We start from the raw sequence: 72,089 nt of genomic DNA, 5'->3' as shown, positions 1-72,089 counted from the left end.
TGCCCATATGGGGTATAAAAGGGACTTTGTCCAGTTCCAGAATGTACTGAATTATTGTATGCATATTCGGCGATCCAAAGAATGTCCTTCCAATTACTCTCAGTTTGATGTAACATACAACGCAGGTATTGTTCAAGAGTCTGGTTGGTCCTCTCCATTTTACCATCTGTCTGGGGGTGGTGACTGGTCGATAATCTCACGTCGATTTGCGCCAATTGACAACATTTCTTCCAAAAATGTGAAATGAATTGACTGCCCCGGTCAGACACCAACACGGACGGAAATCCATGTATGCGAACAATGTTTTCGAGGAATTTCTTGGCCAGGATTGAGGCTGAAGGAAGTCCTTTTAAAGGAATAAAGTGGGCCATCTTGGAAAAAAGATCCACAATAACTAGAATGGTGTTAAACCCATTACAAGGAGGTAGATGAGTAATAAAGTCTAACGATAAGGTGTGCCATGGTGTAGGCGGAATGTCTAAAGGTTGTTAGAGTCCAGCTGTTTTTTTCTTTTGACTTTTGTTTTGGGCGCAAATACCACAAGACATCACAAATGATTTAATATCCTTTCGCCAGGTGGGCCACCAGAATTGTCTTTTAATTTTAGCTTCAGTTTTTGCAATACCTGGGTGCCCCTCCATTAGGGTATCATGATAACGGGAAATGACTAGCTCTTGTAGTTCCTTGTATGGCATAAATAGTCGCCCTTGGTAATAAGGCAGATCATTGGCGACAGAGTAGTCAGGGCCTTTCTTTACCCAGTCCTGCAGGGCTGTAGGATCAAAGAGTTGCTGGATCTTTACCTGAATGTCCTCTAGTGTCTGTAGAGTAGTCATGCCAAGAATCCTTTGTTCGGAAATTATAGGTACTGATTCTGGGTTCACTTCTGCCTCTCCCATCCCTATTCAGGATAAGGCATCTGCTTTACCATTCTTACAACCTGGTCGATAGATTATCACGAAATCGAACTCGGCAAAGAACAATGCCCATCGGAGCTGACGTGACGATTGGGCCTTGGCTGTTTTTAAATACTGTAAGTTCCGGTGATCGGTGATCACAGTAATGGTATGCCTGGCACCAATAAGATAGTGCCGCCAAGCCTTAAAGGCGGATTTAATGGCTAATAACTCCTTGTTGGTAACTGCATAGTTTAACTCGGGTGCCGAGAACCTTCTGGACCAAAATGCTACTGGGTGAAGCTGGCCAGTTTCAGGGTCCTTTTGAGACAGGACAGCTCCCATGGCTAGACTGGATGCATCAGTTTCCACTATGTATGGAAGTTCAGGGCGCGGGTGCTTTAACACAGGTGCAGACGAGAATTTCGTTTTTCAGCTCTTGGAAGGCTTTTTCAGCTTCTTCAGTCCACATAAAGCGTTTATTTTTTCGCAAGAGTGCTGAGATGGGATGTACGACATGTGAAAAATCTGGGATGAATCTGCGGTAGAAATTGGCAAAGCCGAGCATGCTTTGTACTCCTTTAACTAAACTTGGTGATGGCCACTTAAGGATTGCGTCCACCTTTCGTGAGTCCATTCGGACACCCTTTGGGGTCAGGATAAACCCAAGGAATTCAACTTCTGTGGCATGAAAAACGCATTTTTCTAGTTTTGCTTATCGTTTGTGCTGGTGCAATTTCTCAAGGACTGCTCGGACGTGCTTCACATGGTCAGATTCTGAAGAGGAGTATACTAGAATATCATCGATATACACGAAAACACAAACGTCAATGAGTTCACGAAGGACATCGTTCATGAAGTATTGGAAGGCTGCTGGTGCATTGCACAACCCGAAAGGCATCACCTGGTATTCGAATAACCCATACTTAGTGCGGAAAGCAGTCTTCCATTTGTCGCCCTCTTTTACACGTACCAGATGGTATGCCCCCCGGAGATCTAATTTAGTGTATATACAAGCGTCCTTCACTTGGTCTAGTAGTTTAGGGATCAGAGGCAATGGGTATCGGTTCTTAACAGTTATCTGGTTCAATGCGTGGTAGTCTATGCACGTTCTGAGGTCACCTTCCTTTTTGGGCGCGAAGAACAAAGCTGATGATGCAGGGGACTTGGATGGGCGAATAAAGCCATTGGCAAGGTACTGGTCTAAGTATTGTCGTAGGTGAAGGTTCTCAGGTTCCGTAAGGGCATAGATCCTGCTACAAGGGGGTTGTGTACCGGGTATGAGATTGATTTGACAATGGTACGATCTGTGAGGAGGTAAGGTGTTTGCCTGGTCCTTTTGGAAGACATCCTGGAATTCTTGGTATTCTGGAGGTAGTTGCATGACTGCTGTGGTTACTGTGGCCAGGCCTGCATTCTGATTTTTCTTTGGGTAACAGGTTTGTGCACAATCCAGGAAGGTTATTCTCTTCTCTCGCCAATCAATACAAGGATTATGTGTTTCCAACCAAGGTATCCCCAGTATTATTTGGAACTGTGGGGCTTTGATTAGATCAAACACAATAGTCTCTCGATGCCCATCCTGACCCAATAGTGTCATCTCTGCGGTGGAATGAGTTATAGGCCCAGAGGCTATTTCAGTTCCATCGACTGTGGTGATGACATCTGAGGTGGTTTTTCGGCAGAGAGGTAGATTCATCCTGGAAGCCAATTCATAGTCCACATAGTTTCCTATGGCCCCGCTATCAATGTATGCCCTTGCTGCGTGCATACCTGATGGCTGCCCTGGATCTACGAGGACCATTGGTATGATGAAATGCAAGGTCTGAGTATCCTACTTCAAGCTCGGCAAGCGGAGTCTGACTCCATATGGCTTTTATCAGCAGCTCCTACCACCTTCTTGGGTTTTACAGGGCAATCCCGTAGAAAATGCCCAGAAGTTCCACAATATAGACACAATTGCATTTGCCGTCTCCTTTCTCTTTCCTTCTGGGTTAAGGGTCCTTTAACCCCTCCAATTTGCATGGGTTCTGAAGAATATGCTCCTTTGGGGTTAGCATGGGTTTTGACCAACACCCGATTTTCAAACTTGGCTCGATCAGCCTTTCTGTTCTGAAGTCTGTGATCTAACTGGACCACTAAGTCTATATATTCAGCGCAGTCTTGAGGTGGGTTCACGACTTGAGCCAAGACATCCTTGAGTTCTCCCTGAAGCCCTCGATGAAATAACGTGATTTGCTTTACCTCATGCCATCCAGTTTCCACTATCAACCTATTAAAGGTTGCGATGTATGGTAGAAGGTCCTGGTTACCCTGTCATAGGGACAAAAGTTCGTTATCCAGGGCCTGTCCTTGGGAGTGCCGGGCAAATAGTCTTTCCATGCTAGTTTGAAAGCCCTGAAAATCCCGAAGAATTGGGTCATCCTGAGTAACTAGTGGAATTGACCAATCAGCTGCACTGCCGCTGTGATATGACAATACAAAGGCTACCTTGGCTTGATCATTTGGGAAGGCTCCAGGTCTGCATAAAAAGTGCAAGTGGCATTGGTTCATAAACACGGCGAACCTTTTGGGATCTCCGGCAAAGCGTTCGGGTGGAGCTAATGGAATATTTCCTGGTAGGTTTATTTGCACAGGGTTACTCCATAACACAGGAGCTGGATTTCCCCCAGAACCAGGTAGGGTTGCTTGTCCAGCCTGGCTTTGCAATAGTTGCATAGCAAGGTCATCAGTTTGCTCCTTTGACAAAATCAGTTCTCTCCTAAGAGCATTGGTTTCTTGACAGCGGAATGCACTTCAGCCCTCAGTTCCCCTAGTAATTGGGCCAATTGGTCAGTCTCTGAGGTATCCGTAACGCCCGGGTGGGAATTTGTGGGTAGGCTTCGCTTTCTGTTATGCTCACCTGGCTCCCACAGAGGCGTCGATCTGAACTGGACAGCTGCGGTCTCCACCAATGTGACACGTAGGGCTGAGATGACGGACTGGACTGGCCCACCTAGCTTCGTTTGCTTGGCCCTCAGGAATATTCTTCTGCAAATAGAGAAAGGGAATTAACCACCCATGTAGTTGAGCGTAAATTCCCCCACTCCCGCTGTTCTCCCCACAGATCACCTTTTATGTTCCCTCTTATAGTCTCACCTGATGGTTTGAAAATATGAGCTCTCCATCCTGCATTGAGCGCAGGGGCGCGTTGATAACCAGTTGCTTCACTGGCTCGAAGGAATTGGTGAGTTCCAGAACAATATTGACTCCGAAAAGTATGTAGATCGTAAGAGTTCACATGTCTGACTTTCACTCTTGTCCGATTCCTTGCAGTTTGCAGCTTGACCCCAACAAAGAGTTCCTCGTGGTAGCTGACGAAGTTCAGGTAAGGATTTGGCTTATCCTACACAGTTCAATAAAATAAGGCCAGAATGTAACCTGTTGCTTGCTCTCTTATTCAGGTGTGGAGAGAAAATATGAAGTTTGGGGAATAATGCCTCCGGCGGTAAAATTAGGTAAGTCTATTGCGGTGAGAAGAGTTCCCCTCGTTTGTCCCTTTGTCTCACCTTGTTGTCCTTTTGTTCCCCTTAGGGGTCGGGGTACGGCGAGGATGTAATGGAGACTGCGCCGACCCGTGAAGAGGAATAGTACCCCCGGCGGTGATCAGGTAAGTCTATGGGGGTAGTTACTATTGCCTCTGTTTATTCCCTTGGCTCACCTTTGCTGTTCTTGTGTTCCCCTTAGGTGCCAGAGTGCAGCAGGAACGTGCAGAAGGATGCGGTGGACCGTGAGGATGCTGCGAAGGGGGGTGAGTTCAGCGCGGCGCTGCAGCAGGCGAGGTGGCGCGCGTAAAATGCTTCTTTCTTCCAGCTCGAAGGCACGGTGGATCCGGAATTCAGGTAAGGATCGAAGGTTTTGCTCTTCTTCTAACCTTTTCTCCTTCTGTTCCTCCCTTTTTCTAGGAGCTGCAGACTCGAGGCGGGAGTGGCAGAAGACTGGATACAGGCTTGCAGACACGATGAGCATTACGCTGCTGGATGCAGAATAACGCCAAGCGTGTGCTTCTCTTCGGGCGTGGTTTAAATAGCCTCCAAACTAGTCCCAGGTAAGTATTCCTCCCCAGCCCCACCCGAGTAAAAAAATAGTCCCTAGGTAAAATAGTCCCTTCCAAGCCTCATTTGGCCTGGAACTCTGCAGCATGGTCTGCATCAGGTAAGCTTGCAGCATGGTCTGCATCAGGTAAGTTCCACTCTATGAGCCTGGCGCCATAGGTGCCAGGACTGCACCCAAACAGCCCCTAGCAGGGGTCTTTGGGCTTGCTCAAAATAACGTGATGCCTGCTTCCGGGGTTGCTGGACCTGGTCTGGTTCCCCGGGGGTAGGCATCATGACAGATTCTGCAAGCAAGGATAAATGCATGCTAAACATAGGATGTAAAGTAAAAGTGCAAGGTAAATGCAGACTTCATTGTGACAGCATACCAGTGGTGAAATTGTGCATTCAATTTAATGCAGCAGTACCATGCACCCGGCTGTGGTCTACTTGAAGCTGCAAACACCATGGTGCAGCAAGCATGGGACAGGCATGTGAAAACACCAACACTGCAAAACATAATGTGCTCGTTCACAACATAGCATCCCAAAAATGTGCATCAATGGTTGCATGGTTGTGGCTCGTTACTTGGGCTGCACACCATAATTGGGGAACCATAAGCAAGAGAGGCCAAATGTGCCTTAGAACCATTACCCCATAAACATTGCAAGGGTTGTGAAGTGTCACTCAGTACACATGGTCAAAGTGCTATGAGACACACACCAGCACAACCATCAACACCTGTCACAGGCCACACACAGCCGGCCCTGCCACCCACTCCCAACCACCCAAGAAAGGCCCACACAGTTGGAACTCCCACAATTTTGAATATGAAACCAGTGGCCCCAATAATCCATAGAAACAACACCATGCCCAGACCTATCACCAGAACCACACCCTGTGAAACATGCACCCATTAAAAAGTACTGGTGCCCCACAAGGCAAGTCAATCCAAAGTGATCACACACAGTGCAGGACTCTCATCCAAACACCACACAACTGTCTGCAAATGCCCTTCACTTCCCTGCACAGGGTACCCACATGCCTTGCATACGATGCAACCCATCGTGAGACGCATCCCCTTAATGCAATGGCATTCATAGTAAAAACAGAAGAACATGCATATCCATGACAATACATGAATGGATCCTGAAAATATGCATTGAGCACCCACTGCAGAGGCACCACAGGGTGCACGAGGGTGATAGGACATAGCTTGTGATCTGCCCAGGAGTGCAGCGTAGCACAACAGAGAGAGGGAGAGAGAGTGACAGTGAGAGGGAAGGCCAAGTTAAACACACATAAAGTAGTAGACTGCATATATTGTAGATGGCCAATGACATGCACTATACCAGAGTAGGTGCAGGCATAGATGAGTTAACCGAGGGAGGTAACACAGTGACATTAGCACCACTTAAAAAAACAATCCTTGCATGGTAGAATGCAAAGCACATATGAGTAAAGTTACAAATGCATAAAACACAGGGAACAATGGCGCATGCTGAACATGCAAGACAGTGCTCATGCTTACCCACTGACTGTGCCAGCCTGGTGTGAATCCCGCATCACCTCCACCAGGAGCTGAGTCTCAGAATAAGTGACAGGAGGGCCAGTGCCTGGTGGAGGGCATGGGGAGCATGAATGTCAAAGGGTGCAGGGTGTTTCCCCCCGGACAGCAGTCACCGCCATATCACAGATTACTGAAACAACATGGGAGAAGACATTACAAAAGGCATAGTGAGGTAACCTCCACACAGCACACATGTGTGAGGATACACTGGACCCATAGTTACCTTCACATGCCATCCTGTGCAATACCATGCAAACATGCGGGTTCACCTCACTAGACATGCCTGCATGTCCACCACTGCAAATGTCATGGCCTTGAGAGGGCAAATGACCAACTCAAGGTAAAAAAAAATAAAATGAAAAAAAATAACATGCCAACATCTGGGCCTGGGGTCTACAAAAGTATTACATTTGTTTTGTTAAAAATCAAAAATGTCCATCATGGATGGGGTGGGGGGAGTTCACCCAGGAGGGGGGAAGGGCAGGGTGCATGTTTAAAAAAAAGGAAAAAAAAATCCCCTCCATTGGTTCATGGACAGTACGGCTACAGTGGACCAGGAGGCATGTCTGTGCTGACAACCCCATCCTGCATTGGATCTGAAGGTGGAAGTGGTACTGGAGGCTCATCATGCAGTGCCCTGGCTTGGTCATCAGTGGCAGCTGCCATGCGTGACACTGTTGAATGCACCAGTAGACTGCGGGCTTGGAGTCCCTATACACATCCTCACAGGTTGCACAGAGTTCCTCTGAGATTGTCTGCCCCAATGCTTACATCTCCTGGTGGAACAGTCTTCTGCTGGTTTCCTCTTCTTTACGGAGTGCAGCTCTGTGAGCCACCAGCTCATGCCTTAGGGATTCCCTGTGTGCCTGATCCTCTACAAGCAGGGATGCCTGCAGACACTGCAGATCGGCCCCTGATGTTGCCTTCCATGTGCAGCCTGGGGGAGCGATATATGGACTGCATGACCTGCAGCTGCTGCTCCACCTGTGTTGCTGGGGGGATCATGAAAGTCGCCACCCTAAGCATACGCTCAGCCAAACTCTCATAGGCAGCACCCTGTTGGTTTGCTTAATGCAACATCTGATGCTCCCCTCTGTCTGCCCAGCCTGCACACTTCCCCCACGTGTGAGGGCCCACGCCTGCCTGGTGCAAGGGAGTATGGCCCTTGTTGTGATGCCCCTGTCCCTGGCTGCAGGACTGCAACACTCCCTTGGACATCTGTCCCAGGACCAGAAACCAATACATGGGAATGTGGCCTTGCAGCCGTAACCACCACTTACTAGCCTTGTGAAGGCACCTGACACTCTCCAGACTCACAGGCCCCAACTGCTCCACCCATTGGTGCACTCACCTCAGCTAGCATTGAGGACTGCACATCCAGTTCAGCATCAGAAACAGTTGGGTCCAAAGAGTCAGAAGTGTCTGCAGCACGGCTCAGGATGGTCTGTAGCATCAGTGGGTTTTCATGTCCTGCCATGCCATGTCCTCCAATGGTGGTCTGAAGCACCACAGACTCTTCTTCATCCTCTTCCTCCTCCTCTGCAGCTGGTGCCTCCTCACCTGCACATGGACGAAAACAACATGTGGAGTCATGTGCAACATGTCTACAGTAAACATGTGTATCACATTGCTGTCATGCAACTAAATGCAGGGCATGTCCCCATAAGAAATACAGCATCCACACACTATCGACAACAAGCTATCTGAGCATGGCATATGCAGACTGGGAACACAATTCCCTGCTCAGGGCCATGCTGCAAGTGGGCACATTGTCAACCAACATAGTTGCTAAGAAGCACATTATGGCCCAGGGCACTGCAAACTGTTGACTAATACAAGTCAAATGGGCATGGACATGTGGCTCTGTAACATGCAATTAGATCACACGGCAACAGGCAGGCACACATATCCATATCCAAGTCTGCATCCATCACATGCCACTCCAGTGTTGTGTTGGTACAGGGACTGTACACAATGGGACATGCCGTAAGTCTGGGAAAAGGAACAGTGACCCACAAGATGGAGAGGGGCATAGACCAATGGAGTGTGGGCTAAGTATGGGACGGTAACCGAGATCAGGCCTCACAATGATTTGCCTCAGGAGTCATTGCCATTCGTGCAGCAGGGATGTGAACAATCTAGACATATGCACACTCAGGGCACACCACAAGGCATGTTGGTTGTCATCTTGGATGCTCTATGTAGCATGGACGCAAATATGTACATGTGTGAAAAGAGAGTCTATGCCCTGCAGGGCATGAAGTGTAACTCCTATTTCAGACACTTGCACATGTCTAGCAGAGTGATTGACATCAAGGAGGCAGCAAACAACTGTGCACGTTGTGGTATCATGTTGCAGATGTTGGGGGTTATGCTAGTAGGGGATGAGTACTGTAACACGGACATGTTAAACTGATGTACAACACATGTTTTGTATCCACTCTTGTGTACACTGGACAGGAGTCAGTACACCACATGACGTGGTTCACCCGTGGTAGTCATTCCAATGCAGCCAGGTGTGCACCATAATTGTACATCTTGGTGATGCTTTACTTCACGTACTCAGGATGCAAAATGTTGGGGACTCACTGCATGTGTCCTCATAGTTTTCTAGGCCTCCTATGCCTTGCACCTGCTCCAGTAGAATGAATTGTCTCATAGCCTCTTCATGCTCAGTTAGCTCTTCCTCCTCTGGTGACCCCTATCAGTTCCCAGATCAGAGGCGAGGTTGGCACCCAGCTTGCGACAGGTGAGATCATTCCAGCGCTTTACTACCATTGCAGCAGTGCACGTTTCAAACCCTAAGGAATTGATGTCATCCATAAGATGCTGCCAATCTACCTTGCGCCGAGCTGGTGTGTGTCTGCTCCCCTGATGCTGGCACATGTCACAGTGGTGAATCGTTACATAGTCCATGAGGATCTTGGAAGTTCTTCTTCCTCAACGTGCCAGTGTCCTGTGCCGGGTCATGGGGTTGAGCCTGTTCCTGCTGTGCAAGCTTTGCCTTCTTGCCACAAGGTGGCTGGGACCGCTCTGGTCTCCAGATGCCACACCACAAGTGGCCTGGTGCATGGCATTACCCCCTGGGGTTGGGGTAGCTGCCTCCACAGCACGTCCCTTAGCCTTTCCGGATGGGAAAGCTTCTTCCACAGCACGTCCCTTAGCCTTTCGGGCTGGGACAGCTGCTTCCACAGCACGTCCCAGAACCCCTGGAGGCTGGGACAGCTGCTTCCACAGCACGTTCCTGGTCCCGGCCCCGTCTGCCCCCTTTCCCTCTTTGGGCCTTTTCACTCATGTTCCAGGTGTAATGGAAATATGGAAGGCACACCAAGAATTTGTCCTGGCAATTTGATTAAGGGGGCAGTCTATGTGATGGAAAACACAGTTCTGTGGTCCAGCACGACTCAATTATACCCAGGTGTGGAAAATATGGTATGCGTAATGCACAGGCACCCCAAAATAAAAGTAAATGCGTATGCAATACCAGGATAGCTTCAGAAAAAAAGAAAAAAAAGCAGTTTGCAATACACAGTGGCACACAGCAAGACAAAAAATGTGTACACGAACCCCGGAAAGATACAGAAAGGTAAGAATTGTGGTACACGATAGAGGGGCACCCATAGTGGGAAAAAATGCGTATGCGACTAAGCGTTAGTCTTGCAAAAATCAAAAGTAGATGCGCGTATGCACAGAGGCAAATCCCCCACCAAAATAAGAAGTTCATACAGTCCTTGAAGTGAATGGATTGCATGGCACCCCAAATAGGCAGTACTTTACTCATCCATCTCCTCCTCTTCACACGCACATTCAGAGGTGCTTGTACACGTACCAATGTACCCTCGAATATGGTGTGCTGAACACCTACACGCAGTGCGTGTCATGTAATTTACACACTGAGGGCCTTTCCTCGGATTTCATGTGTACAGGATGTTCACATTTTTTACACGCAAAGTCCTTTCACTCTGTTTCCGGCTGCCTACATTGCGAGACATGAAGGCCCCACGCACCTGCCTCTGTGCCATTTTACCTGTCCCCTACTACCCTGTGCTACCTCCAACTTTGCCATCTGCTACTATTTGTACAGTGTGTGTGTCTGATGCCGACCTGCACTGTGTTTGGAATGACTTCTGTCCAGCCATTGCCTATGCTCCTGTCTTTGGCCCTGTGACCACCTCAGCTGCTTCATTGGACTCCCATAGTATTCCACCACCACCACCGCTCCACAGCCCAGCTCCAGGACAACCTTGCCCACCCATACCTGCCTCAGGGGTTGGCATCTCAGCACCATCATCCTCTGACGAAAGTGACATCCCTATAGCACCGAGGTAAAGGGCTGTCAACTTCACCACTAGGGAAGGACTTCACCACTAGGGAAGGTCCTGGAGCATTATTTATTTATTTTGCATTTTTAAAGCGCTCACACAGCCCGCGGGCATCGAGGCACTGTTACAGGAATTGTTTGTTATAGTTGCATAATTGTTTGTCTTAGTTGTGCATTTATAACGCGCTTAAATACCCAGAGGTTTCTAAGCGCGGACCCGGGATCGAACCTGTGTTGCTTCGTGTCGTATTGCCGTTGAGCTATCCTTCCTTGCCTCTTCCACCCTGTGATGCAACACGGCAGCAGATCTGGAATGGGATCACAGACGCCATCAACGTGGAACGGGTGGCACTCTGCACCTTCAAATCCATCTCAGAAACATACATGCTGCAACCCTAAGGGGGTCACTGCCAACATGCTGGGAGGCCCTGAAATCCAGGACCCACAGCAAGGCCCTGTGCTACGTCCAGGCCGAGCCACCGCGGAGGTGCACTATGCACGCAGGTGCCGGTTGTCGGCTAACAACATGTAGATCCAGGAGAAGTTCTACCCGGCACTGCACTCCCAGGTCTGCGAGTTACATCAACATTTGAAGTTGACTGGTGAGTAGCCATGTGGTGCAATGCTCTACGGTGCATATGCTCTGTCCATGTACCAGCATGTTGGCAGTGACTCCCTTAGGCTTGCAGCATGTATGTTTCTGAGATGGATTCCTCATTCATGCCCCAGACATTGCTCTCTATGTGTGCATTCAGACCGATTTGTATTTTAAATGTGCTATCACTTTCATTCTCTGTTGTAGTGCTGACTTGCAGACCGTGCGCATGCAATGTTACTTGTGTCCGAGATGTGCCATGCTGACAAGTGTGCTAGTTCAGGTAGTGTTGCTGCATTCATGTGCATGCATGATGCTGATTTGTATGTGCCAAAAATCGGAATGTGTGACTGGGCATCACTCACGCCTGGATGCAACACGTGCATTTGGATGTCTAGCTTAGTCACATAGAGGCATTGCAGTTTACAGGACTCTGATATGATTGGTCATCGCACGGCTTGGGTCCTCTCACTTGATGTGTGTACATGACCTGTGTATCTGCGTGTTGCTATGGCATGCTCACATGTGCATGTGCAAATGTGTCTGTATACATCAGCCAGTGGTCATGTCAAGCAGAACGAAACTCAAATGAATACATTCATATTTAACAGACTTCACTGGAACAGTAAAGAAAAAGAGACAGTCAGATCCAAACAGACAGAACATATTCATAAAAAATTCTCAAATTTTATTATTATTCACAAATAAGTTTTTTTGGTTGACTTTTGAGATTTAAAAACTATCTTGTAGTTCCTATGTTAGTGTAGTTGACGAATGGCACCCCACTTTTTCAAATTGCAAAACAAACTTCTCATTTGAGACTATATAATTGATTGAATGTATTTCATGTATATCTGTGAAAGTTTTCTTGCGGACGTATTTGCGAGTACCGGTCCCCTCTCGTGTGATTGCCTTCACCCGATCAGGGCTTTCGGTCGCTCAACTGCGTGCGCGTGGTGTGGACCTCTCAGGTCGTCTACACAAGGACGTAATTAGCACTTTAACTTAGATGCACTTTATTCTTATTGCAAAGACCCAATATGCATTCTGGGCTAATATAGATTTAATATATTTTTAGTTGTTTGTGAATAATAATAACATTTGAGAATTTTTTATGAATATGTTCTGTTTCTTTGGAACTGACTGTCTCTTTTTCTTTACTGTTCCATTGAAGTCTGTTAAATATGAATGTATTCATTTGAGTTTCGTTCCGCTTGACATGACCACTGTTTGATATTTGCTAGTTACTTCCCCTCTGTCAGCGATGAAGGGGAAACCTATCCTTTGCTTTGCTGCAAATGTGTCTGTATAGCATACACAATTGATTAGTTGTGACAGTGGCAAGTTACTTGATGTGATTGTGTGGAGTGATGGCCAGGTAGGTGTCTGCATGGATGCGGATTGCATGTCCATGTGCGTGGAGGTTGATGGTTGTTCCCTTGACAAGTCATGTTCATGTGAATGTTGGTGATGCCATGCCGGGTTCCGTGCAGTACAGTGATGTTTCTGTTCTGTGTCTCGTTTTCCACAGTTGTAGCTGATGGAGAAGGTGGAGGTAGTGCTGTGGAGCATGGCTGCAGGGATGCCTCCACCAGGCAGAGGCGCAGGCCCCAGCCATGCCCTGTGACAGCTCATCTTCGGAAGCGATGTGGCTGTGGCAGCGCTGGTGACATCGGGCATGGCTGCTGGGAATTAGTCCAAGAAGGTGAAGGTGGGAGGGGAATCCTCAGCAGCAGTGGGCTAGGTGATGCCACGCATTGGCCATCCATTGCAGAAGACACCCCAAAGTCATCCAGGTCGATGAAGGGGTAGGTGGAGGAGGTGGCCATTGCAGCCTAGCCCATGGGGTCAGGTGGAGGTGTTGATGTCGGTGTGCCTACTGTAGTCCTGTCCCAGGGGCATACAGCTGTGCAGGCCTATTGGCGTAACAGGGGCCCCTGCACGCCCCGCGGTGCAGGGGGGCCCTGCGACCACATGCTCTGGAAGGGGGCCCCACTTGGAGTAAAAAAAAAAAATTTTTTTTTTGCAAATTCTTTTTTTTTTTTATCACATTTTCTTTTTGAATTCACTCTGCATTTCTAAAGAAATGACTTCTGTAACAGAAATAATTTCTTTATGAAGACAGAGTGAATACAAAAAGTCTGGTGGCTATGCCCACCCCATGACATGAAGACCCTAGGCTGGAGGCCTCCATGTCATGGGGTGGAGGAAGCCCTATGACTTCAAAAATAAATAGTTTATTTTTGAAGTCACTCTGCCTTCATAAAGAAATTATTTCCGTTATGGTTCAGTCCTTAACAGAAATAATGTCTTTATGAAGTCAGAGTGACTTCAAAAAGAAACAATGGGCCTCATTACGAGCATGGCGGTAGCCGTGCCTGTATGGCAGGCACGGCTACCGCCATGCTCGCTACCGGCACCTCCTCCCGCGATTGGGCAATAACTGGCCCATTACGAGATGAATGGGACGGTAATTGCCCATTCGCGGGTAGCGGTATTGCCCGGGCCCCATAGGGCAGAATGGGGGTGGGGAGCATGGTTGCGCCGGCACCGGTGATAACGGTGCCGGCGCAATTACGGGTTACGCTTGAGGTGCCGCACAGCCCGCTAGGTCTTCAGAACTCATAATGCGGCGGGACTGTATGAACAGTGCCGGTGCCTTACCGGCACCGTTCGTACCGTCACCGCCAGGGTCCTAATGAGGCCCAATGTATTATTGAAGTATTATGGCTCCCCTGTGCGTGTGTGAGTGTATGGTGAAAGAGTGCACACAAATGTATGGGTGGCTGGGTATGCGTGTACGGTGAAAGGATGCACACTTAAATGTATAGGTGACTGTCTTTGTGAGGGTATGGTGAAAGGGCACACACAAATGTATGGGTGGCTGGGTGTGCGTGTACCGTGAAAGAATGCACACTTAAATGTAAGGGTGGCTACCTTGGTGTGCCTGTATGGTGAAAGGGTGCATACTAAAATGTATGGGTGGCTGCCTCGGTGTGCGTATATGGTGAAAGAGTGCACACTTAAATATATGCATGGCTGGGTGTGCGTGTGTATATATAGTGAATGGTGTGTGTGCTTGTGTTCAGGGGTGCAACAAAACCTACATTTCAGGGGGGTAACCCTTCAAATGTTGGGAGAGGTGCTAACTTCACGTGTGGTGGGGAGGAGCAAACCTATTTGTGTGGGGGCATCTAACTTCTTTACGCATTTTAATGAGACTATTCTAGTGCAGCTTCAATGTTACAAGCAGTTAACTCTCTCCTTTAGGTCTGAAAGCACCCACTTATGGGCTGCTGTGAGAATGACTGGTCTCCTGTTTCCGCTCTACCCTTCCAATCACTCCCCTGGCATGCAAGTACTAAACCCACATCACAATTTCAATTGGCATTTGAATGCAGGTACTAACAGTGAAATGCTGTACATTAGTAATTGCTGGGCCGGGCCCTTGTTAATGGCAAAACACAGGTGCCATTTAACATCTGTGTCCTTTTCTGTCCGGCAACTGCTCTGTAGGTCAGCCAGGTCAAGTCAACATAGCCCACAATTTCTGTGGGGGTGGAGTGCTGAAGCCCAGTCAGCTCAATGATTTTGCACCACAACTTGTGTTTAATGCCTTGATTAATTATTGGTAATCTTCTTTACACCTATACTTCCTCATCCCAGTACTTGCGTATGAGGCAGTACTTGTGTATGAGGCACTATGGCTCAAGGGTGTCAATGTGGTCCTTGATGGTTCTGGAGGAGCAGGCGAGCACCTGTTTCGATGACACTTCCATAGATGGGACTTGTCTAGAAACCTCATCAGGTGTTAGAGAGAAAGATGAGAAAGGAGGAGGAGAGGGAGAGATGGCCAAAAGGGGCCGAGAGAGGAAGAGGATATAGTGGACAGGATGTCCTGAGTTTTAGCGGAGAAGCAAGAGGCCAAAGCCGTACAGAGGGCCTGTTGAGGGAACAGGAGAGGTAGAAACCGCAACAGGACTGGCCAGTTCCTTGCAGATTGTAAAGAGTTTGGCTGTGTTGTTAGAGGCCGCAGAGACACAGGCTTGAATGTGTGCTCTCTTCTTGATGAGTCGTATTGCTTCGACTGGCAATTTGGTGCAACCAATCTAGGTATGTCTTAATGTGGCCTGGCATGCTTTAACTGTAATGTTATTATGTGTCTACACTGGTCTACATTGTGCAGCCAGTTGGAAATATTTTCATTGTGGCATGGCATTTTTAATAGCAAAGCATTAATGTTCATGTGCACTGTTGGTGACTTGCATGTTTTGGATTGCTGTCACCCTACACAACAATAGCAAACACTGTGGCTTTTTAGTCAATGTTTCTCAGAAAGTATGCTGTATATTGCATTAAAACACATATTTATATCTTTCTCCTAGTGCAGTGTGTGGCATACCCCTTCAGCAACACGTTTGTGTGTATTGCGCAAGCATGGTAATCTAGGGCGGCCCAGAGTGTGGCGCGACTTGTGATTTGTTGCCGAGTTGGGGGTGGGGGGCCCTCAGCATGGCTTGCAGGGGGGCCCCCAGAGCTTGTGTTACGCCACGGTTCAGGCCACTGTGGAGGTGCCTGTGCAAAATCTAGTCCTTGGGCCACCGGATGCAGCAGTGTGCACCTGCCAGGATGCCTCCACCCAGACCCACCAACCGTTGTCGGCTGATGTGTCCACCCAGACCGACAACCCCTTACCATCTGGTATGCCTATCCGGGATTATGTGCTACCCTTGCTGGCCGTGTTGACGACATGGACAGGTGTCATTCGTGATGATGGTCAGGCTACTCGTAGTCTGCTTGCCCATCATCACAGTGAGCTATACCGCCTCGTCGGATCGCTTGCAGAATGCCTGTTCCATGGTGTCCTCCATAGGACTATAGGATGTACACTTCTGCGACCACCTCCTCGGCTTCCTCCTGTGCACGGCAGTTGTCCTCCAGGGGGCCTTCCGGCCCAGATACCAGCATGAAACCCTGTACACCAGTCCTACCCACAATGCCCCGTCTGGTGGAGACCACATCCCTACCCGAGTTGGGGTGTCCAAGGCACATCAGCTGAGGTGGTCACTGAGCCTATCGAGGCACCGACATGGTCACCGTCAATGGAGGAACAGCAGGCACCCATGAGCAGGGCCGGTACTGTACACCCCCGGGTATCGTCATCACCTTGGAGGGCGTACCCACATAGCAGGCACTGGGCACTGTGGCAGCAGGTGGCAATGAGGAGGAGGCTATTTGCTGCAGGGCAGACCACAGAAAGGAGGCAGGTGTGAAGTGTGTGGCAGGAGCCACATGTGGACCTGAAGCACAGGATGTTTGCCGTGTTCCACGGATATGAAGAGCTGATCGGGGCAGAGAGGCAGCAGGCACGGGAAGCAAGGATAATGATGGCCAGGGAAAAGATTGCGCTGCGTCGGGCAAGGAGGAGGGCTCCCATCCTGGAGGCCACTTACAGGGATGCCCAATTGATAGCGACACAGATGCTGGAGAACCTGCAAGCCCTCCAGGCAACAAAGGAGGCCCGCCTTAGGGGGGAGGATGTGGCGCTGGACTAAGCCCTGGTGGAAAGGCTCAGTGAAATTAGAGAGGAGGACTAGCCCGCTGCCTTTGTACATAGTTATTTGGGTGTAGGTTTCCTTTTTTTATTTATTTTTACCAGACTTTGCAGACTTTCTTCTCAGTGTTTATTGGATACAGTTCTTTAGGCATAGGATATTATGTTTATTTCATATTTCCCCTGGACTGATTTGAGCTTGAGTCCCCATTTATTTATGTACATATTTATATCCAATACATCTTTCTGTTTGTTACATTCCACACTTCATGCAGTTCATTTGTGTGTCAGCCTCTTTGCTAGTTCTATTTTCAGCCTGTGCATCTCTCCATTGCAAGTCATGTGTCTGTGGCGTTCATGCTTGTATGTTGTTGTTGCTGGGATGGTTGCAGATGGAAGGATGCACATGTGTCTGACATGTGGGGTTGGGTCCATCAGATGACTGGGTCTGCACTGTATGTTTTCATTTGGATTTACTTGTGCAGCATTACTGTGTGTTTGGCATCAGTGTGGTTGGGGTAGTGGGAGGTGGGCCCACTCTGGAGAAGTTCCATAGTCACGCTAATAGCACGTTTGTTTGTCATTGCTGTGTAAATCCATGTTGTGCAGACACGCCCACCAACATGTGCAGTCACACACTGCCTTCTCTCTTTTGTCGCTCATCCTCTACCACTGGAATGCAGTAGTGGGCCATGTTTGCTCTTCCGGAATGGCAGCACAATTATCCATTCTCTGTGACTCATGCTCCCTCTGACTGCACTACCATCATCCATGCATGGCCCTGTCATGCGATTGTTCCCTGACAGGTATTTTGCCGACCATTCCACCCAGGTCACTGATTTATTTATTTATTTATGTTTATAAATCACGTGCCACTGGCCTGCTGGCATAGTAGCGCTAACAGGACATACAACATATAATCATAACATATAAAAACAGGGACTATGCCTAGGAAAGGGTGGACAGCCCACAGGACAAGCCTGGCTGGGGCGCTAAAATTAGACTAGGGTTCATCCCACAGCGTGGTTTTTAGATCCTTCTTAAAAATAGAGAAGGATTGGCACAACCTCAAATCGAGGGGCAGCGCCTTCCAGCTCTTAGGGGCCACTTGGCCAAATTACCCCTGGTTTACCCCTACCAATTTGGACCATGTCCTGCTGAGTAGCTCTGTATTGTTCGATCTTAGTGTCCTCCTTGCTGGGAACCAAGAAAGGTGATTGGAGAGATTGGCTGGACTTAATCCATACGGACATTTGTGTGTAACACACAAGAGGCAGAAGGTCACTCTACTTGCTATAGGTAGCCAGTGGAGATCTCTCCTGGCATCAGGAACATGTTCACGCTTCTTCAGTCCTTTTACTGTTCTGACAGTATTATTTTGGATCACCTAAAGATGCATAATTTCTCCTTTTCCTATGCCCTGCAGCAAACTGGCCTCATAATCCAACTGGCACCGGAAATGGCCCTCGCAATTGTAGCACAGTTATCTTGTCACAGAAATGGTCTCAGCTGCACGAGTAGTTTAAGATAGTAGGAGGTCAAAGATACCAGAAATCTCACATGGGCCTTCATGTTCAGCTCCTGATATATCACCATCCCTAATGTCTTCACTTTCAGAAGTGGAGATATGGTACTTCCTGCGATAACCATCTCCTTGTAAACTGGGGATAGTTTCCGCAGGCGAGAGGCTGTCCCTATCATCATTACTTCCGTCTTTGCATCATTTAGCGCAAGATTGTTCTCCAGCATCCAGGATTGAATCAAGGAGTAAATCATATTGATGGACTCAGTGTCCCTGCGGTAATCCCCTGACAGGGGGATGAGACACTGAGTATCATTTGTATAGTTTTCTATACAGAACCCCATTAGCGTCCAGAAGTTGAAACAGTGGAAGTGTGAATAGATTGAACAGGACAGGGGAGAGATAGGATCCCTGCGGCACTCCACAGCGTACCTAAAAATCATCTGCCTTCCCATTGTCAGAGAAGACCTTTGTCATCCGTTCAGTCAAAAAGGATTCTATCCATTTGGCTGCTGCTGGTGAGAAGCAGGCAGAATGCACAAGTCTGTTGACCAGCAGGGCATGATCCAGCAGTTCAGAAGTTGCTGAGAGATTGATCAACATAAGGAGGGTGGTTGATCCCTTGTCTACAGTATCTGGCATGTGGTAGACAATGCTGTAATACGCCTGGGCATTGTTTGTGGATCTTGCAATATCTTTCAGTAGGTTTGCTTCTGTCGTCAGCATACATTCAGTTACTGTGCTTTGATGCCTCGGCAATGCGTCATGGACAACATGCACATGGATTTGCATTCACTTGTCACATGTGAATGGCGGGGCCGATTAAGGCCTGCAAGGCTGTATGAGCAGATTCTCCACTTATGGATGACCCTCTGGTGCTTCCAGGTGGTCAAATATGCAGTGTTCATGTTGCTGTTCTGCTTCATGTTGCTGTCAGACCACGGAAGATCAGGTGAGCTGCAGACATGCATTGCACTGGTATTGTAGGAGACTGTCAGGGGGCTGCCTGGGGGGATTGTAACAGGTGAGGGGGGCTGGTGGGTGGTGTCCAGTCTGGAGGGGGCTATCTGGGGTGGTGTCAAAGGTGAGGGGGGCTGGTGGGTGGTGTCCAGTCTGAAAGGGGCTGCCTAGGGTGTAGTCACAGGTGTGGGGGTTTGGGGGTGGTGTTGAGTCTGGAGGGGGCTTCCTGGGGGGTGTCACAGGTGAGGGGGGCTGGTGGGTGGTGTCCAGTCTGGAGGGGGCTGTCTGCGTGGGTGTCACAGGTGAGGGGGCTGGTAGGTGGTATCCAGTCTGGAAGGGGCTACCTGGGGGAGTGTCACAGGTGAGGGGGCTGGTGGGTGGTGTCCAGTCTGGAGGGGGATACCTGGGGGGTTGTCCAGTCTTTAATGGGCTGCCGCGGGTGTTCAGTCTGGAGGGGCATCCCTGGGGGTGTGTCACAGGTGAAGGGGGTGGTGGGTGGTATCCAGTCTGGTGGGGGATGATGGGGGGTGTCACAGGTGATGGGGGCTGGTGGTTGTTGTCTAGTATGGAGGGGGATGCCTGGGGGTTGTCCAGTCTGAAGTGGGCTGCCCGGGAAGGGGGTGTCTAGTCTGCAGGGGGCTGCATGGGGAGGTGTCACAGTTGAGGGGGGCTGGTGGGTGGTGTCCAGTCTGGTGGGGGCTTCCTGGGGGCTGTCATAGGTGAGGGGGGCTGTGGGTGGTGTCCAGTCTGGAGGGGGATCTCTGGGGGTTTGTCCAGTCTAGAGGGGGATGCCTGGGTGGTGCCACAGGTTAGAGGGGCTGGTGTGTTTTGTCCAGTCTGGAGGGAGCTATCTGGGGGGTGTCACATGTGAGGGGGGCTGGTGGGTGTTGTCCAGTCTGGAGGGGCTGCCTGGGGGGTATCTCAGGAGAGGGGGGCTGGTGGGTTGTGTCCAGTCTGGAGGGGGATGCCTGAGGGGTGTCACAGGTAAGGGGGGCTGGTGGGTGGTGTCCAGTCTGGAGGGGGGCTGGTGGTTGTTTTCCAGTATGGAGGGGGCTGCCTGTGGGGTGTCTGGGCTAGAGTGGTTTCTGGGCTAGAGTGTCGGGGGTGGTGTCTGGGCCAGAGTGGTTGATGTGCAGCAGGGGGTATGCGGCCAAAATGGGTGCAGAGGGTGTGGGGAACTCATGTTTTGGTAAGGGATGTAGCCTCCACTTACAAGGGTGCCCACCTTATTGCTGAGGTGCGGGCTGGCCTTGCGAGGGAGGGCATTCATTTTCACTGGGGTGGGGCCAGGGCTTGCGAGGTGAGGCATGCGATTTTGCTGGGGTGCAGCCTGGACTTGCGACAGAGGGCACACATTTTTGCTGGGGTGTGGCCTTGGCTTGCGAGGTGAGGCTTGCGATTTTGCTGGGGTGCAGCCTGGCCTTGTGAGGTGAGATGTGCGATTTCGCTAGGGTGCAGCCTGGGCTTGCGAGGTGAGATGTGCAATTTTGTAGGGGTGCAGCCTGGGCTTGCGAGGTGAGACATGCGATTTTGTAGGGGTGCAGCCTGGGCTTGCGAGGTGAGGCGCGCCTTCTAACAGGGGTACTGGATGGTGGACCAGGAGTGGCATAGAGGCTTGCACCGTGTTTGTCCTTTTACTTGCTTTTGGGTGTGCTTGAGGGCGTGCTGTGGGCGTTCCTCGCGCATCTTGTTTTTACTTGTGTGACGGCTAGTAATGCGTCTTTAAATCCATGAATACACGTGGCGCGCAATATTTTTATGCACCAAAGCTCACGCAGGACCCTTCTGGCGCGCAGACCGTGCGCCATTTCTGCATCCCATTCCATAAATCGGGCCCTCTGTCTTCAGAAGCAGCCTAGGAAACAACAGTGCAATTGCTATGCTATATTATTTTCTACAAGAAACTTCCTCTTTGGTAGGACATTCTTTTTTACTACAACATGTTATTTAAAACACAAAAGAAAAAGCTAAAACATTGGAAAATGCTTTCACTTCCTTATGCAGAAACCATTTACTTTTACACGACACCTCATGCATGGTCATGTTAAACCTGTTCCAGTTGAACCAAGTTGTAGTTAAACCTCCTTATGAAGACAACCATGTTATTTAAATACTACAAAATAAAAAACACATTTAATGTACTTGCACAGTGTGTTTATTTACCTTACTCCCTCTTACAGTAAAATGTTTTACTTCACCACCAAAACTCCAAAACATGTATTGCCACTACCACAATGTGCTAATAGCCCTACAGACCTCGGGAGTGGTCATTATCACTTGGAATAATGACCCTTCCCCATCTTATGGCCCTTGGGCAATAAGGAATGCTCCCTCAATCTATAAGGCTATACTGACAGTGCCATATTATTTATATATTTATGCTTGCATTTGTAGCAGCGCACTGAACCCTCATGTATCTAGGCGCTATTTTAAGATGCCGACATTGCTATCTCAAAATGCCTTGTTCATTTGGCTTTGTGACTTTTTAGAGATGCCACTGGCTATTGCAGTCATGGAGGGCACCAGTTTGTTTGAGTTTCATTACCCACCTGTTGGTGTGGGCAGGCCCATGCCTGCACAGTCAAAATATGTGACTTTTTTACTGAGTCTTATCAAACTGTATTTTTTGGTTAGTTTTTAGTTGGGGCCATTAGGTGTCACTTGCAACACCTACAATCAGGACTCAAGTTGAGGGTACACGCGGGGGGACGGACTCCACCCACTTTATTCAGAGTGTGGACTCAGTCACCACAGCTAGAATGAGAAACATTAAATGTCCTCTTTGAATTTATGAATGAAAGCCGTCCTCGGCAGTCAGCAGATTTGTAGGCCTGACACTTCACCTCTACACTATATAACCTGATGGAAAAATAAAGAACTAAAACTGAAATGTCCCATTTCGGTACTGCAAGTTTCAGGGAGAACATTTGTATTGGTTCTTCGAGTTAGTTTAAAATATGCACACCTTTAAACGTCTTCAAAAACACTATTAGAAGAAAATAACCTCTCTTGGATTTGTGTGTGTGTTGATTTTATGAAAGGCAAATGCCATTCGTCCAGTTCAATTTGCATGGTTATCCAAAGCCAATATAATGAAATGTGCATATTTCACCTTGATATTCTAATTTCTGGCGACGTCACATCCCATTGCGTTTGTTGATGAGTCCTCCCACTTTAATTTTTAGGGCTCGACCCCTGCCTACAATTGCCCAAGTATTGCATTCACATACTGATTCCTGTATACATAGGCAGAAGGGCTTCTTGAATGACATTTGAGAAGGGACACACAGTGTATTAGGTGTTGGTTGGTTATGATCCCTCCCATTCCCTGCCCATTGCCTTGCTAATCCGTAGGGCTAACTCCACCCATTCCTTCCTTTCTTTGCATGGGTACTATTCCTTCCATTGCAGCGGCTATGTTTTGCAGCATGCTCACCACTGGCGTAACAGGGGCCCACACAGCACCTGCTGTGCAGTTGGGCCTGCGATGAGGGGGACCCTGCCAGCATATGTCCTGGTAGGGGGCCCCAGTTAAAAAAAAAAAAAAAAAAAAATATATATTTTTTTCTAAAAAAAAAAAATTTCTTTTGAAATTCACTCTGCATTCATAAAGAACATTTCTGTAACAGAAATAATTTCTTTATGAAGGCAGAGTGACTACAAAAAGAAACTTTCTTTTTGAAGTCCAAGGGTCTCCCTATCCCATGACATGGAAGACCCTAGGCTGGAGGCCCCCATGTAATGGGGTGTGGGGGAGCCCTATGCCTTCAAAAAGAAATAGTTTGTTTTTGAAGTCACTCAGCCATCATAAAGACATTATTTTGGTTATGGTTCGGTCCTTAACTGAAATGATTTCTTAATGAAGTTATAGTGACTTAAAAAAGAAACAATGGGGCTCATTCTGACCATGCCGGTCGCGAAACAACGTTGCTGGTAAGCTTACAGGCACTGTTGTTTCCGGACCGGCATATTACAGGTCTGCCTGGTGGGGCTGCTGTGCCCCACAGGCCTGACCCTGCCAGGCACAGCAGCCACTGTAGGCAGACCCGTCACGGATGCACCGGCACTGTTAACAACGGTGCAGGTGCTTCTGTGTCCCCATTTCCATGGAGTCTGGGGATTAACGAAATTACCGGCACCTGATTTCCCAGCCGCCGGACTTGAAATAGCATGGTGGCACCGGGAAGTCAGGCGCTAGTAATTTTTTAGGGGTCCGGCGGCAACCCACCGGTAGCATCGGCACGGTTACCGCTGGACCCAAAATGAGCCCCAATTTCTTGTTGAAGTTAATGGGCTCCCCTCAACTCCATGACATGTGCGTGTGTGAGTCTACGGTGAAAGGGTGCACACTCAAATGTATAGCTGGCTGCCTGAGTGTGTATGGTGAAAGGGTGCACACTTAAATGTATGGATGACTGGGTGTGTATATTGTGAATGGTGTGTGTGCTTGTGTACAGGGGCACAACAAAACCTTCATTTCGGGGGACCTAACCCTTCAAATGTTGGGAGAGGCGCTAACTCCACATGCGGTGGGGAGGGGGAAACTTATTTGTGTAGGCCTTGTGTCATTGCGAGAACAAGAAGTGCAAGGGAAAAGAGAGGGGGGGAAGTTCAAGTGAGAGGGGCGGGGAAAACAGGGCAGCAATGCTCTGAGTAAGTGCAGCCAGGGCAGAGCAGCTATTGGTTCTGCAAGGAGAACAAGGGACTGCAGGGTTACAGTTACAGTCCCTAAGTGCATGGTAGGCCCGGAGGCAGTGCAAGGGTGACCAATCAAGAAAGAGCCTGGACTCAGAGAGACTCTGAGGGTAGCCAAGCAGCCAGTGGGTACAGCAGACAGGTAGGTCAGCAGGGGAGGAGAGAGAGCGAAATCAGCGGAGTAGAGGAAAGTTTGAGCTGCTTCCGAAACTTGAGGTTGTCCGCCTCAAGTTTGAGAGGGGCAGGGAGGCTATTCCAGAGGGAGGCACCAGCAGAGGAGAGAGGTCTACCCCCACTCTCTGCCTGGAGAAATGTCAAAGCCTTAGAGAGTTGTAGGTAGCTGAGTGAAGGGCTAGAGAAAGAAAGTGTTTTGGAAGAGAGCATTGGATTTAGTGTTGGCCCTGGCCCCAGAAAGCCTTGTGGGCAATGCAAAGGTTCTTGAACTTGATCCTTGCAGCCAGTGGAGAGATTTCAGGGCTGTTGAAATACAATCCCAGGGCTTGAGGCCAAGAGGAAGTCTTGCAGTCTTGTTCTGGATTAGTTGCAGATGACGGAGACTAGAGGAAGACAGATTGAGAAAGTGGCTGTTGCAGTAGTCCAGCCTAGAGACAGTGAGCTTCTGGTGGAGAGTGAGAAAGGGAAGAGTCCCTTTGAGGAGGAGCAGCTGGTAGTGGGACTTCTTGGTGATGTCCGAGATCTGAGGAAAGAAAGAGAGTGTGGCGTTGAAATGACACCAAGGTTTTTTGCCTTGCAGGAAGGCAAAGGAAGAGGGTCCAAAGCGGTCTGCTATAGTGAGAGGAAACGCAGAGGCAAGAGTCCCAATTAGAAGGATCTCCGTCTTACTGGCATTAAGGCAGAGATCATTGGAGGTGCACCAATCCTGAATCGTGGATAGACAGTCAGGAATGGGCAAGAGAGGAGAGGAGGCTGAGGGGAGCCTGAAGGAAAGCTGAGTCATCCGCATAACACTGAAAGTTAGAGGAGAAGGTAGAGATCAGGGAGGCCAAAGTGGCCAAGTAGAGGTTGAAAAACCAGCGTGAGAGGATAGAGCCCTGGGGAATGCCACAGGTAGAGAGAGGTGGCAGAGAGAATGGGACCAAGATGGACCTGGGAGTGGAGGGGCGGTCCAAGTGGAAGGAGGTCAGTGACTCTAGGGTCTGATCCGTGATGCCCAAGTTCTCACAGAGTCGATTGATCAGGATGGCGACGTTGACCCTGTCGAAAGCAGAGGAAAGATGAAGGATGAGAACAGAAGGAATGCTGGAATCAAGGTTAGAGAGGAGCACAGGTGTTAAGGATAGCAGTTTCCATGCCTCTGGCAGCTCTGAAGCCAGACTGATGGTCATGGAGACAACCAACAGATTCAGTGTGGAGAGTAAGCTGGGAGATGGCAAGCTTTTCCAAGAGTTTACTCAGGAAAGGATTGATGGAGATTGAGCGATAGTTTTCCAGGCAGGTTGGATCAGCAGATGGCTTCTTGAGGAGTGGGTGCACAAGGGAGTGGGAGAGGGGAACATTGCAGTGGTGAAAGAGTGATTACAGAAATCGGACAAGGCTGGAGCGAGGGTGTCAATATGGGCTTTGATGGTTCTGGAGGAGAAGCGGAGCACCTGTTTGGACGACACTTTCATAGATCAGACTTGTCTAGAAACCTCGTCAGGTGTTGTCAGAGAGAAAGAGGAAAAAGGAGGAGGAGAGGTAGAGCTGGCCAAAAGAGGCCGAGAGAGGAAGCGGACATAGAGGACAGGATGTCCTGAGATTTAGCAGAGAAGTGAGAGGCCAGAGCTGTACAGAAGGCCTGAGAGGGAACAGGAGAGGTATAGACCACAACAGGATTGACCAGTTCCTTGCAGATTTTAAAGAGTTTGGCTGTGTTGTTAGAGGCCGCGGAGACACAAGCTTTAATGTGTGCTCTCTTCTTGATGAGTGTTATTGCTTCAACTGGCATTTTGCTGCAACCAGTCTACGTATGTCTAAATGTGGCCTGGCGTGCTTTACTATAATGTTATTACGTGTTTACACTGGTCTACATTGTGCGGCCAGTTGGACATGTTTTCATTGTGGCATGGCATTCTTAACAGCAAAGCATTAATGTTCCTGTGCACTGTTGGTGACTTGCATTTATTGGATTGTTTTACCCTACAAAACAATTGCAAACACTCTGGCTTTATAGCCAATTTATCTCAGAAAGTGTGCTGTATATTGAATTAAAACACATATTTATATCTTTCTCCTAGTGCAGTGTGCAGCATACCCCTTCAGCAGCACTTTCATGCGTATTGGGCAAGCGTGACAATCTAGGCCGGCCCAGAGTGTGGCGCGACCCGTGATTTGTTGCCGAGTTGGGGGGCCCCCTCAGCAAAGCTCGCAGGGGGCCCCCACATTTTGTGTTATGCCACTGATGCTCACGTAAGGTTTGGGGCAATGGAGCAATGATTGTTAGATGACAGAACATGCTGGACGTCGTCACGCCACGTTCATGTTGAACAAGGAACAATGAGTTTTGTTCAGCGTTGGGAATGGAGCTGCGCTCAAGCAGATTAGATTAACTGCAGAACAAACTGTTTTCACAGAGTGCAGCGTGCAGCGTGCAAGTCATAATGGAATGAGGTTAGCAACAGTGGGCCCAATTCATGGAATTCTCCACACGGAAAATAGGGTACTTGCGTGTGCAACTGCACGCAAATACCCGTTTGTCGATTAATGGAATCAAATGCGATGTACCTTTCCTGTACTTGCGTAGAGTTCACACTGGCTCAGCAAGTCTGTGGGCGTGGCTTGGCAGAGGTCTGGGAAGGGGGCGGAACACCAAAAATGGGTAAGAGCATCCAAAAAAGTGGGCATTTCGAGGGACGGCCTGCAGGCAGTCCCTAGCACGCCCAGTATTGCGCTAGACGAGACGTATTCATTGATTTTATTGCGCAACCTCTTGGCCCTGTAGTGGCCATGCAAGTCCTCCATAAGATCTGCCACCCAAAAAAGGCGTAAGTAAACTTGCGCATAGGATTTGCAGCGCAAAGGTGGGAATCCTTGTCAGATTTCAGGGTGCGTGTACTCAACAGGGTTCTGATGTAACTTAGGGGTGCGTATAAGCAGTGTAGTGCGGTGCAGGAATGGGTACGGGGGTTTGTGAGCATGATTTTCTGAGTTTAGACCGAGTTATGATTTTTCATACATAGGTTGTCGGGGTGCTGGGAACAGTTGTACAGTGTCCCAGAGATACAGGTCTGCTTGCAGGGGACCCCACAAACTGAAGGGTGAGTGTATTCGCACCCTGGCGAGCGCGCAAAGGTAGCTGATCTGGCAGTTTTGCTTTGCGTAAGGGCGTGTCTGGGGCGTTCTGGCCGTGACTTGCGAATACGGTTACTTTGCACGAACAATTCTATGAATATGCAGGGCACACATTTTTTATTCAGCGCACATACTCTTGAATTGTCCTTCTCGGCGTGCTGACCATGCAGGATTTCTGCACACATTTCCACTAATCGGGCCCAGTGAGGGGTCAGGTTAACTTGTAATGATCTGCAATGATGTTATGATAGAAAAACACCATGCCACATACTGTATAATAGCCTTAATGCACGTGGCCGACCATTCTACCGTGGCTGAGCATGTTCTTATCTCTAGATATTGTTGTATCTCTGCATGTTTATAGTCACCAAAGTGATTTTCAGAAGACACAGGGCGGCATCCGTGAGCGACATACAATGCCGGAGTTCATATTACAGAAACTTTGCACTTGTGGTAGGGCACATTTTCATGGAATGTGCATCAGTGCAAAGAATAGCTGCCCTGGTGTATTGCTGCAATACGTTTTGGACTGGGGCATTTCTCTCCTCATTGCAAATACCGTGCAAAATAGCAGTGCAGCAGTGTTAGGTTTTTGCAATACACGTCGTGATGCCCAATTGAATCCAATGAAAGAAAGACACAAAATAGTCTTGCCTTGGCAATCTTCTCTCCCAACTAATCTCGACTGTACTGACCAAAGCCAGCTGGGCTCGACTTAATGGAAATGCCGCTTAGAGACACATCCATGTAAGAGGTGCTTTAAATTCATGTAAATTCCTGTGCCACCAATGCACGTCAAATAGACAAAACTTGTCAAAAAGACAATGGAATACCACAAATCCACGTGAAGAATAGACAAGACAATCCCTCTGCCCCCAATGCACATCAAATAGACAAGATAATCCCTATGTCACAAATGCATGTCAAATAGACAAGACAATCTTTATGCCACCAATGCACGTGAAGAGTAGACAAGACAATTCCTATGCCACCAACGCAGGTCACATAGACAAGACAAGTCAAATAGACAAGACAATCCCTATGCCACCAATGCACATGACGAATAGACAAGATAATCCCTATGTCACAAATGCACGTCAAATAGGCAAGACAATCCCTATGCCACCAATCCACGTGAAGAATAGACAAGACAATCCCTCTGCCACCAATGCACATGACGAATAGACAAGACAATCCCTCTGCCCCCAATGCACATCAAATAGACAAGATAATCCCTATGTCACAAATGCATGTCAAATAGACAAGACAATCTTTATGCCACCAATGCACGTGAAGAGTAGACAAGACAATTCCTATGCCACCAATGCACAGGACGAATAGACAAGATAATCCCTATGTCACAAATGCACGTCAAATAGGCAAGACAATCCCTATGCCACCAATCCACGTGAAGAATAGACAAGACAATCCCTCTGCCACCAATGCACATGACGAATAGACAAGACAATTCCTGTGCCACCAATACACGTCAAATAGACAAGATAATCCCTATACCACAAATCCACGTGAAGAATAGACAAGACAATCCCTCTGCCCCCAATGCACATCAAATAGACAAGATAATCTCTATGTCACAAATGCATGTCAAATAGACAAGACAATCTTTATGCCACCAATGCACGTGAAGAGTAGACAAGACAATTCCTATGCCACCAACGCAGGTCAAATAGACAACACAAGTCAAATAGACAAGACAATCCCTATGCCACCAATGCACATGACGAATAGACAAGACAATCCCTATGCCATCAATACACGTCAAATAGACAAGATAATCCCTATGTCACAAATGCATGTCAAATAGGCAAGACAATCCCTATGCCACCAATCCACGTGAAGAATAGACAAGACAATCCCTCTGCCACCAATGCACATGACGAATAGACAAGACAATCCCTCTGCCCCCAATGCACATCAAATAGACAAGATAATCCCTATGTCACAAATGCACGTCAAATAGACAAGACAATCCTTATGCCACCAATGCACGTTGAGAGTAGACAAGACAATCCCTATGCCACCAACGCAGGTCAAATAGACAAGATAATCCCTATGCCACAAATGCATATCAAATAGACAAGACAAGTTAAATAGACAAGACAATCCATATGCCACCAATGCACATGAAGAATAGACAAGACAATCCCTATGCCACCAATCCACGTGAAGAATAGACAAGACAATTCCTCTGCCCCCAATGCACATCAAATAGACAAGATAATCCCTATGTCACAAATGCATGTCAAATAGACAAGACAATCTTTATGCCACCAATGCACGTGAAGAGTAGACAAGACAATTCCTATGCCACCAACGCAGGTCAAATAGACAAGACAAGTCAAATAGACAAGACAATCCCTATGCCACCAATGCACATGACGAATAGACAAGATAATCCCTATGTCACAAATGCACGTCAAATAGGCAAGACAATCCCTATGCCACCAATCCACGTGAAGAATAGACAAGACAATCCCTCTGCCACCAATGCACATGACGAATAGACAAGACAATCCCTCTGCCCCCAATGCACATCAAATAGACAAGATAATCCCTATGTCACAAATGCATGTCAAATAGACAAGACAATCTTTATGCCACCAATGCACGTGAAGAGTAGACAAGACAATTCCTATGCCACCAATGCACAGGACGAATAGACAAGATAATCCCTATGTCACAAATGCACGTCAAATAGGCAAGACAATCCCTATGCCACCAATCCACGTGAAGAATAGACAAGACAATCCCTCTGCCACCAATGCACATGACGAATAGACAAGACAATTCCTGTGCCACCAATACACGTCAAATAGACAAGATAATCCCTATACCACAAATCCACGTGAAGAATAGACAAGACAATCCCTCTGCCCCCAATGCACATCAAATAGACAAGATAATCTCTATGTCACAAATGCATGTCAAATAGACAAGACAATCTTTATGCCACCAATGCACGTGAAGAGTAGACAAGACAATTCCTATGCCACCAACGCAGGTCAAATAGACAACACAAGTCAAATAGACAAGACAATCCCTATGCCACCAATGCACATGACGAATAGACAAGACAATCCCTATGCCATCAATACACGTCAAATAGACAAGATAATCCCTATGTCACAAATGCATGTCAAATAGGCAAGACAATCCCTATGCCACCAATCCACGTGAAGAATAGACAAGACAATCCCTCTGCCACCAATGCACATGACGAATAGACAAGACAATCCCTCTGCCCCCAATGCACATCAAATAGACAAGATAATCCCTATGTCACAAATGCACGTCAAATAGACAAGACAATCCTTATGCCACCAATGCACGTTGAGAGTAGACAAGACAATCCCTATGCCACCAACGCAGGTCAAATAGACAAGATAATCCCTATGCCACAAATGCATATCAAATAGACAAGACAAGTTAAATAGACAAGACAATCCATATGCCACCAATGCACATGAAGAATAGACAAGACAATCCCTATGCCACCAATCCACGTGAAGAATAGACAAGACAATTCCTCTGCCCCCAATGCACATCAAATAGACAAGATAATCCCTATGTCACAAATGCATGTCAAATAGACAAGACAATCTTTATGCCACCAATGCACGTGAAGAGTAGACAAGACAATTCCTATGCCACCAACGCAGGTCAAATAGACAAGACAAGTCAAATAGACAAGACAATCCCTATGCCACCAATGCACATGACGAATAGACAAGATAATCCCTATGTCACAAATGCACGTCAAATAGGCAAGACAATCCCTATGCCACCAATCCACGTGAAGAATAGACAAGACAATCCCTCTGCCACCAATGCACATGACGAATAGACAAGACAATCCCTCTGCCCCCAATGCACATCAAATAGACAAGATAATCCCTATGTCACAAATGCATGTCAAATAGACAAGACAATCTTTATGCCACCAATGCACGTGAAGAGTAGACAAGACAATTCCTATGCCACCAATGCACAGGACGAATAGACAAGATAATCCCTATGTCACAAATGCACGTCAAATAGGCAAGACAATCCCTATGCCACCAATCCACGTGAAGAATAGACAAGACAATCCCTCTGCCACCAATGCACATGACGAATAGACAAGACAATTCCTGTGCCACCAATACACGTCAAATAGACAAGATAATCCCTATACCACAAATCCACGTGAAGAATAGACAAGACAATCCCTCTGCCCCCAATGCACATCAAATAGACAAGATAATCTCTATGTCACAAATGCATGTCAAATAGACAAGACAATCTTTATGCCACCAATGCACGTGAAGAGTAGACAAGACAATTCCTATGCCACCAACGCAGGTCAAATAGACAACACAAGTCAAATAGACAAGACAATCCCTATGCCACCAATGCACATGACGAATAGACAAGACAATCCCTATGCCATCAATACACGTCAAATAGACAAGATAATCCCTATGTCACAAATGCATGTCAAATAGGCAAGACAATCCCTATGCCACCAATCCACGTGAAGAATAGACAAGACAATCCCTCTGCCACCAATGCACATGACGAATAGACAAGACAATCCCTCTGCCCCCAATGCACATCAAATAGACAAGATAATCCCTATGTCACAAATGCACGTCAAATAGACAAGACAATCCTTATGCCACCAATGCACGTTGAGAGTAGACAAGACAATCCCTATGCCACCAACGCAGGTCAAATAGACAAGATAATCCCTATGCCACAAATGCATATCAAATAGACAAGACAAGTTAAATAGACAAGACAATCCATATGCCACCAATGCACATGAAGAATAGACAAGACAATCCCTATGCCACCAATCCACGTGAAGAATAGACAAGACAATTCCTCTGCCCCCAATGCACATCAAATAGACAAGATAATTCCTATATCACAAATGCACGTCAAATAGACAAGACAATCCTTATGCCACCAATGCACGTGAAGAGTAGACAAGACAATCCCTATGCCACCAACGCAGGTCAAATAGACAAGATAATCCTTATGCCACAAATGCATATCAAATAGACAAGACAAGTTAAATAGACAAGACAATCCCTATGCCACCAATGCACATGAAGAATAGACAAGACAATCCCTATGCCACCAATACACGTCAAATAGACAAGATAATCTATGTGCCACCAATGCACATCAAATAGACAAGATAATCCCTATGCCATCAATGCACATCAAATAGACAAGACAATCCCTATGCCACCAATGTACGTCAAATAGACACAACAATCCCTGTGCCACCAATGCACATCAAATAGTCAAGATAATTGAAATGATAGATACCACACCAACTTGGGGGGTACAGCAAGCTTTATTGCGGGTTTAACATAACACACTAAAGACCCCCAGCTCTCTCTTCTGATCTCCCAAGCCAACTGCCTCCCCTCAAGTGTAAACATTCCTAAAATAGAACTATCGTACATCATAACCCCCATACATTCTATTCATTTCTCTACTGCACAAACTAGCTTTACATAACAATAATCCCTATGCCACCAATGCACATCAAATAGGCAAGAGAATCCGTATGCCACCAATGCACGTCAAATAGACAAGAGAATCCCTATGCCACCAATGCACGTCAAATAGACAAGAAAATCCCTATGCCACCAATGCACATCAAATAGACAAGAGAATCCCTATGCAACCAATGCACATCAAATAGACAAGAGAATCCCTATGCCACCAATGCACATCAAATAGACAAGAGAATGCCTATGCAACCAATGAACATCAAATAGACAAGAGAATCCCTATGCAACCAATGCACATCAAATAGACAAGAGAATCCCTATGCCACCAATGCACATCAAATAGACAAGAGAATCCCTATGCAACCAATGCACATCAAATAGACAAGAGAATCCCTATGCCACCAATGCACATCAAATAGACAAGAGAATGCCTATGCAACCAATGAACATTAAATAGACAAGAGAATCCCTATGCAACCAATGCACATCAAATAGACAAGAGAATCCCTATGCCCCCAATGCACATCAAATAGACAAGAGAATGCCTATGCAACCAATGAACATCAAATAGACAAGAGAATCCCTATGCAACCAATGCACATCAAATAGACAAGAGAATCCCTATGCCACCAATGCACATCAAATAGACAAGAGAATGCCTATGCAACCAATGAACATCAAATAGACAAGAGAATCCCTATGCAACCAATGCACATCAAATAGACAAGAGAATCCGTATGCCACCAATGCACGTCAAATAGACAAGAGAATCCGTATGCCACCAATGCACGTCAAATAGACAAGAGAATCCCTATGCCACCAATGCACATCAAATAGACAAGAGAATCCGTATGCCACCAATGCACATCAAATAGACAAGAGAATCCCTATGCCACCAATGCACATCAGATAGACAATACAGTCCCTACGCCACCAATGACACTTTCAAATACTATTCAGTTGTATTCGCACCTTACACATGCTCAATAAAATAAATAAAATAAAATGCACATCAAATAGACAAGACACAAGAAGTAAATGTAACAATCTATGTTGTCAATCTATACAGGTCACGGTACCAGCTACAATGCCTCATGGTGCTTAAATAACCCTTTTTATTACTAGCCACCTCAATGGCGCTCATTTGTTTTTTTTCTTTTTCTTTTTTAAAGTTTTATTGGTTTCAAACTAAAAACATAGTAATAGTAAAAGAAACCTTTAACAGTTAAGAACGTAAAAGCAAAGTTCCAAAATCTCACAATTCCAACAAGACAGAACACTAGTTTACGTATTTCCATTAGACCTAAGAGTGCAAAGAAAAAGCAGAAGTGAGAGGGAAAGGGAACAAAAGGGGCACATCGTTGTATCTAACATATATGGAGCACGAGCGTTCAGCCCCAAGGAATCCACATTTATTTTTTGTTGGCTCCAGATTGTTGTTAGTTTCCTTAGCGTTTCTTCAAATGGACCATTTAGGCCCCTTCAGATTTCAAACCAATCACTGAATCAGTACATTTTAGCTTTGCTAATGTTCGCCCTATTTTCTGGCCTATTAGTAGCCAGTCCCAGTGTTCTTCCAAGGTTAGGGATCCCTCTAAGTAATTTCCCATGAAATGTAATCGTTCCTCTTTAAGCTTTTCACATTCCTTTGCAATATGGAAGAGCGATTCCATTTGGGCACTCTTACAAAAACGACAGTTATTGTTCTTGATACCAATCTGCCTCCGTTTGAATTGGACTTCTCGTGTGGGCATGATATTTTCGGCTGCATCGGCGCAGAAGATCCCTATAAAATGATGAGGGACATTTGCATAGATATAAAGGGGGATCGTTTATACCGTTTTTTTTTTATCCATCATCTAAATGTCAGGGTGGTGATTGGTCTCGCTTCACATGTATTTATCCAATCTACCCTTTCAACAATTGATTTTACTTTAAGGGGGTTTCGCCTCAATAAATCAATATCCACCCCATGGTTGTGCAATATCTTCAACATCACTTTGGACCAAGGATTCAGTGATTTTTCTTGTGGCTTATTGTCTGGTCTCAAGATAACCAGAGGAGGAGGGGCATTCATCATGATACATTTCCTATAGAAAGACATTTCCTGTCATAACACTATGGGCCTGATTCATGGAACTGTTTTATGATGGTGCAATCCCATAGGAAAATGTTCCATGAATCAGGCCCTATGGAGGCAATTGACGGGGGACGTAGCTCATGTGGAATTTTGCCTGTAGATAGAGATGTAGGTAATCTTAAAACCTTATGCCAAAATTGGCCTTCCATCGTGGGCCATACTTTGTTACTTAAATTGGGTAGAGTCTTCGCGCCATAGGTAAGGACTTGTATTACCTTTTGCCAAAAGAAGGTCAAGGTAGGTATCATAGAGTAGGCCCCATAGCGTCTATGGGTGGCAATTCCTTGGTTCATCAAGGTTTGCAATTTTATTTTCAGCCAGATCAATTGAGCATTTTCAATTATATTCCTATTAATTTGAACTCCCAGATATATAATGGTTTCTACAACGTCCAGCTCTATGTCGTCAACCCTCCATGACAAGGTAGTAGTTTTCTTCTTCCTAGCAGTGGTCATGAGTAGAATTTGAGATTTTTTTACATTCATTCTCATGCATTTGTTATTTAGGTAGTTGTTGAATGCTGTTATTCTACGTTGTAATCCTATTGCTGTTTGATCGAGGAAAATGATGTTGTCTGCATAAAGCAGCCATGGTAAATCACACCCATTCAGCTTTTGTGTGGAAAAGCACGAATGGTCTTTTATGAAATGCCCAGGTCAGACAAATACAGGCTAAATAGGATGGGGCGAGCGCACAGCCTTGTTTGAGGCCACAAAATGTCAAGATCTTCCTAGACATCTGGCCTCCCGACCCCAATCTAATCTGTATAGAAGTGTCAGTATATAGAGCCTGTATTGCCTTTAAGGTATCTCCAGGGCACTTCCAGGCTTTCAATTTAGCCCACAGGCGATTTCTATCAACTCCATCAAAGGCTTGATGTAGATCTAGGAAAGCCATATATAGTGTAGTGTTATTGCTTAGAGCCCTCCATTTTAGCAGGTTAAGGATGGAAAATGCTATGGAGGTCCCCACCCCTTTTGTAAATCCTTTTTGCCTCAGGTCAAGAATTCCCTTTTGCGGGTGCCCATGAGCTGAGATCAAGAAGAATCACTGAGGCAAAGAGCTTGCCTAGTGAGTACAAGAGGACGATAGGACGATAGTTCTTATGATCAGTCCTATCACCCTTCTTCAACACCGGCAGCACCCAAGCCTCCTGCCACGACTCAGGCACTCGCCAGTTTAGCATTACCTGTTTAAATAGAGATACTTTGCCCAGGCATCAGGGTTACTTTACATCACACTATTTGTGACCCCGTCGGGTCCTGCTGCTCTGGAAGAGCTAAGTTTCATAATCATTGACGTGGCTTTCTCTTCATCAAACTCGAAACGCCAGCCCATGGGGCTGCCACTCTTTTGGACCAGTGATATTCTGGGTCACCCTTCAAATATTTTAGTATAGTGGCTAAACCATCCTTCTTCTGTAACACCCCCATCAATAGATTTTTCTTACCGCATCCTCCATTATTGATCAAGTCCCACATATTATGGAAATTTTTCCTGCATACTACGAGCACCGTTTTCTCTGCATCCTTTTGGATGAGTATAGATCTGTGAGCTCTCACCCAGTTTTTATAAACCTGTCTGCACTTGTTAATCAGTATCTTCGAGGGCGCAGTATTTAAACATCTCAGTTTCCTCACGTCTGCCCGATGAATTTGACAGATTTTCATCAATTCAATATCATCAGTATGTTTAGGCACTAGATGGGAGGAGCCATTTTTTCCCCACTTTTTGAATTAAACCTTTCAATATCCAAGCATACTCCACCAACTGCTAATTCCTGGCGATCTCTTGATCAAGCCACGTTGCCAGTAGAGAGATTTTTCCAGGGGGGGATTTTTAGTCTATTTAATCCTTCATTCAACTCTACGGGGGGCATGACATCATCTTTGTAGCATCCCACGGAAGACTCTATGGTGATAGAGAGTATATTGTGATCACTCTGAGGCAGGTGTACACCTGTGTGCCATTGCTCCAGGTGTACTCCCCAGGGCGATCATCCACAATTTGCACATTTAAAAATCCCAAATCCAGGGTATGAGCCTCCTCCATCCATCCCTTTGCAGGTCTATCAAGTTTCTCATACTTTGACATCCGTGCAGAGCCTGCTGACGCAGGTTCGAATCCCGGCAGTGCCAAACTCAGCCTTTCATCCTTCCGTGGTCGATAAATGAGCACCACACACTGTGGGAAATAAGGAGCGCTCAGATACCTGAGGGTTCGTAGTGCTATATAAATGCACAAACAAATAAACAAACTCCCTTGGACAATAAGCGTAAGTTAACGTCTCCACAAATAAGAATTTCAAGATTTCCCACCTCAATAAGAGATTGATCTACTTTCTCCATAATCACCTTCAACCATTTTTCCTCTAATGGACCTTTCATGCCCCTATATACATTTATCAGTAATAATTTGGAGATCCCTTTTATATGGAATCTTTCAATTTCTCATATTTGAATATAAGGATTTGGCATATAATGATGAAGAATCTTGAAGCCTCGTTCAACTTTAATTAGGGTGAGCAAGCCAGGAAAAGGTCTACCATGCTCCCCCTTAAGAGCCAGGTTTAAGTACACTTCATATCCATTACAGGCTGGCTTGTTCCTTAACCATGTCTCTTGGAGGCATACGATATTGTAGCCCCCAAGTATCAACCCTTCAGCTGTGAACAAAAACTCAAAGCCACATGGGTTCCAAGATCGCACTCTTAATAGTTCACTTGTCATTTTTATGGCAGTCTGTTCAACCCTCTTTTTTGCCAGAGTTCCGGCAATCCAACTCCAGTCCATGTGACCAGGAGCTTCTTTTCTTATTGGGGCAGCGTTTTGCTTTCCATAGCTTCCACATCCTTCATGTCTAATGGTGAAACTACCCAGCTGAAATAAATCTTTTTTTTGTATGGGATTTGCCGGCCTTTTTGGAGCTGCCTCTATCTTTCTGGTTAGGTTTTTGGGAGATTTAGGTAGAGGTAGTTGATCATTCTACTTCAGAGCTTGTTTTTCTCGAAGAGATCCCTTATTCTCTTGATCGACCTGCTGAGGCGCCCAGGTATAGTCACTAAGATCTTATCCCAGGGAGAGTAGTCTTTCACTTTGCTCCAGCATGGCTTCCTTTATAAGAGTGGAATCCAGATGGATAATTACACGATCTCCCTGATCTTCAGATGGGAATTCCACTACTCTTATGTCTCTCATAGATATATATCGTAATGCTGGCACGCATTGAAGGAGCTTCATCACATTCTTCCTGTTAAGGAGCAAGAACTTTTGATCCGTTATTATTCTTGTGAGTAGAAGCATAGGGATCTCCTTGGACTTACTCCGGGAGTTTGAATGCTCTTTCTATTGATGGTTTGGTCTAGGGACTTTAGTAGCCCTAATAGATTGTATAGTTACCCTACTAGGTTGTTTACTATCCCTCAGTTTGTAGCTCATACTTTCAGGATCTATCATGGGCCGCCTCACGTTCTTTTCGGTTTTATTGTTATGGGATTTCAAGCCATTCTTTAGATCTACAATTTTCCTTTTATCTTCCATTGTTTGAAAGATCTGTGTGATAATTGCGGATCTAGACCTAATCCCTCCAGTTTTCTTAGTACTTTTCTGTGATATTAGGGCTTTTTGATTTTCAATTTCCTTCCAGTCTGATTCACTCAGATTGTTCAATTTGTCATCATCTTCACCCTCCATGATTTCCAGGAGGTCGCTAACACATGCATTTGATTGAAATGATGTTTCTTCCAGACTAGGGCAGAAGCCTTGAGTTTGATCAGGCTCGACGCCAGTCTCTTCAGGCTGTGCAAAGTTCTGCGAGCTCATCTCTTTTCGTGGTCTTTTCGTATTTTCAAGAGGAGCCAACCGAATTGGAGCCTGTATCTTCTGCAGAAAAGCTCTGGATCCAGTCATCTTTTTCTTAGGCACCAGCTTCAGATTTTTTATTTCTTTTCTTGTAGGACATCACATTTCCTTTTTTGTCCCTGAGTTCCTTCTTTGCTGGATAGTGTATACGCAGAGGATTTAAATATAGAGAAGGCATTTTTCTTTGATGGCTCTATACTAGCTATTTTATTTATTTGATTTTATTTATTTTTACACTTGTATAGCGCACATACAGCCCAATGGCGTTATGGCACTGTTACTTGTGGCATACTTAGTTTCATAAAGGTGACATACAACAATACTAGGCAACCCAACAATACATCTGCAATCCCGCCCCACCGGCAGGCGGAAGCCGGCGGCGGAACAAGGCCAGGATAAAGGCCATCGCCCCCTGTTTGCCCCTGTTCGCCATTGTGAGCCCACCAGAGACCCTCCGACCTCGGGAATGATCAACAATCTCACATCATCAGTCCAAACCACAGAGGACTTGAAACACAACGGTAAGGTTCACCTCCGAACCCGAACTAACCCTAAAAGGACTAAGCAACTCTGCCTTACTGTTACACTAGTGTGTGCTCTAGCGACACACCACAAACACTATGCAATTCCGCACTATGCTACCGCTTGTTTTACTAACGTCTAACTCACCCACTATGGGATTTAACTCTACAGCCGCCTGAGAGGATGTAGCCACCCTCCCTCCCTCTTTCTCCTTCATGTACATGTTCTTCCGGTAAGGCCGCCGCCTTGCAAACCACCAATGTTCTTGCAACGTAACCTTGATTCCTGTGATATAGCTAAAATCTACTACCATAATGTAACTAAGTAAGCTGTCCTATGATGTAACTAAGAAAGTATGCCTGCCGTGCAATTATAAAAGTATTCTTGTAAATGTAACAAACTGACCATTATCATAACGTCAATGAAAAGTATTCCTGTCCTGTAACTAAGAAAGTATTCATTCATGCGATGTAACCAAAACAGCATTGCTGTCATGTATCCCCGTTACCCCTCCCTGTAACTAAGATCCCTACAAGTAACAGCGCCACAATGCCTGAGGGCTGCACGTGCGCTAACACATTTAAATAAATAAATAAATGGAGGCAGGTTACAGATAATCCGATAGCAGGTACATAAAGAGTAAACAGTCATTAGAAATGAGCTATGTTTAGGACAAGTCAATGCGTTTCAGGTGATGGTAGAGTATGGGTTAGGTTTAGTTGAAGAGTAGGGTTTTAATCGCTTTACTGAATGCTAGGTCAGAGACTTCAGCTCGCAGGGTTGGAGGTAAGGCATTCCAATGTAGTGCAGCTAGGTATGGGAAGCTTGCCCCACCTGCTCTGGTTCTCTTGACTCTAGGGGTCGTGAGCAGGTTTGTGTAGGGAGTTCTGGTAGGCCTGGTGGATCTGGTGGGGTGCATCCTATCGGAGAGATAGGGTGGGGCAGTCAGATGGATGCATTTGTGTGTAATGGAAAGTGCTTTAAATACAATTCTTTCTCTTACTGGGAGCCAATGTGCCTGTTTTCTGGCCTCCGTGATGTGCTCTTTCTTGGGTATTCCAGTGGCTTTTCTAAGAGCACTGTTTTGTATCATTTGAAGTTTAGATACGTTCTTGGAGGAAGTGCTCAGGAACAGAGCAGTACAATAGTCAAGTCTTGACCCTGTTATGGCTCTGGCAATTGTGATGCAGTTCTCTTTTGATAGAAAGGGTCTGGCTGCTGTCAGCAGTTTGGCATGGTAGGCTGCTGTTGAGGCAATGGCATTTACTTGTCTGGTCATTGTTAGATTTGGGTCTAGATAGACACCTAGTGTCTTTACTGCGTTTGCCACTGGTATTTTTATGCTGTCAATGGTAAACTGAGTGAATTGGGAGTCAAGGTTCTTGAGTGTATCTTTAGAGCCCACTATAAGAAGTTCAGTTTTGTCTGAATTAAGGCATAAGCCGTTGGCTGCCATCCAAGCTTGAATTGTGTAATAGATGTAGTTAAGAGTCTTTGAGTCAGTGTCATAGTCTCCTGTTAGAGTGATGAGGATCTGGGTCGAGTGAAAATGTTGTAGAGGGTGGGCGAGATGCATGATCCTTGCGGAACACCGCATAAAATAATAGTGGGTGAGGCTGATGCCAGGTCTGAGAAGACTTGCATGGTCCTCCCTTGCAGGAATGAGGCGATCCATGATGTGGCATTAGAGGAGAAGTTGGCTGTAGTGGAGAGGTGATGACATAGGACTTGGTGGTCGACGAGGTCGAAAGCCGCTGATAAATCTAAGAGGAGGAGGAGAGCAGGTTTCCCTTTGTCCCTTGCATCGTCCATTTGGTTTTTTAGGTCAAGTTATGCTGACTCAGTCCCGTAACCTGGGCGGAAACCTGATTGGCGTAGTCCAAGAAGTCTGTTTTCCTCAATGAATTGTTGCACTTGTATGTATGCCGCCTTGGCCAATATTTTAAGAAGGAAAGGGACCATGGTAATGGGTCGGTAGTTGTTAGGTATGCTTGGGTCGAGGGAAGGTTTCTTTATGAGAGGGCGGTCCCAGGCTTCCTTCAGGCATAATGGGACTTTGCTTGTGGCAAAGGAGGCATTTACAAAAGCTGTGAGGAAGAGGGCGAGATGGCTGGTGCATTCTTTGATGAGTGTGGCTGGGCATATGTCTCCTTTGCAGTTAGATGGTTTGATGGTTTTCATAATGCTGCTGAGATCTGATTCTTCGATTTCCATAAAGAAGAAGGAGTTTGGTGCCGTAGGTGGGGGTGGCGGTGTGATGTTGGAGGGCGGGATGTTAAGTGTTTGCCTGGTTGTTTGAATTTTAGCTTGGAGGGTATTGAGCTTACCGTTCATAGCTAATTGGATTTCATCGCACCAGGTTTTATCCTTGGTGAAGTTCTGTGGTGTTGGTGTGGGGGTCTCTGGGTCCCTGAAGATCGAGAAGAAGAAGATTGTGCCTCTAGGATTCTAGCTTCGAAGGAAATGGCTTTGGCCCTAATTATAGCTTTTTTATACTCTTTTGTTTTAGATTTGAAATTGAGTTTTGCCTCCTCTGTGCGCATGGCTTGCCAGAGGGTCATTGCTGCCCGCTTCTCCAAGCGGAGTACGAGGAGGTCAGCGTTGGTGTGGCTTGTAGGTTTAGCCTTGCGTGGTTTAAGTGGTGCAATGGCTTCGACAGCTGCATTAATGGCTGTATTGTAGGATCTGGCTAGGACCTCGGGATCAGCTGAAAAAGGGGGTCTGAATGCCAGTTCGGCTAGAATGGGATAAGGTTGTCCTTGGTGAGCTGCCTAGAGCTTCTGGTGAGTGCTTTGGGCAGAGGTGGCTCATGCGTTTTGTTATTCCTGGTAATGGCGATGTTAAAGTGAATGGCATGGTGGTCTGTCCATGGGATGGTGGTGTTGGCGGTGATGGAGATAGGACAGTTGTGCTGAGCTATCCAGTCTAGGGAGCGACCTTGTATGTGCGTGGGCGTGGTAATGGTGTTTATAAACCCGAGAGTTTCGAGTGCTGTGTTAAGTGTTTTGGCTGAATGATTGTTGGCATCATAGAGACCTAGGTTGAGGTCGCCTAGTAGTATGGCTTTGGTGGTGTGTTTCAGGTTATCGGAGAGGAGGTCAGTGAGAGTGGTCTGGAAATCACCTATGGGACCATGTGGTCGGTAGACGAGGTGCAATGTGATGGTGCAGTGGTCTGATAGTTCAATTTTGGTAAGCAGGTAGTCACTGTTTTCGATGTTACCTTTGTCTATCTTTCTGATTGCAAGGGTATTTTTAGCTATAATGGCTACTCCACCGCCTAGGGTGGTGCGATCTTGCCTAATGATGGTGTATCCTGGTGGTAGGGCTAGAGATAGTGCAGGGACTGAGGCTTCATGAAGGCAGGATTCAGTTATCATGAGGATATCAAGGTCTTGTGTAGATATGAGGATGTGGATGTCTAGGGCATGGGCATTGATGGAACGCGCGTTAATGAGTGAGCATTTAAGATGGCTCGGTTTGCTGGCAGCGATACAATTATCAACATTGAGGTAAGATGTGGTGGTATCAGCAGTGCCTACAACAGTACTAGTATCTTAGTCAGATCAATCATATTTTTTGCTTGTTCAGCAGCAGCTAGAGAGCTCATTTTGCATTCCACTCCCTGGCTTTCCTGCGAGATACTTTTACTCTTTACAGCCTCTCGTTCTTTTGCCTTCCAATGCTCCCTCATCCACTTCCCGTCTTTGATGATGGCATCCATTTCGGAGGGCTTTATCTGCCGTCTCACTCCTAGCCAGATCGCACAGTCTTCTCTGCCATTGTTCGGAAGTCTCAGCTTCCGAATCGAGGCGTGCTTCGTTTCTTTGTGAATGTGTCCAGATTTGCCAATTTCAACTGCCAGGTATGCATTAGGTTAGATCAAATTTGTATTCTTCGCCATCTGATCAGTACCAATTGAACTCAGTTTGACCTGCAGTCGGGTCCTAGCCCTGCTTGGTTTGTGAGCTCCATGCTTCTTTCCATATTCCATGCAGCACTCAAAAGCGGGTACAAGATAGCGGGATTTCACTGGGCAGATGGAAGAAGAGTGTAGTTTTTACTTTATTGATCCCCCTTTGAACCTTTTTTTTGTTTGTTTATTAAAATTGTAGCACATGCCGCCACCTGCTTCCGGCTGCACGAGAGCTGAGTAACAGCGTTACAATGTTTGCTGTGTTCACAGTTTTCCCTTGGGCGCTTTAACAGATGGCAGCCGCGGTCCGTTAGTGTCGGCGAGTGAAAACTCCCACTGGCCACAGGTGTTTTGCTCTGCCACTTGGATTTCAGGCGATGTTTAGCTGGGAAATGCAAATCCAGCACATAGAGGGTGAGTCTTACCTTCAATCCTTCAATCCTTTCACTGCTGCGACAAAGTCCATTCCTGTCTCCCCGTGTTGCAAATCTTTCCGGAAAGGTTGAATGCTGTGTCGTATTCACAAGGGCTGAGGCAACGGGAGCTGCCCCACGCTTATTGATGTTGGTAATTGCTGAGTGTATTCAACAGTGGGAGCCAAGTCAACCTCAATCTACGCTGAAACACTCTCCAATACTCCACACAAGCTCCACATACGCTGGAGCTAGGGTTTTAAAGATGAGAGCTCCTCCTCCTTCAGTCCAAGAGAGTAACAGCCACTATAGACAGACTTCAATATGGAAGAAAGCCGCAGAGTGAAAGGTAGCAACACCGTCAATGCCACACTCGTCAACACTCCACACACCACATGGTTCTCATTTGATCAAACTCAGTGGAGGCCAGTCTGAGCCTTTTCTGCCAGTGGCGTGCTTGTTACCCCTGTGACCCTTGTGTGGAGGGCTCTCTCTTTTCTCACGCAATGCGTTATTGGCCAAGGGCATTGAGCTAGGAACAGCGCGAAGTACATCAAACAGCTTTCTGTGGTTGTAAGCACTCGGGGAAAGCTCCAGAAATATGTTCCCTCTATTCCCCTGGGTGGTACAATGAAATGGGGCCATGTGGCAGTTGGGTAGCTCAGTGAGTTAAGGCATTTTTACTGCAGCCAATGATCAACCTACAGCCCATCGCTCCTCCAAACAAATTGAGTAGCTTTCCTGGGTGTGTATTAAAAGCGTTTAGAATGTTGTGAAATGACAACTGGAATCCAGCTCCACTTGAAATGCATGTAATTTTATTGCAACACTAGTCCATGAACAGGTTGTAAATTTCATTTTGAGTATAATTGTTATAATTGTTCTTTTATAATGCTCTTAATACCAGAGAGGTTTCTAAAGTTCCCTATGTTGTCAGGGAATCTGGGTGTTTCTCTCGCTTCTCGGTCATCGTGGATGAGGTTGATGTGTTCATCTGGCTGATTCGGGTCATAATCAGCTCCATACTTGTATTGATATTGTTGGTCCCTGTATTGCTGGTAGGGATACGAGGGTTTGTCGTATTCATCCCCGTAGCTTGCACAATGGTCCTACAGGTCGTATTCCTGGCTTGGTTCTTGGGGTTGCATTTATTTCATTGCCCTCACGTGTCTTCTCTGTCTTTGATACTGTGACGGGTTGTATCTTGGTGCGTAGGGTGGGGTGGCAGTTGTCGGTTCCCCCTGATGGTTGTAGGTTCGACCGTGGAGTGGGAAATGGTCTCCCTTCCCTGTAGACTGACTGGAAATGTCCTTCCCTCCCGCAGTTTGAATACCTCTGGGAAAGAGCCAGACAGGTCCCGTTGTGTGGGAAGTACATGCCGCACCGGTAGCATTGTTGGAGTGTCCTGGGAGGCACCTGGCCACCTCGTCTTCCTATTGGCATCCCTCGACCACCTGGCCTTTTTGCTATTGGTTGTACCGCTGCAATGGTTTCATGGCGTTCGTGTTTGGGTCCTGGGTGTCTTTCAATCGAGGCCGCCTGGGCATCTACCTTTTCAAAAATCCTGACCGTCTCAATCACTTTGTCTATGGTCAGGGGCGTTTTGAGCAGTTGTTTCTGGAATTCGGGTGACATACAGCCTTCGATCACCCAAAGTCTTCTAGGTTCATCTATAGAGAAAATGTGGAATTAGCAATGGATGCTTTTCACTCAAAGGCATGTGATGTACTCATTGACGGATTCTTCAGGCCTCTGTTTGCATTGATTAAACACATATTGCTCGTAGTCACGGTTGGGCTTGATGATGAGTTTTCTGTTGAAGGCTGAGATTAGGGTAGCTAAGTCTGTTTTATCTTCTTGGGGTATGGTCTTCACAATGGTTTTAATTTCACCACCTAGTAGATTGATGAACAGGTTACTCAATGTGGGGGATTTATCTTTGCCCGCTGCTTTAACAAAATGATTGAAGTCCCCTTTCCATTCCATCCACCGTGGCCCCTTGTCGCTCCGTGGCATGAGAGTGAATGGGAGCGGTTATCTTAGCAGGGCTGCTTTGGATGCAGGCTGTGCAGTGGGGGGCTTGAGCCCCAGAGCGATTGGTGGAGCTTGGATCACGCATATTGGCTGTGATGCCTGCGTGGGCTCAGCAAACGTTGTTGGCACTGTGTGATTTGGTAGCAGGGTCGTGCTGTACCTCTGTCTTTGGTTGGAGTGTGGCACTGCTGTTCCTGGGTGCGCGGTCAGTTCCTTTTCTGGTTGGTAGGCACTCCATGCTTCGTGGTCGTGGGGCTCCTTTTTGGGCCTGGGCACCGTCTGGTTGCCGGAGCAAAGCAGAGCTTCAGGTGGGTGTGATCACCCATTGGAGGCGTGGGTGGGATCGATGGATGCTGGCGCGGGCTGGATCGCCTCAGGATAGAGTGCTGAAGGGTGGGCGGGATCGCCAGGTGCTGGAACGGATGTTATCGCCTCAGCATGGTGTGTTGGAGGGACGGCGGGATCGATGTGCGGAAGAAGCGGAAACTGATGGGATCACCGGCTCGAGGAGGAGTGGATGCAGGTGTGCAGGAATAACCTTGTTGCCAGTTGTTAGCTGCTTACTAAAATAAAGTATGCGACACCGGCCTGGAACGGGACCTTCACTTTAATGATCCTCTCGTTCTTAGAGCTATCCAGGAACTGACCTTCCACGTAGACAACCCCCAACTCCTCCATTTCCTCCCGCTTCCCGCCTGGATTTACCTTGGGCCTTGAAGGCACAGAGTAGCGTAACAGCAGCCATTGGACTGAGTTCAAGGGACAGGAAAGTGTGAAAAGTCCACGTGCGCCTGTCTAAGCCCTTCTGAAATGATACCGTCTGCTAAGCTATCTAAGCTATCGCCACGCACATTAATGTAGGAGGTTTGCCCCATTTTAAGCTGCCGCTTTTTGGGACTTTCTCCACTGTCCATAAACTGCCAAATTTGTTTAGTTGCCAGAAGCCTTTAAAAGAATCCCCCGCTAAGGCTGCGTTCAACCAATCGGCATCTGTCTAATTGGGGGCAACCACAATACACAGTGAAACATTTTCCGATCCCGAGAGCTGGAACTGCGCCTCTCAATTACCGTTCACTGCATGCCCAGAAAGTAAACATGGTTTGTGATCATTCTGCACAGAGTGAGAGCTAGTCTATGCACACTCAGTAACAGGCAACACTGAAATATGTCAGCACAACTTTTGTAAAATAGGATTTTTATAAAATGTCACTGTCATACTTTAGCAAAACCAATCTGAGCCTGCCTGGGTCCCCTCTAAGGTGGTTGCCCCTTGTGCAGTTGTGTTGAAGGCAGCACAGGTTCTCTGTTTTCTTTGTAGTTTTTTTAGTTTGGGATTTAAGCCCAAACGATTGCATTGGAGTACATGTAGAACTGAGATGGCGTAAGGAGGGACACACAACTTGTGGGTGTTGTTTGGTTAATTATCCATCCATAGACCTCCCATTTCCATGCTAATCTCTGTGGGCATTCCCTCCCACTTCCTGCCCCTCCCCTCCCAAAACACATCCTCCTGGGATCTGTTTGAGCTTGCTCTATCAAGCAGAAACATCAAACGTTAGCCTGCCAGTGTTTTTTCTATGCAGTATGCTAAGAGTTAATTGCTTAATTACTGCTGTAAATAGCTACTTGTGTAATACAAATGCCTTAACCGAGTGTTCCTTCAGCCACCTGATTTATATCTGTTCCTTGCACTTAAGTCCTGTTAAAAAAAACGAATTGACAAAGCCAGAGGTTGGGTCTTATATATGAGGCATTCGATAGGCCTTTGCAAGGTACTGCTGTCCTATGCCAAGTTAATCACATGATGTTCCAGCTGTTGCCATCTTATGGCCAGGTAGTACCACTATGGCAGTGCCTAACTAATGCCTATCCCATCGCTAAACAAAAAAAAGCCTGAACTGTTGGCTTTGCTAATGCATGTTTTTTACTGTCAGAGAGTATTATTTTTTATTTTGAAAGGTTCACGGCTAAACCGTATGCATAGGAACAGTTTTGAAACAAATCAAGGATTTCATGGAAACTGTTCTCAATCCTACCTGTGCCCCCACCCTATATAATGAGCTGTTAACAACTCGGGATCATGAATAGGGCAACACAGGCACCTTATTGTAATTGTTTATTTAAAACGCGCTTAGAAAACCCGGGAATCGAACCAGTGTTGCTCCAAGTCATCTTGTTTCCAAGGCAAACACGTTGCCCCTGAGCTATACCCCTTAATGGGGGATCACATGAAAATAGACAATGCATTAATGTCGAAGCACAATACAGCGAAATTCGAGACCCCCCATTTTACCACATATATATGTTGGGGGTGGGTTAAGAGAAAAATAAACGGTGAAGAGGGCTTAGGGGGCTGCAGGGGGTCTCCACCCACATATATCTGTGGTGAAAAAGGGGTACCAATAGAAATCTGTATTTTCGGCTCCAACCTTATTTTGTCGCATTATTTACATAGATCCACTTAATGTAGAAGTGGGAATAACCTGACTTTAACATATATAATTGGCCACCAAAAGAAGGGATTTAATAAAAGTAACATTAAAACAAAACCTTCCTTCCGATAAATGTATTTTTCTTGCATTCCTTCACAAAATGTCTTCTATCACCACAGTACAACGAGGCTCCTACCTTCTGTTCTCTCCCTTAACACCACGCAATTGTAAAGTTTCTGTGGGTAAGCACACTACTGTTCTTGTCTGACAGATGCTTTTCTAGACAATTGGGGTTATTATGACCTTGGCGGTAAGGGATTAACGGTGCCTGTAATGGTGCCGGAACCGTCAACCCCTTACCGCCCCATTACGAGTCTGCTCGCGGGACCCGCAAAGGGCGCCTGGTAAAACCAGGCGCCTTTAGCGGGTCCCGCTAGCAGACCAGGGAGCTAATGTTATTAACGGGCCCGTTGTTAGCTCCCTCCCCATTCCCATTGAGCCCTATGGAGGCTCGAATGGGAATGGGGATGTACCGGGTCCGGGTTCCTTGACTGAGGAATTACCGGGCCCTCCCAGGTCGGAATGGCCTGGTAATTCCTCATTCAAGTAACCCGGATCCGGTACCCGATAAGGGGGTAACCATGCCGCAAATTGCGGCATTGTTACCTCCAAGGTCGTAATGACCCCCTATGCCTTTTTCTTAAACGTTCATCACCAGACACCTCTTGAGTCCAAGCATGAGGTTACAACAAAAAAAGATGAAATATTGGTAGGAGCTCAACTACTAGTGAAGCAGCATTCCAAATGCAAAGGGGGTATGTTCTTGAAAACCAGAAGATGTGATAGTCACTGTCCTCAATCCCTGAGAACTGTTTTCTACTTAGTACCCCCACCTCTTTATAACAAGAAAAACAATCTGTCTTACTATAACCTTATGGACAATGGGAGGGGTCATTATTGCGGGATAATGGCCTTTCGCCATTGTATGGCCTGAGACGAAGCCAAGGGCCATACGTTGGGCAAGAGTCAGTATTGCAAGCACTTACGATCCCTCCTGAGGACCACAAGGCTAATAGTGGCAATGATAGTACATTAAATGTACTTGTTAATTTATAGAATTTACATAACAAGGTTGACTTCACAAGTTATTTAGGATAATTATTTTAATTGTAAGCTTGGTTGAGCTGGAGCGGTTTCAACATGAGCATGCATTGTGTGTAATATCAAAGTAAACTGTTTCTTAGTATAAACGAAGGGGAAAGCCTTTTTTCTGTTTTAGCTTTCAGTTTGGTGTCGTAATTGAATGTTGCTTGACACCTTGAAGGTGTCGTGAAAAAAAAATACACACAGAGAGGGTGTGCCTTGATGAAGGAAATCTTGATGGGAAATTTCATGACTTTTCTTGAATGCAGAGAAACGCTTTCTGCAGTTAGCCTGTCTGGTTCTGTAAACCGATTGATTGGAATGCAGTCAGTAAGAGTAGATAATGACTGCATTCCAAGCATTCTGATTTGGTCAGAGGAGGTCAATTATGATTTGGATGTGCTAACTACTGCTAATTAATTGTCAGCCACTCTTTTTACATTTGTACGTTTCTGCATTTACCTCTTTCATTCACATGCCCAAAAACATAACCACACATGCATCAAAGCACATTTCCTTTCTTGTGTAGATATGCGTACTCGTCTTTTCGAGCGGGTTTTACCAATCTATTAAGAACGTAGCAGTGACACCATAATTAAAAAAAGCAGGACTGGACCCTTTAGATGCTGCCAATATCAGACCCATTACAAACACTCTGTTTTTTCTTAAACCTATTGATAAAGTGGCCAGTGGCAGCTCCAATCCCGTGTCTACACTGCTGACATTCTTCATGAAAAACGGTCTGGGTTTAGGAGTTTCCACGGTATGTAGAGCGCTCTTCTCAATCTCCAGACACATATGCTCTCAAAACTGGAACATGGCAAGTCGGGCTGCTGATGTTATTAGATCTATCAGCAGCCTTTGACTTGCTAGATCTTCAAATCCTGCTTGAACGTATGGTTACGGTTGGAGGACTCTCGATAGAGGCAATTACATAGCTCAAATCCTTCTTGCAGGGCCGCCTTTCGCGGGTTTATTGGGGTGACAATGCCTCTGAGCTGGAAACCATCACATGTGGGGTGCCACAGGGGGCCTGTCTCTTCCCTTTGTCATTCAACATTTAAATCCTCCCATAGTGTAATGATTTGACATTAATGGATATCTTTTTCTGCAATTATGCAGACGTTTTTCAACTGGTCCTGGAAGTCAGCCGGACTACGAAAAAAGGATTAGTTGTTGCTGGATAAAACCTATTTGATCATCAAAGGATGGATGTCAACTAATTGGCTGTGTTTGAACACGGCCAAGACAGAGTTTAGCTGCTTGGCCCAAGACTTACAAGAGTCGGTCTTAGTCAGAAGTACTCCAATTTTATCATTAATGGCAGTCAAATAAAGGTTGCACCTAAAGTTAAGACTCTCGGCACTTATATGAAGGAAAGCTTAGACTGTAATGCCCATATAGCTGCCGTCACAGAAAACACGAACTACCACCTCAAGTTTCTTCGACAGGTTGCACCGCTAATTTCGATAGAAAATAGAACCAAACTGGTGAGGTCAATGATCCTCCAGCGTGTGGTTTACTGTAATGCCTTACTGGGAGGTGCAAACAGGTCAGATGTTCAAGAGCTACAAAAGATTCTGAACTCTGCTACACGTATCATCTTTCAGATGAAACGGTCTGACCTAACCACTGCAGCAAGGAAAAGATTACACTGGCTACCAGTGGCAGCTCGTATTCAATTTAAACTGTTTATGATCTGTCATAAATGCATTTCTGGGAATGCTCCAGTGTACTTGAAAGCCTGAGTGAGCATATATCACCCTCAAAGAAACTTTAGATCTGCTGGGAGCTTTTTCTTGAAACAGCACCAAGTTAAACGTGCCAGGGGCCTTGATCGGGCCTTTCATGTTCAGGGGGCAACAGCCAATAATGCCCTGCCACTATCAGTACGAAAAACCGAAAATCATCTTGAAATTAGAAAGCAGTTAAAAACAGTGCTTTTCTACCAATATGATTGATTCTTTTTAGTAGCTTGAGCCTCATACTTCTGTCTCTCGGCACCTGGATGCCTACGGGCTTTGGCGCGATACAAACAAAATAACATAACATAACATTATATGTGATTTTATTATTCTAGAAATACTGAAAACAAAAAATAGTGATGAAATAAAAGAGTTATAATTTTTAGTGTGTCCCTATGCAAACACTGAAGTGGGAAATTACATTGGTGAAAAAAATAAATACCGCTGCCATCAGCACGGAAGAAACCTGAATCGTGTATACAAATGCACAGTTGTTAAGGAATACAAATTTAAAATATATTAAACTTAACAACTTTCACGCTGTAAATATCCATCCAAATGTTGCATCATTTAGAAAGGTTACATGTTTTCCCATTTCCGAGAAGAGATGCACTAATTCACAAACTATATCCGGTCAAGTGGATCCAAAATCCCAAAGAAATGGACATCCAAAGTGGTGTGATGAAATCCAAGCTCCCAAAAGTAATCCAGCGATCCAAAGTATCCAAAGAAAGCATTTAAAATTGCAAAGAATCTAAGAAAAAACCATACGAATTGTTTAAAAAATGCACGTTCCCAAAAGTAATCCAATGATCCAAACACAGTGGGCCTCATTACGAGCTTGTCGGTCCGGTAGGCTTGCCGGTAGCGTTGTATCCGGACCGGCAAAATCCGAGTTGTGCTTGCAGTTGCCTTTCATTCCACCAGGTGTGACCTGGCGGAATGAAATGCACCCGGAGGGATAGCATGCCAGTGCTACAGGCATCCCCATTCCCATTGAGCACTATCGAGCTCAAATGAGAATGGGGACCAACAGATTCTGACACCCGCAAAAGGGCAAATACCGGGTGTGGCGGGGCTGGAATATCCCAGTAATTGCCCATTTGCGGGTGCCGGGCTTTCTTGCAAGTTTGGAGGTAGCCTTTCCAACCTTGTAAGGAGGGCCAGTGTCCAAAGAAAGCATTCCAAAATCCAGAGATTCCAATAAAAAAAATCAGAAATTGTGAAAAAAATCCACGTTCCAAAACGTGATCCAGTGATCTAAACAGTGTCGAAAGAAAGCATTCCAAAATCCAACGATTCCAATAAAAAAAATCAGAAATTGTGAAAAAAATCCACATTCCAAAACGTGATCCAGTGATCTAAACAGTGTCAGAAGAAAGCATTCCAAAATACGAATCCAAAAAAAAAAAAAAAAATCCACAGTCCGCAAAGTAATCCAGCAATCTGATCACAGTGTCCAAAGAATTCATTCCAAAATCAAAAGATTCCAGGCAAAAAATCCATCTGAAAAACTGGAAAAAAACAAGTTCCCAAAAATCCAAATAAATGAGGCGTGCTTGGACGTCTTCACCAGGAACTGTTGCCGGAAACAATGATGAAAAAAATGGCAGACGTGAGCAACTGGAAACCAAAAATAGCGATAAAGCCTCCAGTGGACAACAAAAAGAACTGCACAGGATTAAACATTTGCAACACCCTCCAGTGGTGAAAATGGGAACTCCAGGACATTTAAAATGATATTACTATAAGAACTATATATCCATAAACATATTTTCAGTGTTATATACAACATTGTTGATTAAATTATTTGGAGATATTAATGTATTTCGATGAACATTCAACACTGAATAATGCTTTTTTATTATTTATGGCAATATTATCACTGGTTACCCATTTCGATGTATCACTCTGTATGACTTCCAGAAATTGTTTCAATCTGTACTTGTGTCTATTTTTAATACTTGTTCTGTGATCAAAGGACATGCATACTAGAAAAATATTCAGAACGATAACTGAAAAAATGTCAGATGCCGCTTACCGAATGGAGACTATTATACCGAAAGGAAAGATCATCCACACTTTTCTATTGATAGCAGTGCCGTAATTCGCTCTAAACGCTAAGGTGGGTAATTAAAATCTTAAATCATTAGTCGCCGTGACATTTCTTATGACCTGAATCAGTGAGTGATTGCCTGGCCCTTCCGTGATTAGTTTCAGGCCTTCTTTGCTATTCAGCGATGCAATGACCTTGCAACTTTAATCATGGGTCAAATACTTATTGTCTGCTACCTTTACTTTGAAAGATTTGCATGCCAATGTTTAGAAAATATTGTTCCCTACAATAGTTTCCACACAATAATCATATTTTATTTGATTTCAGAATCAAAAGTACCATAAGATTCATAACATAGAAATAAGATGGAAGGTGCGTAGCATAAAGCTTTAATTATTGCATTCTGCAGTACTTTAAAAGAAACTGCCCGAGTGCACATTATATCTTACCTAAGTATATGGGACATGTTCACCTATGGCGATGGTGGGAAGGCTCTGCATGCAGCCATCCCTAAGGAAATACTAATTAAGCTGCCAGATAGCACTCGGGTATCTGAACAGCTTTGTGTCACCAGGGATGTCACGTGGGATACTCACTCTGTAGGGAAAGAGATAACATTGCCTTCACCCCGAGTCACGTGGTACGCTTGTAACAATGTTCAGTGCGTTGACCACCCAATGCTGATCCCTGTCAGCTTCACATCACATGCTTTGACTACAGCGAGGCAAGCTTAACATCTCAAGCTGTTAATAATAATGCATGAATGTAGTTTTGCTGTAACACTTAACTGCTGGAGTGGGCGGAGCCTACAATAATTTATTATGGGAATTCAGGAAGGACATAGACACCTTTAGCACTTAATAGTAGCATTAGGCACTACAGCACTTGGATGTCCATGAAACATATTTTGTATATAGTAAACAAAAAATTTGACCATTTTTTAGGACTTTGCAATAGTTAAAGAGGCAGCTCACTCAAAATGTGTATTCTTTTAAAAGAAGGGCATAATAAAAAATATACATAACAAATATTTTTTTTTTAAAAGTTCCTATGTGAAGTTTTCAGGAAATGAGCCTTAAAGTGTGCACTATGGGGGCATCAATATAGTGAAATGAATGAACCTCCCTCTGATTCTGTGGCAATAATCAAGAAAAAGCCCCCTACTGGGAGCTTTTGTTTATTACTGCCAGAGAGCAGAGAATGCTGGCAGTCTACACCAGCATTTTATTGATAATTGCAGTTACTTTCTTTTTAAGTTTCCGGGGCTCCCGTGGGAGCCCTGAAAACTTAAAAAGAAAGTAACTGCAATTAGGAACACTATGCTGCCCACTGTAACGCTCACCTGATTCCCACGGAGGCGCAGGTCTGGCTTCGAGTGCTGATGCTTCTTCAATGGTAAAGCGCAGGACTCTGAAGATGGACAGGAAGAGCCCTCTACTCTGGCTTCTCCGGCTCGCAGGAATATTCCCCTGTGCGTGAAAAGGGAGTATTACCTACTGACTGAGTTATGCTCAAGCCTCCCACTCTCTTCCAACCCTCCACGATACCCTTCCACGATTCCCCGTGAAGTCTCACCTTAGGGTCAGGAAGGATGAGCTCTCCATCCTGCTTCTGATGCAGGGGCGCGTTGAAACCCAGTTACTTCACTGGATTGAGGATTGATGGGAGTTCAGGTAAGCATGACAATTCAGGTAAGGCTCTGTAAAAGTTCTGTTGCAAGTTCAAAAGTCCAAGCTTAATAATAATGTTCATTGTCTTTTTGCAACAAGCGCTAATGCTTATGTCTTTTTTCCCCTTAGGGGCCGGGCTTCGGAATGCCGGAGATATGGCACCGACCCGAAGTGAAACGTGCAGTTCCAGTTCCAGTAAATGGCAGGTTAGTTCTGGATGAGCGCTCGGGAACTGTCTTTGCATTCGCTCATTCAATGTCTTTGTCTTTTTTCCCCATAGGGGCCGGGGTCCGGAAAATGCCTGGAAGCGGCAAGACCCGAAATGAAATGGGAATGACCCAACAGGTAAGTCTTATTCCCTTCCTTCTCTCACCTCTTATTCTTGTCTTTTTCTCTAGGCTCTGGGAAGTGGCTGTGTATCCGGATGATCGCTGCTGAAGATGGAGGAACCAGGAAAGGTGAGTGAAATGCAGCGCTGCAGCGATCGTAACGAAATGCTTTTAAAAATAATGTCTTCCCTTTCAGGATCGTCGGTGATGTGCAGATTTAGCTGGTAAGGTCTCTTGTCTCCCTTTGCAGGTGAACCAGGATGCTGACAGGCGTGGCTGAAGTCCAGATGCAGGAGCTGACACGGTGAGCGTCCAGCTGCGAGGAACAGAACAACGCGAAGCGTGAGTTGCTGATCGGGTGTGGTTTAAATAGCTTTGGAAGAAGTCCCAAGTGAGTATCCTTCCTCCGATCAGGTATGTATCCTTCCCCGACCACACCCGGGTGGAAAGTAGTCCCACAGGTAAAGTAGTTCCATTCAGGCCTCAAGAGGGCCTGGATGTGGCAGCATGGTCTGCATCAGGTAAGTGCACATTAAAACACTTGAACACATGTCTAGCTTTATGAGCCTGGCGCCTAAGGCGCCAGGACAGAGGTCCAACATGAGCCTGGCGCCTAAGGCGCCAGGACTGCGTCCAAAGGGCCCCAGCTTGGGCCCGCTGACACTCCCCTGGGGAAAATGATGCCTGCCTCTGGGGTTGCTGGGTCGGACCTGGCTCCTTGGAGGTAGGCATCATGACAGTACCCCCCTCAAGGCCCCTCCCAAGGTTCTTCCCTCCGGGGGTTTGGGCTTGTTCGGAAATCTCTGGTGAAACCTTTGTACTAATCGAGGTGCGTGGACATGGTTACTAGGCTCCCACGATCTCTCCTGAGGTCCATATCCCTTCCAGTCAACAAGATAGAAGAGTTTGAACTTTACCACCTTGGAGTCTAAAATGTCTTTAACTTCGAATTCTAATTCCCCTTCAATTTAAACTGGATCTGGAGGCTTGGATAATCGGGTTCCTGGTTGTACTGGCTTCAAAAGTGATGCATGAAAAACTGGATGAATACGCATGTTGGACGGTAGATCCAGTTTAAAGGCCACTGGGTTGATTATAGCTTTGATGGGATAAGGTCCTATGAATCTGGGATTGAAGGTTCGCGGGCCCTTGAGGGGTAAATGTTTAGTTGCTAGCCATACCTGGTCTCCTACTTGGTAAGGAGGAGTTTTACTTCGGTGCAAATCAGCGTTTTCTTTATACTTTTTCTTGGCTTGCTGTAAATGAGTTGCAGCTTCTTTGAAGACTCGGGTTATTGTGGAATGCAGATGATTTACTGCGGGCATTTCCAGGGTCAGAGGTGGATCTAGGTCAGAGGTCCGAGGATGGTGACCATACAAAGTATAAAAGGGGGTTTGTCCGGTTCCAGAATGCACTGAATTGTTTTATGCATATTCTGCGATCCAAAGGATGTCTTTCCAATTTAACTCGGATTGGTGTAACATGCACCGAAGATATTGCTCGAGAGTCTGATTGGTTCTCTCGGTTTGTCCGTCGGTCTGGGGGTGGTGGCTGGAGGATAACCGCACATCTATTTGTGCTAGTTGGCAACACTTCTTCCAAAAATGTGAGATAAATTGACTTCCACGATCCGAGACTAATATGGAAGGGAAACCATGTATGCGAACTATATTCTCCAGGAATTCCTTGGCCAAGGTGGAAGCTGAAGGCAAACCCTTTAAAGGGATAAAGTGGGCCACTTTGGAGAATAGGTCCACAATTACAAGGATTGTGTTGTAACCAGCACAAGGAGGCAGATCTGTTATAAAGTCCATTGACAGGGTGTGCCATGGTGCCGGTGGAATATCCAAGGGTTGAAGTAGGCCGGCTGGCCTTTTCTTTTGAGCCTTGTTTTGGGCGCAAATTCCACAAGGCAGTACAAAAGACTTTCAGGCCGATTCATGGAATAATTAGCGCGGCGCAAGTGGGCAAAAACGTGCGAATCGCAGTGGAATAGCGAAAATCGCAGTGCAAGTGCGAAAATCGCACGAAAAGCAGCGCACATCGATTCATGGAAGGCCGTGCGCGAGAAAACCAGCGGATGTGCGATAAAAAAGCATGCGCCAGGTCACAGCGAAAATCGCACAGGCCACAGCGAAAATCGCACATAGCGCGGCGCACGCAACAAAAGTAGGCGGAACACGGTCGTAACACTCGGAATGGGGAACAACTTGCCAAAACGTGGGCGTCACGGGGGAAGTACAGGGCACAAGTGCGCGGAACGCCCTCACGCTCGCCTACAACACGTATTCATGGAATAGAATAGGGCAAAAAAGCACACGGTCAAACCAGCGCACAGGCACAAACACGACCGCCACAAGAAAGCAGGCGGTAGCGTCTCTGCGGCTGTAAGAAATGTGCGCCAAAAGGTGCGCCAACAAATAGCACCTATATACTGCCATGATGAATGTCCCATACTGTGGCCCTCCAGGACAAAAGACGTGCAAAGGGGTACCCACAAACACGGACACCCGCTGACAAAAAATACGTGTGCGTGTATACCGGGGTGCGCGGAAAGTCTCACACACGATTTGTCCGGGTACGTGTATATCAGGGGTGCGCGTGAATTTCCACACGCGATCTCAGCAAGGTATGTGTATTTCAGGGGTGCGCGGGAAGTTCCACACGCGATTGGCCCAGTGCGAGCAGGGTACGTGTATTTCAGGGGTGCGCGGGAAGTTCCACACGCGATTACAGCAAGGTATGTGTATTTCAGGGGTGCGCGGGAAGTCCCACACGCGATTTGGCCAGTGCGAGCAGGGTACGTGTATTTCAGGGGTGCGCGGGAAGTTCCACACGCGATCTCAGCAAGGTATGTGTATTTCAGCGGTGCGCGGGAAGTTCCACACGCGATTTCATCAGGGTACGTGTATTTCAGGGGTGCACGGGAAGTTCCACACGTGATTTCAGCAAGGTATGTGTATTTCAGGGGTGCGCGGGAAGTTCCACACGCGATTTCATCAGGGTACGTGTATTACAGGGGTGCGTGGGAAGTTCCACACGCGATTGGCCCAGTGCGAGCAGGGTATGTGTATTTCAGGGGTGCGCGGGAAGTTCCACACGCAATTTCATCAGGGTACGTGTATTTCAGGGGTGCGCGGGAAGTTCCACACGCGATTTCAGCAAGGTATGTGTATTTCAGGGGTGCGCGGGAAATTCCACACGCGATTTCATCAGGGTACGTGTATTTCAGGGGTGCGCGGGAAGTTCCACACGCGATTGGCCCAGTGCGAGCAGGGTACGTGTATTTCAGGGGTGCGCGGGAAGTTCCACACGCGATTTCAGCAAGGCATGTGTATTTCAGGGGTGCGCGGGAAGTTCCACACGCGATTTCATCAGGGTACGTGTATTTCAGGGGTGTGCGGGAAGTTCCACACGCGATTGGGCCAGTGCGAGCACGGTACGTGTATTTCAGGGGTGCGCGGGAAGTTCCACATGCGATTTCAGCAAGGCATGTGTATTTCAGGGGTGCGCGGGAAGTTCCACACACGATTACAGCAGGGTATGTGTATTTCAGGGGTTCTGGGGAGTACCACACGTGAATTGGCCGTGTGGGTCCTCCCAGGTGCACGCTCCACAACCACCACGGACCCTGCAGGCAGCCCACACCACGGGGGACTACCCTGCACCCATGCTCATGTCCCGCAGGCAGCCCATCCACCATGGGCATGCCCCCCAGCCAACCCACATGTCACCTTGCACTACTGATCAACAATGCATGTCTCCCACCACCCCCACCCCCCAGCCACCAGGGGCAGCCTCCACCAGGCCCCCACTCATGTCCCCCTGCACCCCCACCCCCCAGCATCCAGGGTCACCCTCCACCAGGCCCCCACGCATGTCTCCCACCACCCCCACCCCCCAGCCACCAGGGTCACCCTCCACCAGGCCCCCACTCATGTCTCCCACCACCCCCACCCCCCAGCAGTGCAGGGGCAGCCTCCAGCAGGCCCCCACTCATGTCTCCCACCACCCCCACCCCCCAGCCACCAGGGACAGCCTCCAGCAGGCCCCCACTCATGTCTCCCACCACCCCACCCCCCAGCCACCAGGTGCAGCCTCCAGCAGGCCCCCACTCATGTCTCCCACCACCCACACACCCCAGCCACCAGGGGTAGCCTCCACCAGGCCCCCACTCATGTCTCCCACCACCCCCACCCCCCAGCAGTGCAGGGGCAGCTTCCACCAGGCCCCCACTCATGTCTCCCACCACCCCCACCCCCCAGCCACCATGGCCACCCTCCACCAGGCCCCCACTCATGTCCCCCTGCACCCCCACCCCCCAGCATCCAGGGTCACCCTCCACCAGGCTCCACTCATGTCCCCCTGCACCCCCACCCCCCAGCATCCAGGGTCACCCTCCACCAGGCCCCCACTCATGTCTCCCACCACCCCCACCCCACAGCAGTGCAGGGGCAGCCTCCACCAGGCCCCCACTCATGTCTCCCACCCCCCCACCCCTCAGCAGTGCAGGGGCAGCCTCCACCAGGCCCCCACTCATGTCCCCCTGCACCCCCACCCCCCAGCATCCAGGGTCACCCTCCACCAGGCCCCCACTCATGTCTCCCACCACCCCCACCCCCCAGCAGTGCAGGGGCAGCCTCCACCAGGCCCCCACTCATGTCTCCCACCACCCCCACCCCCCAGCCACCAGGGGCAGCCTCCAGCAGGCCCCCACTCATGTCTCCCACCACCCCCCAGCCACCAGGGGCAACCTCCACTAGGCCCCTACTCATGTCTCCCACCACCCCCACCCCCAGCAGTGCAGGGGCAGCTTCCACCAGGCCCCCACTCATGTCTCCCACCACCCCCACCCCCCAGCCACCATGGCCACCCTCCACCAGGCCCCCACTCATGTCCCCTTGCACCCCAACCCCCCAGCATCCAGGGTCACCCTCCACCAGGCCCCCACTCATGTCTCCCACCACCCCCACCCCCCAGCAGTGCAGGGGCAGCCTCCACCAGGCCCCCACTCATGTCTCCCACCACCCCCACCCCCCAGCCACCAGGGGCAGCCTCCAGCAGGCCCCCATTCATGTCTCCCACCACCCCCACCCCCCAGCCACCAGGGGCAGCCTCCAGCAGGCCCCCACTCATGTCTCCCACCACCCCCACCCCCCAGCCACCAGGGGCAGCCTCCATCAGGCCCCCACTCATGTCTCCCACCACCCCCACCCCCAGCAGTGCAGGGGCAGCTTCCACCAGGCCCCCACTCATGTCTCCCACCACCCCCACCCCCCAGCCACCACGGCCACCCTCCACCAGGCCCCGACTCATGTCCCCCTGCACCCCCACCCCCCAGCATCCAGGGTCACCCTCCACCAGGCTCCCACTTATGTCCCCCTGCACCCCCAGCATCCAGAGTCACCCTCCACCAGGCCCCCACTCCTGTCTCCCACCACCCCCACCCCCCAGAGGTGCAGGGGCAGCCTCCACCAGGCCCCCACTCATGTCTCCCACCCCCCCACCCCCAGCAGTGCAGGGGCAGCCTCCACCAGGCCCCCACTCATGTCCCCCTCCACCCCCACCCCCCAGCATCCAGGGTCACCCTCCACCAGGCCCCCAACCATGTCTCCCACCACCCCCACCCCCCAGCAGTGCAGGGGCAGCTTCCACCAGGCCCCCACTCATGTCTCCCACCACCCCCACCCCCCAGCCACCATGGCCACCCTCCACCAGGCCCCCACTCATGTCCCCCTGCACCCCAACCCCCCAGCATCCAGGGTCACCCTCCACCAGGCCCCCACTCATGTCTCCCACCACCCCCACCCCCCAGCAGTGCAGGGGCAGCCTCCACCAGGCCCCCACTCATGTCTCCCACCACCCCCCAGCCACCAGGGGCAGCCTCCAGCAGGCCCCCATTCATGTCTCCCACCACCCCCACCCCCCAGCCACCAGGGGCAGCCTCCAGCAGGCCCCCACTCATGTCTCCCACCACCCCCACCCCCCAGCCACCAGGGGCAGCCTCCATCAGGCCCCCACTCATGTCTTCCACCACCCCCACCCCCAGCAGTGCAGGGGCAGCTTCCACCAGGCCCCCACTCATATCTCCCACCACCCCCACCCCCCAGCCACCATGGCCACCCTCCACCAGGCCCCCACTCATGTCCCCCTGCACCCCCACCCCCCAGCATCCAGGGTCACCCTCCACCAGGCCCCTACTCATGTCTCCCACCACCCCCACCCCCCAGAGGTGCAGGGGCAGCCTCCACCAGGCCCCCATTCATGTCTCCCACCCCCCCACCCCCAGCAGTGCAGGGGCACCCTCCACCAGGCCCCCACTCATGTCCCCCTCCACCCCCACCCCCCAGCATCCAGGGTCACCCTCCACCAGGCCCCCAACCATGTCTCCCACCACCCCCACCCCCAGCAGTGCAGGGGCAGCTTCCACCAGGCCCCCACTCATGTCTCCCACCACCCCCACCCCCCAGCCACCATGGCCACCCTCCACCAGGCCCCCACTCATGTCCCCCTGCACCCCCACCCCCCAGCATCCAGGGTCACCCTCCACCAGGCCCCCACTCATGTCTCCCACCACCCCCACCCCCCAGCAGTGCAGGGGCAGCATCCACCAGGCCCCCACTCATGTCTCCCACCACCCCCACCCCCCAGCCACCAGGGGCAGCCTCCAGCAGGCCCCCACTCATGTCTCCGACCACCCCCACCCCTAGCCACCAGGGGCAGCCTCCACCAGGCCCCCACTCATGTCTCCCACCACCCCCACCCCCCAGCAGTGCAGGGGCAGCTTCCACCAGGCCCCCACTCATGTCTCCCACCACCCCCACCCCCCAGCCACCATGGCCACCCTCCACCAGGCCCCCACTCATGTCCCCCTGCACCCCCACCCCCACCCCCCAGCATCCAGGGTCTCCCTCCACCAGGCCCCCACTCATGTCTCCCACCACCCCCACCCCCCAGCAGTGCAGGGGCAGCCTCCACCAGGCCCCCACTCATGTCTCCCACCACCCCCACCCCCCAGCCACCAGGGGCAGCCTCCACCAGGCCCCCACTCATGTCTCCCACCACCCCCACCCCACAGCAGTGCAGGGGCAGCTTCCACCAGGCCCCCACTCATGTCTCCCACCACCCGCCAGCCACCATGGCCACCCTCCACCAGGCCCCCACTCATGTCCCCCTGCACCCCCACCCCCCCGCATCCAGGGTCACCCTCCACCAGGCTCCCACTCATGTCCCCCTGCACCCCCACCCCCCAGCATACAGGGTCACCCTCCACCAGGCCCCCACTCATGTCTCCCACCACCCCACCCCCCAGCAGTGCAGGGGCAGCCTCCACCAGGCCCCCACTCATGTCTCCCACCCCCCCACCCCCCAGCAGTGCAGGGGCAGCCTCCACCAGGCCCCCACTCATGTCTCCCACCACCCCCACCCCCCTGCCACCATGGCCACCCTCCACCAGGCCCCCACTCATTTCTCCCACCACCCCCACCCCTCAGCCACCAGGGGCACCCTCCACCAGGCCCCCACTCATGTCTCCCACCACCCCCACCCCCCAGCCACCATGGCCACCCTCCACCAGGCCCCGACTCATGTCCCCCTGCACCCCCACCCCCCAGCATCCAGGGTCACCCTCCACCAGGCTCCCACTCATGTCCCCCTGCACACCCACCCCCCAGCATCCAGGGTCACCCTCCACCAGGCCCCCACTCATGTCTCCCACCACCCCCACCCCCCAGCAGTGCAGGGGCAGCCTCCACCAGGCCCCCACTTATGTCTCCCACCCCTCCACCCCCCAGCAGTGCAGGGGCAGCCTCCACCAGGCCCCCACTCATGTCCCCCTGCACCCCCACCCCCCAGCATCCAGGGTCACCCTCCACCAGGCCCCCACTCATGTCTCCCACCACCCCCACCCCCCTGCCACCATGGCCACCCTCCAGCAGGCCCCCACTCATGTCTCCCACCACCCCCACCCCCCAGCAGTGCAGGGGCAGCCTCCACCAGGCCCCCACTCATGTCCCCCTGTACCCCCAAACCCCAGCCTCCAGGGTCACCCTCCACCAGGCCCCCACTCATGTCACCCTGCACCCCCACCCCCCAGCATCCAGGGTCACCCTCCACCAGGCCCCCACTCATGTCTCCCACCACCCCCACCCCCCAGCAGTGCAGGGGCAGCCTCCACCAGGCCCCCACTCATGTCCCCCTGCACCCCCACCCCCCAGCCTCCAGGGTCACCCTCCACCAGGCCCCCACTCATGTCCCCCTGCACCCCCACCCCCCAGCATCCAGGGTCACCCTCCACCAGGCCCCCACTCATGTCTCCCACCACCCCCACCCCCCAGCCACCAGGGGCAGCCTCCCACTCATGTCTCCCACCACCCCCACCCCCCAGCAGTGCAGGGGCAGCCCCCACCAGGTCCTCACAATCCCCAATCATGTGCGTAATGGTCATCCTCCACAGCCAAAAAGCCCTACCAAGTAACCCATTCACCCACATCGAAATGGAAATCACATGTTACACCCCCAATGTTCATGAAGCTAATGAGCCCATGTCTGTCACACACAATGGTTGCAATTGAATGGGAAAACACCCAACATGACATGCATGAAACCAATGAGATGAAACCACACAGTGAAGTATGGAAACAAAATTGTATTGAAAAAAATAAAGAATGCTAAAGAAAGAAAACAAATTACAATGTGAATGAGAAAAAAGAAAAGCTGCATGTCCGTATGAAAACACAAAACGGCAAATCAGAATCCCAAAAAATGTTGTCCAAAGTCAAATGTAAAAAAATCTCCATGCAAGGAATAACTATGTAAAAAAATACCAAGGGTCCATGAGCCCAACTGAACAAAGGAAACCTACTAAAAAACCTACCTAAAAATCAACTATATACAAAAAGTGGAGCAGTGTCCGTCGACTCCAAATCATAATAAGAAAGAAAGGAAACCTAAAACTAAAGAACTATATACAAAGGCGGCGGGCAAGTCCAGCGGCTCACTCCTTGGTGTCCCGGGCCAGGGCATCATCGAACTCCTGTTCGATATCCCGGAGGCGGTCCAGTTCCATGGCCCCGAGGGTCCGCAGGGACGACGCCGTGTCCTCCTCCAACCCCCTGCGGACTGCCTTGAGGCACTCGGCCCGCCTCAGGGCCCTCCGCATGGAGTTCTCCGCCCTGACCATTGTGAGCCGCGCCTCTTCCGCCCGCCGCCGCTCCGCACCTATGGCGTGGCCCAACCGCTGCCACACGGAAGACACTCTCTATCCTGGGTCCCCCTGCCCTCCGGCCGATGCCTGCCCCTCCGATGTCGAAAGCCCCGAGCCTTCATCTCTCCCACCATGTTGCTGCTGCTGCTGCTCTGCCTCTACCCGTGCACTGCCTCCTGCTGCCTGCGCATCCTCCGCCGGCTGGGGTGCAGTTGTTGATGTGGCCACCCCTGCTGGACCTCCTACTCCCGACTGTGGCAGGGATGCCTCCTACACCAGCCTGGCCGCACCGTCAGAGGCAGCTCCACAGGGTACCCTGGTGACTGATGGGTGGGAAGATGGCACAGAGGACGACTGGCGCGTAGGGGGTCCAGTTGAGGAGGGGGTCGGAGCAAGCCCCATCAGATGGAGGAATCCGGCCTGGGTGACCTGTCCCAGCAGGCTGACGTGGTCAACGAGCCATTCGAGATGACGTGCAGTCTCTCCATGAAAAGACTGCAGGTCACCTCGCATGGCCCGTTGACGCAATGCCACACCAGCCAGGACAGGCTCAACCCGGACCTGGATGGCCACGTCCGCAGGCAGAGGAAGGCCAGTTGACGTCAGCTCATCCCCTGCCTGAAAACGGGTCTGGACGTAGGCATCCCTGCTGGTGCAAGATGATGCAGGGACAGGATCGCGGACAGGATTGCACACAGGCACCTCCGCGGCGGCCTGTGCTGCCTCCTGTCCCTGGTCCTGCACTGCACCACTAGCACCAGTGGGATCCCCACCTCCAGACCCAGTCTCTGGTGCTTGCATGGCCTCCTCCTCCACCAAACCCCCCACCAACCTGGATGACTCTGTGCCATCTTCCCCTGTTGGGCCCTGTGGGGTCCCAGCTGCCCCTTCTGCTGCCGAGGAGTCCAACTGCAACCTCCGCCTCTTGGACTTCCCCCCGGCAGCTGCGGCCTGGGACGCGGCACCGGACTCCTCACTCCCCGACGAGATGACAACACGGGAGGGGAGCCGGGCCTTGCGTCTCCGGCTGGCGGTCGGATCCCCGCCGCTGTGCTCCACAGCACCTTCTCCGCCCTCTTCATCAGTTGACCTGCAGACAGGGAGAAACAAAACACAGGCATCAGGGCACTGTATAATGGACACATACGCACATGACAGTTGCACATGAGTGGCATAGGCAAACCTCAGACATGGCATCACAATCCCCAACACACATGTCATTGCAACTCGCACACATGAGCCATACCACAGCCATATCGCAACTGCCACCACCATCCCTACACATACAACAGCATCAGCAGCCAAAGGGGAGCCAGACATCACATGCAACACAGGAAGTGCACCACACATGTACACACACCACCACACTTGCATGCATGTCTACACCTCTGCCAAGTGTCGCACTGGTCAGACGGGCATCCATGTCACATCTGCCAATCAGGCTTCCACATACCGCTGTCACATGCATCCATGTTGCATCACTGTAGCACCCTTGTCAAATACACACACATGCACATGTACACAGTGCTCATACTTGCAGCCGAAAAAACATACATGCCCGACATCACGGACATGTCTACTTACATACACATTTATCCAAACTTTTTCTGCACGCACAACTGCATTTGCCATGCAAGCCCACACACACAAGCACCATCCATGTCTCACACATTACAGCCCTCGCATGTGTCAGGCCCACGGCCCTGTACACCCCCACCCATACTCGACCCCATACAAACAGATGTGCAACCTGCACAATACCGAATAATCACCACACGCACTGCTCACAATCAGGATGCATGTACACTCAGCGCTCGACTCCAGACGGGTCTGCTTCTCTAGGACCTGGACGTGGAGCGCTGGGGATATGCGTTCCAGGACCCCCATCTGTTCTTCCGACAAGTGGCCCCGGTGCCCCTTGGCATCCGCTGCCTTCAAGAGGCGCCGGGCCTTGTTCAGGGTCCTGGACCTGAAGTCCTCCCAGCGCTTCCTGACATGTTGTAAGTCCCGGACTGCCACCCCCTCCGCGTTGATGGCAGTCACGATGTCAGTCCAGATCCGAGTACGTCCTTCCTTGTCGGCGCGGGAACTTCCGAAGAGGGCATCATACTGCCCCAGGACTTGCTCCACCAGGACACCAACTTCGGTGGCACTGAAGCTGGTGCCCCTCTGCCTCTCTGGCCGGGGGTTGTCAGTGGTCACAGATGGTGTTTGCCCCGACATGACAACCCCAGAGGCAGGAGTGGGTGGGCAACTGGGTCCTGGGGCTGGGCTGTGGAGCGATGGAATTCCAGTCGGGAGTCTTCGGTTCCAGCAGGGGTGGTCACAGCAACAGCACCCCTGGCTGATGTGCAGGCAGCAAATGGCAGTGCACGTGGGCAGCAGGCAGTCAGGCAGCAGCAGATGGCAGGTGGGAGTGTGCTCGGGGCTCTGGGGGGCAGTAGTTCGGCCTTCTGGGCAGGAGCGTGGTCTTCCGTGTGCTTACGCGTGGCCAGCTTGGTACGGAGTGATTTGGCACGTGAAAATCCTGCACGTCAGCGTGAAAATCGAGGAAAGGCCCTTAGCGCGTAAACCGTAAGCACGCATACGCGAATCTATTGGACCAAAGGCCCTCAGCGCGTAAGCGCGTCTGTGACGTGACCCGCACGGGTGTTTCCCACACAGCACGTGATGACAGAGCACACGTGGAAAGACTGCACGTCAGAGTGTCATCGCGTGTAATTGGACAGCACGTCAGAGTGTCATCGCGTGTAATAGGACAAAAGTGCGCGTACACGCGATTGGCCTATGTACGTGTATATCAGGGGTGCGCGGACACTTACACACGCAAGTACGTCAGCGCACCTGTATCCCGGGGTGTGCGGAAATTTACACATGCTATTGGACTGGGTACTGGATTACAGGGGTGCGCGGGACACACGCTCGCCTACAACACGCGCAACGCATTAATTTACGCGCTAACAAAATAACTAGCTCAGACCCAGGATGAACATACCGTTCCTAGCAGCAGTGGGCGTGGCCTACCAAAGGAGGAGGAGGAGGTTAGTCAGGGCCAGAATATTCACACCCAGAACCAGCCTTTTCGGGATGCCTGATGACCAGGTGCATGGGAGGTACAGGTTTCCACCACACATCATACTGGACCTGGTGAGTGAGTGGGAGGATGACCTCACATCACCCACCCTGTGCTCCCAAGCACTCAGCCCCCTGGAGAAGGTCCTCAATGTACTGCACTTCTTAGCCACTGGATCATTTCAGCGGACAAGTGCCATTGTGGGTGGTGTATCACAGGCCACCCAGTCACGCTGCCTACACCAGGTCTTGAACATCATCACTGCACGCCCATCAGTCCGCAGGCACATATACCTGCCCAGAACCCCTGCAGAAAGGCATGCTGCCGCCCTGGATTTCTACGCTGTGGCATGATTCCCCAAAGTGCTAGGTGCCATCGACTGCACCCATGTGGCTCTACGTCCCCCCAGGGCATCTGAGCACATCTATAGGAACCGCAAGCACTGGCATTCCATCAACGTGCAGGTAGTATGTAATGCCAAGGGAATCATCACCTCAGTATATGCCAACTATCCCGGGTCAACCCACGACAGCTTCATTTACCGAATGTCCACCCTAAGCCGGGACCTAGAAGCTGGGCGGCATGGCGATACATGGCTGCTTGGTGAGTATGAATGCCACTGCACATGCATGCATGTCAGATACTGAGCAAGGTCACAATCCCACCAATGATACCAATCACCACCTCCACAGGGGACAGTGCCTACCCTCTCAGCCCCCACATGAGGACGCCAATTCGGAACCCCACCACGCCACCCCAGGTAAGATATAACGCAGCCCACATTACAACCCGGGGCATAGTGGAGCGCACATTCGGAGTGCTGAAGTCACGCTTTCGCTCCCTTGACCGTTCTGGCGGGCAGCTGTTGTACGCTCCCCCAGTAGTGTGCAGGATCATAGTGGCAGCATGTGTCCTGCACAACGTTGCAACACGCCGGGGCCTGGCCGTGGACATGGTGGTGGCACCACATCCCCAACCACATGCACAGCCGCTGCGCATGGGAGGGGAAAGGGCACGGGGGGAGGCAGCCCGTACACAGCTAGTGGCTAATTACTTCACATAGAAATCACACCCCTGTGGAGTGCACACTGCCCTGGCACATTCCAACTGACAATCAATGATGACTCAACCGAACACTGATCCTGAATGTCTGGAGAATGAACCGTCAAAACCATATCAGCCTGAGATTGTTCACCTGGAAGTGTCACAATGTGTGCATCCCTACCCACACAGACACCACCAATGCAGTTTTGTGAAGTTACACATTCAAGCAGCTAAAATGAATACCCACTTGCAAAATGCAACAAGAGGACAGTGCCATGTCAGCCAACCCAACCCCAGCACCGCCACACGACACACCGTGCCATGTCATGCTATTTGCAGGTAAACAAAGTAATCCCCACAACATGACACTAGTGTCACAATGTACAGTGTCCCTATTAGAAACTTGCAACACCTGAAATGCTCACAGTAATGCCGGACCAACAACAAACTTAAGCACGTACTACCATTAAGATGACATCACAAATGTTAGATAGTAGTCTCACCAACTGGAAATGCCTGCACTCCCACCACTACCAACTGTGCAGTGTTGGCGCCATGTAGAGTTGTAGGTGCACTGCTGCCAACATGTACCCCATCTCCAGACTAGAGGTCCTTGTGTAGACATGAGGAAGGGACCTGCAAATTGGGAGGTAGACACAGAAGATGAGTTACACATCAATGCAACATGCAGTGTACAACACAACAGCAATATGCACTAGGAATGTATACACAGTATTGACTACAGACTGCCCACACAGCTCATGGGAGTCCAACGTCACTGTGTAATTCACTGTCACTTGGGCACACCCTTTGCAAGCCCATGGAAACGGGAAGCAGGAGGGGTGTGTGTGACTCAAACCCAAGCATCTGAACCAAATACATTACAAGCCTGCATGTGCCCAGCCACACTGCAGCGTATGCAAACACAGGAACCACGGAAGCCAACAAATCGTCCCAAAAAAATTGGGAATAAAAAAAAAATTTAAAAAAAATTTTAAAAAAAAAAATGGCCATTGATGGGCCCGGGGGGGTTGGGGAGGCCACCCAGGAGGTCCGGGGACAGGATGCACACCAGAACCCACCTGCGTGTATCCTGGGAAAATAAAACACCTCCATGGGCTCATGGCCCACACGGCTACCCTATTGTGGGAGTATCACTGCTGTCGCTATTATCACCCTGTGCAGCTGCATCCGGAGGTGGTTGCACTATGGGAGGCAGCCCACGCAAGGCCCTAGTCTGCTCCTCCATGGCTGCAAGCATGCGGGTGTGGTAGGTCTGGTTCTGGAGGATGAGTGTGCAGAGGTCCCCATGCAACAACTCACGGGATGCCCGGACCTCCGCCCTCGTTGCCTGCATCTCAGCTGAGAGAGTACGGGTGAGACGCTCCAGCTGCTGTTCTGTCCTTTGGTGTGTTGAAGCCTCAAGCTCAACAAGAGTCGTCCTGAGGTGAAGGAGCTCCTGCCTCAGGGCTTCCCTGTGGCCCTGGGACTCAATGGAGATGGCCTCCTGCAGAGTCGCCAGTGCCACCCGCCTGTCCCTGTTGGGCCCCAACATGTCCTCCCTGTGTGACTGGCAGATGGAGTCGGTTGCCTGCTCTAGTCGCTCCATCAGCCTTTCAGGGGGGACAATGGAAGTGGCCACCCTATCCATGGCCTGAGCCATCATCTCGGATGATGCTGCCAGTTGGGTTGCCATACCGTAAATGGATTGCTCCCATTCTGTATTGCCAGGTGGCGTACGGCCACCACGTCGGCGGGCACCACACCTGTCTGGGGCAAGGCGAACTGCGCCTTGCTCTGCCGGCACTGCCTGAGGCTGCAGGACTTCATTCCCCCTCTGATCTGCTGGCCCAGGAACAGGATCAGATGTTGCGGAGTGTGACCCTGCATCCGTAACCCCCAAAGGCGTAGCTGCCAACACTGACATCCCCATTGAGGGTTCTGACCCTGGTGCAGGTGGGTGGGACAGAACAGAATCCCTTCCTGGAACACTCACCTGCGACGGCACGTAGGTCTCATCCGAATCAACACCTGAGTACAGCTCGGGGGAGGTGCAGCCAGAGACACCCCTTGAGAGCACGACCTGCAGCACTTGTGGGTTCTCACCCACCACCACACCACGTCCCTCACTGGTGGTTGGTTGGCCCTCGGACCCCTCCTGGGTCTGCACCATCTCCACAACCCCAGCAGTATCAGGTGCGTCTTCCCCTGCAAAGACATGAAAACAAAGAAATGGAAACAGGCATTAGCACCATGGCACACAATGAGGGCTGAGAAGCAAGAGAACCAGTACTTGTTTGACACATGTCCCACATGACTAAAACCCTCCCATGCATGCACCCTCACTGCGTATGAAGGGCAGGCAAATGGCACACACTGATGACACCAAGATGGAAGATGAACACATTTTCTGCATGCTGCCTGGCAGTGGCATCACACATTGGCCTGTGATTGCCAGGTGAAACACACATGCCATCACACAGGTGGCATGTACCATTGCCATTGAGTGAAGATGTAGAGGAGGGCAGCACCTATTCATTCAGTCCAGTTCCCACATGTAATAGCTTTCCTAATTCAAACAGGTCAGATTCTTCACCTGGAGCTGCCAGTCCGAAATGGTCCAATTGCACAGGGACATGTTTGAACAAATGATATCCAGGTAACAAAGTCACTCCACTTTACCATAGCCATGTCAGACATGTGACTAGAGGACTGCGACATGCCTAGTAAAAGTGGTGGAATGCAAACAATCTGACTAAATGAACAGTGAAAAATTAAGCAACTATGTAGTGGCAAGGTGACACTTCAAGGGCAACTGGCGTGCAGTTGGGCTAGATGTCTACTGTTGGCAGAAGGGATACTGCTATGGCCAAATGCAGCTGCACAGGATGTATTGCATGAAGCACATGGCTGACCCATACGACTCAGGCGCACACACTCTCACCGGGCACACATACAGAAGCCCTCACACACACCATGCACATGGATGACACACACATGCATGTGCACTCACCGGACAATGCCTCGTAATCAGCCAAATCTCCCACGCCTTGGATCTGTTCCTCCGTGACGTAGGTCCCAGCGACTGACTCATGTGGAGTGAGTTCCGTGTCTACTACTGGAGACCCACCTCCAGTCACTAGAGTTGCGGCATGACTTGAGGCCAGCTTACTCTTTGCCCTGCGCTTTAGGTCATTCCAGCGCTTAATAGCAATCATTGGCTGTGCGCCTCACGATTCCAAGGGCACTTACGATGTCCACAACGGTCTGCCATTGTGCCTGGCGTTGTGCAGGTGTGGTCTTGGATCCTGCAACAATGACCATCTCGTTGTCATGTGCGGACACATACTCGACAAGTGCATTCAGTTCGTCATCCGTGAAGCTGGGCTTCCTGGACGGGCCGGACTGTGTAGCCGTGTCTGGGGCATCAGCCTGTGCCGGACGAGCACTCTTCCTCTTCCGCTTGGAAGGTGGTGGTGATCCTGAGTGTCCTGCGCCGC

This window comes from Ambystoma mexicanum, chromosome 14, assembly GCF_040938575.1.
Source record: "Ambystoma mexicanum isolate Mex_15411 chromosome 14, UKY_AmexF1_1, whole genome shotgun sequence".
Taxonomy (NCBI): Eukaryota; Metazoa; Chordata; class Amphibia; order Caudata; family Ambystomatidae; genus Ambystoma; species Ambystoma mexicanum.
Note: the sequence above shows the minus strand (reverse complement) of the source record.